The 72,089-nt window shown below is 35.7% G+C and overlaps 1 long non-coding RNA gene and 1 pseudogene across 1 annotated transcript; one reads left to right on the top strand and one right to left on the bottom strand.

Annotated features, from left to right (window-relative positions):
* The window catches only part of LOC100411330 (fatty acid synthase pseudogene), a 4,733-nt pseudogene extending 4,398 nt beyond the window's left edge, over positions 1–335 (bottom strand).
* Positions 336–50,210: 49,875 nt separating this feature from the next.
* On the top strand, positions 50,211–61,150 carry LOC118145648 (uncharacterized). The gene is made up of 3 exons (XR_004730935.3): positions 50,211–50,558; positions 58,103–58,147; positions 60,303–61,150. It is a non-coding gene; the product is annotated as an uncharacterized LOC118145648 (long non-coding RNA).
* Positions 61,151–72,089: the final 10,939 nt, after the last annotated feature.

The raw sequence follows: 72,089 nt of genomic DNA, 5'->3' as shown, positions 1-72,089 counted from the left end.
TCTGATCCCTGATCTAGTACACTCCTAGATTGTTAAGCCTCCTTCTTAAACACCTGTAATCAGATCAGAATGAGAAAAAAAAGCTTTTTGAAACTGTTTTCTCCAGGGAAGTTCTCTTTCAACAAGATGGTTTTCACAACTGGTAAGTTAGCATGCTGGAGACCTGGTAATGTTTTTATGACTTTATTTTCTAACATCTTCTTTAAATCTTTAGGCATAGCATGCTCTTTGGCAGCTCTCAAGCAGGGCTGTTTTTCATGTGGCTCCAAGTTACTTGAACTGTTTGCTGCACTGAGTGGGCTGTATGTGTCTTGAGAGGGAGCTGCATTTTCCATTGACTTATGTTCCCGCAAGTGATCCCAAGGCCTGCCAAACTGTTCTGCGGAACATTTTCTGTCCCTCTCTTCTCCTTTCTGACTTTCTGAGACTGACAGCTCTTTTGAGAAATCCAGGGTCAAAGCTCCATCTCCAAGGGTGTTAATTCATTTTCCAGATGGTTTTCTATAGTGAAATTAAACTGAAAGGTCATCCTCTTATTAAATGCACACAGTCATTAAATTCAGATTCTTCAACTTCTGGATAGAATTTGATGTTGATGACACACACAAACCTGTCTCAATTATTCAGTAAGTTTTGTTGGGCCCATTTCTCTTTAGCAGCTTATTATGTGGTAACAACTGTTTGGGTGATGGGTTCACTAGAAGTCCAAATCTCATCATTATGCAATATCTTAACACCTGCGTATGTACCCCAGAATCTAGAAGAAAACATAAATAGAGATAAGATATTGAGTCTGAGTGCAAGAACATGACTTCTCACTCTACTTATTAAAATGCCATTTAATCTTCCTATAATATAATCTATGGTTTTAGTAAAGATGAAAATGTCTGTTATCATCTTTGTTGAATATACTTCTAAACATACCATCTTTAACAGTTTTATTGAGGTACAATTGACACTTTAAAACTTCACATTTATTATACAGTAATACTTTGAATTATTGATGGGGTTATAGCCCAAGAAACCCATCATAATTTTAAAATACAGTAAGTTAAAAATGCATTTAAATCACCTAATTTACTGAACATGATACTTTATCATAGCCTGCCTTACATATGTCCAGAACACTTACATTAGCTTGTAGCTGGGATACACTACAGTTGGGTGAACTTCTTAACAAATTTTGAAGTCCACAATAATGTATTGCTCACTATGTTGTACAGCAGATTTCTAAAAGATTTTATTCATCTTCCATAGATTAAAATTTTACTCACTGAGTAAAATTTTGCTCCTTATTTTTTCCCTTCACAGATCCCACCATTCTATTCTCTGCTTCTGAAAGTTTTATTATTGAGATGACTCATGTAAGAAGAATCATTCAGTATTCATTCTGCTGTTGCTGGCTTAATTCATTAAGCATAATCTCAGGATTTATCCATGTTGTCACAGATGGTAGAATTTTCTAATTTTTAAAGTGTAGTCGTTTTCCATTGTGTATACTTGCCATGTTTTTTAAATCTCATCTATGGACATACAGAATGTTTCCATATCTTGGCTATTTTTAACAATATGACAATGAACATAAGAGTGGAAACATATTTTTAAGATCCTGATTTCAATTATTTTGTATATTTTTTATATATATATTCAAAAGTGGGATTGCTGGATCCATTAACAGTTGGTTTTGATTTTTTGAGGAATCTCCATGCCATTCTTTATAGTGGCATCACTATTTTTCATTCCCACCAACAGTGTACAAGGATTCCAGTTTCTCCACATCATTGCTGACCCTTATTTCTATGTATGTTTTAATGATAGCTGCCATAATAGATGTGAGTTAATATCTCCTTGTGAATTTTATTTGGATTTCCCTCGTGATTATTGATGTTGAGCATCTTTTCTTATATCTAGTGACCATTTATATGTCTTCTTTGAAGAAATGTCTATTGAGGTACTTTGCTCATTTTTGAGACTTTTATTTTCTGTTGAGTTGTAATCATTTCTTATACATATTGAATATTAATCACTTTTCAGATTACGATTTGCAAATATTTTTCTCCCATTCTGTATGTCACTTGTTCATGGTGTTGTCTTGTTTGCTATAAAGATATTTTGGTTGGTTTGTTTTATGTAGTCCCACTTACCTATTTTTGCTTTTGTTGCCTGTACTAACTCACATCTATTATGGCAGCTATCATTAAAACATACATAGAAATAAGGGTCAGATAAAAACAAAATTGCCAAGACCAATGTCAAGAAGGTTTTTTCATATGTTTTTTTCTAGAAGTTTTACAGTTTAGGACTTACATTTAAGTCTTTAATCCACAGCTAGTTGTGAAAACACAACTAGCTGTATGTTTATTTATATTGTCCAACTTCAGTGAATTTTATATTAGTACTAAAAAGTTTTTGATGTAGTCTTCAGGTTTTTCTTTTTTTCTTTTTTTTTAATTTTTTATTGCATTTTAGGTTTTGGGGTACATGTGCAGAACATGCAAGACAGTTGCATAGGTACATACATGGCAGTGTGTTTTGCTTTCTTTCTCCCCTTCATTCACATTTGGCATTTCTCCCCAGGCTATCCCTCCCCAGCTCTCCCCCCTGCCCCGCTGGCCCTCCCCTTTTCCCCCCAGTAGACCCCAGTGTTTAGTACTCCCTCCCTGTGTCCATGTGTTCTCATTTTTCATCACCGGTTTTTCTACATATAAGATCATATCATCTGCACACAAAAATGTTTCATTTCCTCTGTTCCAAATAGACAGCTTTTCTTTATTTACTTTTTGGCTAATTGCTCTGGCAGGACTTCCAGTACTATATTGAAGAGAATTCATGAGAGTGGACATCCTTGTCTCATTCCTGAACTGAGAAAAATAGCTTTCAGCTTGTCACCATTGAGTATGATGTTAACTTTGAACTTATGATCTTCAACCTGTATTATATTGAGGTACATTCTTTCTACACCTTTTATGGAATCCATGAGCCCCACATCACCCATGGGTACCCTGAGTTTTGTGGCAACAAAGGAATGAGAGAAAGAAAGATTAAGAGAAAAAGTGGGACCGGAGGCCATCACTTTATTACTCTGGAGGAGACAGTGAAGGCCCCACACTATTTATTGATTCCAATCACTTTGATCTACAGGGTTGGGGTGGAGTGATGGTGGAGTGAGTCAGTGAGCTGGAAGTGAATGAATGAGCCAGCACTGGTGTGTCATCCTAAGGATTAATAAGAGTGGTGGTTTGGGAGTTTCACAAAACAAGAACATGTGGTTATCTTTAGCTTATTATCTATGTACAGTTGGTGGAACGTGGGCCTTACAAGGAGGCTACAAGTCTGGCTACGTCATAGTGCTAAGAATGGGTTTTACATCCTTGAGCACAATGTTTATGGTAACAGAGCCTAGATCACCCTGCACCGGAATATGAGGAATGGAGAGGCCTTCCTCCTCAGAGGCCTCCTGTGGCCTTCCACAGACTGTTGTTCCTTGTTTATATGTTACTCATAACCAATTTATGTAGGCACTCTGTAAGTCCTTTCTCCTTTGCTGTTTTTCCCAACAATACTTAATTTGTTGAGAATTTTTATTGTGAACATGTTGAGTTTTGTGAAATGCCTTTTCTGAACCTATGGAGATGATTGGATAGTTTTTATTTTACATTCCATTAATGTAATGTATCACATTTATTGATTTGCATATTTTGAACTCTTTGCATTCCAGGATAAATCTCACATGGTCATGGTGATGCTTTTAATATGCTTTGAATTCAGTTTGCTAGTGTCTCTTAAGGAAGTTTATTTCTGAGCTCATAATGGTTATTGGCTGATAATTTGTTGCTTGTAGCGTCTTTATCAGGCTTTGGTTCAGTGTAAGGCCACAAAAAATGAGTTTGGTAGTATTTCCTCCTCTTCAATTTTTTGGAAGCTCTTGTGAAGGGTAGCCACCAATTATTCTTTAAATGTTTGGTAGAATTCACCAGTGAAACCAGTCAAGTCCTGGATTTTTTTCTTGTTGTTGTTAGGATGCATTTGATTCATGATGGAATTGTTTTACTCTTATCGGTCTGATCAGATACTCTATTTCTTCATGATTAAGTCCTGGTAAGTTGCATGTTTCTTTGAATCTATTACTCTACTTTATAAAATTTATTGTCATATAAATGATATTAGTAGACTAATGTTTATTTCTATGGCAAATGTTCTTTATTCCTTTATATTTATTTTGTTTTATCTTGGTTTTATTTTGTTCCCAGGGAGAAGCCCAGATCATTGATTTTTAAATCCGTCTTCTTTTAAATGTAAGCATTTTAATATTATAATTACCTTACAAGCATATTTTAGTTTCATATTACAAATTGTTATATTTGGTGTTTGTTTAAATTTAGAACATTTACACATTTATCTAGAGACTTATTATTTGTCCTATGGAAAATTTAAATATGTTACCTAATTTCAAAATAATTTCGACTATCTTGCTGATGTGCGTTTCTTCCTTATTGTTGCTTTGGTCAGAGAACATATTCTGTATGACTGAAATTTACTGAGGCTTATTTCCATAGCAATAACCTATTTTGGCAATTATTTTATGTGCTCTTGAAAAAAAAAGTGTACCCTCTTTCTGTTGTTGGGAGTGTTCTCCACATTTCGATTATGTCAACTTGATTGATATTTTGATCTAAGTCTTTCATATTCTTATTGATTTTAATCAACTTTATTAAAATATAATCTATATACACTTACATCTACACATTTTAAATGTAAAGATATATTATTTTAATAAATACATACAGCCATGAAATTACAGTTACAGTTAAGATACATACATGTCTAGAACCTCAAAAACTTTCCTCATGTTTCCTTCAGTGAATTCAAATCTACCTCACTCCCAGACCTCATGAAACCAACTGATCTAATTTCTGTCACTAAAGGTTAGTGTTTTATTCTTCTACAATTTCACATACATGTGTAACTTTCTATCAGACTCATTTTAAGATTAATCTGTACTGTGTTTCTGTATTACTTGATTGTTTCTTTTTACCATTGAGTATTCTATTGTTTAAATAATATAATGTGTTAATCCATTTACCTGTTGTTAGACACTTGGATTGTTTTTAGTTTGGGGCTATTTTGCATAAAAGCTGCTAAAAGCATTTGTGAGTTAGTCTTTTTTTGAAAAAAAGGCTTTTATTTTTCTTGGGTAAATACATTGAAGTGAAATTGCTGGGTTCATGCTGGGTTCATATGACTTACAATTGTAGAAAATTTCAGCTTGTTTTTAAAGTACTCCAATATTCAGTACTGTCTTAGAAAAAATAAATTCTATATATGTGTTCTTCAATAAATAGCCACTGCCCTCCTACGGGTACTTAATTTTAATTTTTAATTAACTAAAATAAATCTAAAATTATGTTTATCTAACTAGTAACATTTTAGTGTTCAGCAGCCACATGATTCTAGTTGTAACTATATTGAACAGCAGAGATTATTGAAGAAAATTGTATTGGATAGTTTTGGATTGTTATGGTCTATATAACTAGTCCTTATTGTGATATTTAGAGTGAAGAGAAAACAGCCCTATGTAGGTTTTTTTTTTTAATCTTTGAGCCTAACAACATCTGACTAAGAGTATTCAAATGTTTACTTTTTAACTATTATAATAATATTCAAATTATTTTGATCACCGAAGTGTTAAGTTATTGAAAACTATAGGATCTATACAAAATGAAGGCTGATAACCATGTTTAATCAATATCATGGATTTGACCTTTGGTCTCTCGACAGTTCACAACACACAAAGGCTTGACCCAGAACATATTCCACTTATTATTTTCTGCCAGTTACACGTTCCATACTCTTAACTTACAACACTAAAAAATACAGAAAGCAAATCATGTCACCTTCTCAGGCTACTGCTTTCCTCCACTCATAAATTCTTTTCCAGGGGTCCCTTATTTTTTTATCTCAAAGAGATCCCAGAAGAGTAAATGTGTATAAGAGGACTAAAAGTAGATCACTCCAACGTTTCCTTCAGGTTTTCAAGTTATCCAAAATGTTCATCTCATGATCATTTCTAAAGTGTCTGAAAATGTATTTGCATATTTAGTTCTCATATTTTGACAAATTATTTTATATAGACTCTGGGATCAGCTGGTAGGGTTCAAGCCCAGTGTACTTCCTGGCAATGAGATTTAAAGTAAGTGACTTCAACTCTCATTGTCTTAGTGCCTTCATGTAATATGAGTATCTAAATATTTATCTTCTCAAGGTAATAAAGATTAAGTGGTTTATGCATGTTAAACACTTAAAAATGTGTCTACCACATAGTGATGATTCAATAAGCATTCAATAGCCATAGCCATTTTTATTAATACTTTCATTAATTATTTTAGATAGCTCGCTGTAGTGGTATGACTAAGATAGAAATTAATATTCTAAGTATTACATAAAATATCATGTTTATTATATAGTATATCAATTTAGATTAATTAATATGAATGTCTTCATATATTTTGATTATTAAATATTTTAACTGTTATCTGCCATGTAGAATACTCTAGAAATTTTATTATAATATAGATAGAACAATGGTTGGATATAGCCTATAAACTTCTCAATATCAATATCATAATATACCTCTAGAGAGAAAGTAATCAATTCTGTAACTCAGAGACAACCACTGTCTTTTATTAAGATGATCCTACTTCACAAATATTGTGGAGATTGATAATGATAATCAAAAACCTTGGGCTAGAATCCAGAGCCTCAGATTGTGCTTCTTGGGTCATTTCAATGTTTTTGATTTTCCTCAACTGAAATAAGGCTTCTTTTCATATGTATCTCATTCTCAAGTCTAAGGCCTCAAAACAAAGTTATCTCCATGCTGGGTAAAATTGCTTTTACTCTAAATCCCAGAAGTTACATGATCAGAGCCAAAGGTGTCATTGAGAAGAGTTTATCTAAGTAGAATAAAAACTACCCTGCACATTACCAAGTTAACCTTATTATATATATATATATATATATATATATATATATATATATATATATATATTTTAATTGCATTTTAGGTTTTGTGGTACATGTGAATAACATGCAGGATTGTTGCATAGATACATACATGGCAATGTGATTTGCTACCTTCCTCCCAATCACCTATATCTGGCATTTCTCCCCATGTTGTCCCTCCTCAACTCTCCACCCCCAACTGTCCTTCCCCTAGTTCCCCCCCACAGATCTCCGTGTGTGATGCTACCCTCCCTGTGTCCATGTGTTGTTCTCATTGTTCAACACCCGCCTATGAGAACATGCAGTGTTTGATTTTCTGTTCTTGTGTCAGTTTGCTGAGAATGATGGTTTCCAGGTTCATCCATGTCCCTACAAAGGACACAAACTCATCGTTTTATATGGCTGCATAGTATTCCATGGTATATATGTGCCACATTTTCCTCCAAAGGATTATAAATCGTTCTATTATAATGACACATGCACACGAATGTTCATTGCAGCACTATTTACAATAGCAAAGACTTGGAAGGAACCCAAATGCCCATCAATGATAGACTGGACAGGGAAAATGTGGTATCAAGTTAACATTATTAAATACATTAGTGTTTGCAGTGGCTCTATTGTTTTTACCCATGAAGAGCAAACAGTGCCTTGATCAAATGTGTTCCTTCAGTGACATCTTTAATCTACATAATAATTATTTGCTTCCTTAAGTTTCTTCTCATCAACTGAAAGTTTAAGTTTGCAAATGGAATATTCTCAAACAAGTGGTACTGTTAATAGGGCTGAATTCCTAACAGAAAGGCACAAGAAGATCATTTGCACATTAACCAGGACCCAGGAGGTAGGCCATGTTCATATAGGTACTTAATTGATTTGGGTTAATGATGATGATACACTTCATGAGTACAAGCACCAGTTAGGGAGAAAAGCAGCTTGCCATGGTTTAGTAAGCAGAATTTTCAAGAAAGCAAGGGATTCCAGGAAAGATACCTTAATAGTGCAAACGACCCATTTTATGTTCCAGGAGAGATGTGAATTGGTATTTCACGTTTAATCATTTGCAGAGAACCTTGAAAATCCCAGGATTAAATGCCTAAAGAATCTCTTGATAATGCTAGAAAACACCTGATGAAAATTCCACAGCTAAGTGAATCTCAGGTTCAGGAGATGCTCCCTTAATCCCCCACAACCTGAGTTATAGAAAGGTGGAGCTGCCACTGTTCTGCAAAGTAATTATACAAACTTCTTCAAAATGGCATTTTTTTTTTTTGCAAATGGAGTATTAACTACAGGTTAGCTTTTGAAGTAGATTAAAATGTCTGTATTTATTACAGTGTCTTCTCTATCAAAAATAATTATCAACATGGGCATTCATTTTTACGAGAGCCTTAGAAACAAGGTGGTTGTCAGTAAAATATACTAAATTCAGCACACAAAACATTTTGGATTTAGTTAATTACAATTTATTTGGCACTGAATTGAGTACTGTAGTTATCCCTCCAAGACTAAAGCACTCATTCCCCAGTTGATGAAAGTTGATTTGCTCATTTCTGAAGCTTTCAGGAATTTTTTTAAGTGGAGCTAAGTACCTCACCTAAGATTATGGGCAGTCTCTGGAGTCAGCCCAGGTCTAATGACTGTTTTATGTAAGTTAAAGGCCAGGCATTTTTTCCTCAGTTGGAGTATTCTGCTCCCTTTATGACTGGTGAGGCGTCTGCTCCAATTGTACCCCAGTTCGATTGATCTGTATTTGCAGTCTTATTTCTTTTACTGCTCACAGATACTGTTTCCAAATCAATCCCCAATAAAAATCCCAGATATAAATTCAAGAGGTTCAGAGTCTGTTTTCTGTGGAAACTTATCAACTACTGGCATTACTAGGAGATGTCTCAGGAAGCAGACTTTAACCTGGATAACCTTCTAATTGGCAATGAAGACTTCATCACTTGCAGCAGGTGAAGAACTAAAAGATCTTGATATGTGATTTTAGAGCAATTGCTAAAACTTTTCATGGTAATGAGCTAGGCTTAATACCTGTGCTAAAACAAGTGCTCAAGAATCCGTAAGTACAGTATCTCAAGGTAAATTTCAAGTTTAGAAGTAATAACAGGGAAGTCTGATGAATTCCATAGCTGTTTTTAAGGCAGTGAGGAAGAGAGGAGGGAAAATAAAGCATTCTGAGGGTGATTAATATAAAGCAGATTGAGAATGCCAGAGGGCTTCTTGGTAGCATATAGAAAAACCAGGGGACAGAAAGAGACTAAGAATCTGAACCAGACCTTAATTATAAAACTAGAGATCACTAAGAAATGTTGAATTGTTAATTCTGGCAGTTTTGCTATACCAAAATGAGAATTCTGATTGAGAAAGGGTGGATACCTGAGGTTTAGGATAGAGTGTATGGATTGATGCACTTGAAAATTCTAAAATCTGAGTTTTTCTCAAACTTTCTGAGGTTACAGAAGTTTCTCACTCCTCCCTATTAAAGCAAAGGTGTACCTCTTGCTTTAAGATGAAGCAAAGCCTTATCTCTCACAGAACAACGCAGGATTCATTCAGGATCTACCTCTGACTCCTCTATGGTCCAACAGATTTAAACTAGAACCAAGTCATATTGTAACTCAGCAGACGAAATACTGGACCTTCTAAATGAAGGAAGGACATTACATATGAAAACATTGCCGGAGCTAGCTAGGCAGGGCTTGGGTTGTCTGGATATTCCATAAAATAGTACTTTGATCCCCTTGGCCAATAATCTCATATTATTCAGACTATATGAGCTCAGAAGGTGTGGGTAAACACAACATAGTTTCTGTGTTTACCTCAGTGAACCTTTAGATATCCAGTGGTCTGAGGCATGCTAAAATAGTACTTAAAGTAACATGCATGTTATTACATTTCACATCTCTCATCACTAAGAAGGAAGCACCATTTCTAGTAGGCCCCTCTGGGTTTCAGAAGTAACATATTTCACAATGATAATAGTGCTCTATCAATTTGCCAAGTTACCAAGAAGTCTGTCAGCTTTGATTGGAACCAGATCAGGAAAGCACTCTTCAGCAGATCTGGGCAGTTGCACAATTAACCTTAACAGGTTTAGATATCTTACATAATTAAACCTTTACATCACCACAGAAATGTCAAGATAGGCATTATTATATTTCTGTTACATGTGAGGAAATTGAGGTCCAGTGATATTGAGTAATGAGTTCATGCCATATTAATATATGTTAGAACTGGAATATAAATGTGTGGCCTTTTTAATGGGAAATACAAGAGTCATGTAATTATATATTGCCAAAAGTGTGAAGTGTGATTTTTACCAGGTTCATAGAGAAATAAAACTTCATTTGAAACTCATAAGTGTTGACTAATGAGGCCAATATTATAGAATAAATTAAACCATAAGTCAACAAACTATGGCCCCAGGGGCCAGATCCACCTATTCTTGCAAATAAATTTTCTTTGGAATAGAGCCACGTCTATTCATTTATGTACTCTGTATGGCTGTATTCATACTACAATGACAAAGTTGAATAGTTGTGGTCTATAATTAATGGCCCACAGAGCATAAACATGTAATATAACTAGCCCTTTATAGGAAAAGATTACCAACCTATATTCTAGATGCAGTCATTGGATAATAATTACAGAGTAGAGGTTGAGTAGAGGGTACTTATGAGAAAATTGGGACATAAAAAGTTATACAGTGAAATAAAATTCCAGATATTCTTAGCTCTCTTTTGCCTTTTTTTCCACAGTTAATTTTTGGATACCTAACACACAGTGTACCTTAAAAATACTTGTTAACCGGTGGCTCAAGCCTGTAAACCCAGCACTTTGGGAGGCCAAGGCGGACGGATCACCAGGTCAAGAGATAGAGACCATCCTGTCCAACATGGTGAAACCCCATCTCTATTAAAAATACAAAAATCAGCTGGGTATGGTGGCGTGCACCTGTAGTCCCAGCTACTTGGGAGGCTGAGGCAGGAGAATTGCTTGAACCCGGGAGATGAAGGTTGCAGTGAGCCGAGATTGTGCCACTGCACTCCAGCCTGGCGCCTGGCAACAGAGCGAGACTCTGTCTCAAAAAAAAAAAAAAAAAAAAGCTTGTTAAAACAGCTGGGCACAGTGGCTCACACCTATAATCCCAGCACTTTGGGAGGCCAAGGCCGAAGGAACACCTGAGGTCAGGAATTCAAGACCATTCTGGCCAACAGGTGAAACCCTATCTCTACTAAAAATACAAAAAATTAGCCTGTGCCAGTTAGAATGGTGATCATTAAAAACTCTGGAGAGGGCTGGACACGGTGGCTCAAGCCTGTAATCCCAGCACTTTGGGAGGCTGAGGCGGGTGGATCATGAGGTCAAGAGATCGAGACCATCCTGGTCAACATGGTGAAACCCTATCTCTACTAAAAATACAAAAAATTAGCTGGGCACGGTGGCGCGTGCCTGTAATCCCAGCTACACAGGAGGCTGAGGCAGGAGAATTGACTGAACCCAGGAGGTGGAGGTTATGGTGAGCTGAGATTACGCCATTGCACTCCAGCCTGGGTAACAAGAGCAAAACTCCATCTCAAAAAAAAAAATACTCTGGAGACAACAGATGCTGGAGAGGATGTGGAGAAATAGGAACACTTTTACACTGTTGGTGGGAGTGTAAATTAGTTCAACCATTGTGGAAGACAGTGTGGCGATTCCTCAAGGACCTAGAAATAGAAATTCCATTTGACCCAGCAATCCCATTACTGGGTATATATCCAAAGGATTATAAATCATTATACTATAAGGACACATGCACACGAATGTTTATTGCAGCAGTGTTTACAATAGCAAAGACGTGGAACCAACCCAAATGCCCGTTGATGATAGACTGGACAGGGAAAATGTGGCACATATACACCATGGAATATTATGCAGCAATCAAAAACGATGAGTTTGTGTCCTTTGTAGGGCATAGATGAATCTGGAGAACATCATTCTCAGCAAACTGACACAAGAACAGAAAATCAAACACCACATGTTCTCACTTATAGGTGGGTGTTGAACAATGAGAACACATGGACACAGGGAGGGCAACATCACACACTGGGGTCTGTCGGGGAAATAGTGGGGGGTAGAGAGTTGAGGAGAGATAGCATGCGGAGAAATGCCAGATATAGGTGATGGGGAGGAAGGCGCCAAATCACACTGCCATGTGTGTACCTATGCAACAATCTTGCATGTTCTTCACATGTACCCCAAACCTAAAATGCAATAAAAAAAATTAAAAATTAAAATAAATAAATAAATAGCCGGGCATGGTAGCAGCCACTGTAATCCCAGGTACTCAGGAGGCTGAGGCAGGAGAATTGCTTGAATTCCAGTTGGGGGAGTGAGCCAAGCTCGCACCATTGCACTCCAGCCTGGACTGCAAGAGCGAGACTGTCAAAAAAAAAAAAAAATACCTTGTTAAAACAATGCTGAAAATAATAGAGCTCTGTAAGGGCTTTTGAATATAGTAATGCCATGATTAATTATTTTTTAACAATTATACTCCAACTGTTTTTCTATTTAAATGACAAAGGAGTGATTTTAGAGATACAAAATGCTTTAAAATTCTTATAATAGTTCAGATAAATAATAATGAATTTGTTTGGCATCGGCACTAAATAAAAGGAAATTAATAAAAAAATAACATTTTGAATTAAAAACCAAAGGTCACTTTCAGTTTACTGCATGTGGAAGATGTATTCCTGGACTTTTACCTCTAAAGATTTTTGATAAACATTTACTGTGTTTATTTGGATGGTATGACTCTATGTTTGAATTTTATAGAAACTGGCTGTTAGTGAAGACTTCTGCTGTCTTTCTTATCTACTGGGTGTTGCCATAAGAAGCCACAGAGTTTAGAAATCACTATTAACAACAATGCAAAATTTTCTTTTATTGGTGACATATAAATTGAATCTGCTTCTAGATGGCTTGGTCAGAGACTTTACTGATTCACTTGCCTTTTTGTTTAGCATTCTCCAAATCATCCTTTATTTTCTTTTTGTTCTAGTTCAACTTATGTTATTTTTGTAAGATGATCCTCCTGAAACTAAACTTGATTAAATTCTTCTGTGTCTAAAACAAGACTTGCAGAGAATACACTTATAGTTCATTGTGCTTAAAGAGAAAGAAAAATAAGTCAAGTAGGAGACAGAAATCTTAGTATTGAATGTGTGACTTGCTATCTGTTTTTCTTTCTGAATCCCCTCTCTCCAATAAATATGCAAAAAACAAACAAAATAATAAAAACATCTATTATTTTGAGGATTAGGTAGACTTTTTTATTTGTCTTAATATGTGCTTTTCTGTTGATGAATAGCACATAGAGATTTGCCATGGCAAATGCTTATCATTATTTGAATATTATTTCCTCAAGGAATAGCAATGAGTGTTATTTTTTACTTTATTGAGAGGATATTGAATATTGAATCTCTCAGCTATGTATACCACCTTAGGGACTTTTTTCAAAGCTTACCAATTCATTTACTCATGAAATATTTGAGTTGAGCTCTAGACACATGTAAGATGTAGCATATGATCCTATCTTAAGATTTAAATTCAAGAAGAAATGTTAAGGAACAGTTGCACAACTTTTAGGTTTGCTGGGCACATAAACTCTCTAAGAGGAAGAGCTTTGATGAATTGTGAAGCACTATAAGAAAAAATAGACAAGTCCACAGAGGAATTATCTGAGATATAGTATATAGTTATAAAGCTCTCAGTGAGTTTGGAATTGAAAAACTTGGAGGCAAGTACTGAAATAATAGGAATGCATGTCTTAAAATAATGCTTAAATCAAGTTTTTAAAAGAGGTCCAATGATAATAAAATGAGATTGTGGTTTAAGGCGGTGTATTTCTGAGGCTGACCCCATGGCCATTGCAGTATAATTCATAATAGCCAAAAATTGGAAGCAACTCACATCTCTACAAATAAATGAATGGATAAACAAGACATGATATCCACATACAATGAGATTTTTTTCAGTTTTAAAAAGAAGAGAGATTCTGGCACATGCTACAATATGAATGAACCTTAACAACATTATCCTAAGTGAAATCAGTCATAAGAGGACAAATGTATGTATGATCCCGCTTATATAAGGTATTCAATGTAGTCAAGTTCATAGAGATAGAAAATGGAATAATGGTTGCTAGGAAGTTGGGAGAGGGGGTTATAAGGATTTAGTGCTTAATGGGAACAGTGTTTCAGTTTGGGAATATAAAAAAGTAATGGAGATGAATGGTGGTGATGCTTGCAAAACTTTGTGAATATATTTAATGACACTGACTTGTACTCTCAATATTTTAAAGGTGATAAAATTAGTGTTATGTATATTTTACCACAACTTAAATATTACTGATAAAAGTCAATGAAAGTGAGCATATTATATAACTTAGAGATTAGACTGTTAGTGTTTTGTCTCTGTGACAGGTGGGAGAAAAGAAAGAATGTGAATGGAACAAATGGTTATGAATTAAAAAACACTGTGACCAGGAGGTGCGTAAAATTCACCAACAAGAAGATGTATCTAGATGTTGTGATTCAAATAAGTTTCATAGATGGATAGTAATGGTATAGAATTGGCAATATGGTTGAAAGGGTGCAGGGTGTACCAGTCCTACATCCTCGATCTATGATATGTGACATGTAAAAGAAAATGAAGCTTGCCTTTAGGAGCACTAATGGGTATAAGAGTTAGGAATGGTCTTCATCTAATAATATAAACATTCAAAGTTACAGTGACTGTGTTAGTCAGGGTTTTCTAGAGGAGCAGAACTGATAAAATAAATGTATATGTGAAAGGGAGTTTACTGAGTTATTGACTCACATGATCACAAGGTGAAGTCCCACGATAAGCTGTGGGCAAGCTGAGAACTAAAGAAGCCAGTTAGAGTCCCAAAACCTCAAAAGTTGGAAAGCTGACAGTACAGCCTCAAGTCTGTGGCCAAAGGCCTAAGAGCCCCTGGCAAACCACTGGTGTTAAGTATAAGAGTCCAAAAGCTGAAGAATTTGGAGTCTGATGTTTCAGGGCAAGAAGCATCCAGCATAGGAGAAAGATGAAGCCTGGAAGACTCAGTGAGTTGGCTTCTTCCACCATCTGCCTGATTTTTCTAGCTAGCTAGAAGCTGAGGGTAGGTCTTCCTCTTTCAGCCCACTGACTCAAATGTTAATCTCTCCTGCAACACCCAGATACACCCAGAAATAATAGTTTACATCCTTCAATCTAATCAAGTTAACACTGAGTATCAACCATTACGGTGACATAAACACAATATCAGGACTGTTTTTTTTTAACCTAACATGAAGAGCAGTAGACATTGGAATGCATGAATGTCATCCCTGAATCAGACTCACCATTTTTCTCACAGATTTGTTCCCACATGTTAATAAAAAACACTCAAATTATAGCCATGACAATTAGAGTCCTAAGATTAAACAGAATCATTGATCTACTTTCTATTAAAATATGTAGTGAAAAACATGGTAAATTATAATAAATGCCCAACTAGTGTGTGGTTTTAATGCTTATTATCAATCACTCTTCTTTATGATATTGTTAACAAGTTAGCCTTGAGTTGTTGGTTAATGTCTTTGCCCCTTCTGATTCTGAATATTTTTCCTCAATTTTTAGCACTCTTTAAATTTTTCATTTCAGACAGTCAACAAAATCATACATTATATTGATCATTTCTTTGCCATAGCTAACAAATTAATTTCAGAGAATTTACAATTTCAGTTTGAAATAATTCCAATATGGGGCCGGGCACAGTGGCTCAAGCCTGTAATCCCAGCACTTTGGGAGGCCGAGGTGGGTGGATCACAAGGTCAAGAGATCGAGACCATCCTGGTTAACATGGTGAAACCCCCGTCTCTACCAAAAAAATACAAAAAATTAGCTGGGCATGGTGGCGTGTGCCTGTAATCCCAGCTACTCAGGAGGCTGAGGCAGGAGAATTGCCTGAACCCAGGAGGCGAAAGTTGCGGTGAGCCAAGATCATGCCATTGCACTCCAGCCTGGGTAACAAGAGCAAAACTCTGTCTCAAAATAATAATAATAATAATAATAATAATAATTCCAATATGGAAATATAGTATGGAAAATTAATGACTCCTAATCTCATCTTTGCCTAAAAACAACTCCCTCCTATCCTTCTCATTTACTTAAAAAATTTATTTAATTATTAGTTATTTCAGCTATCCCATTGTTAAGATTTCCCTCCCTTCCTCTAACTGGATTGATAGTTTTGATTGCAATAGTTTCTTGGGGCAGTCATAAAAAAATACCACAGACTGGCTAGCAAAATTAATAGAAATTTACTTTCTCATAGTTCTAGAATTTTAGCATTCAGACGTCAGCAGGGTAGGTTTCCCCTGAAGCCTTGGCTTGGCTTGCAGATAGCCACCTCTCATGCTCCTTCACACAGTCTTTACTCTGTGTATGCACATCCCAAATCCTTTTGTCTCTTCCTTTTCCAGTTAGTGTCCCATCACTATGACCTCATTTAACCTTAATTATCTCTTTAAAGACTCACTCTCCAAATCCACTTATATTGAGTGTTAGAAACTTTAGCATATGAATTTTGGTGAAACACAGTTAAGTTGATAACAGTAGTTAAAAGGTTTCTATGGAATAAAAGAAATCATTGCTGGAGTCTGTCAGCCAAATTTTATTATGCATGTCATGTACATAATGGTTACTATATCTGCCACTTCTGATTTTTATTTTGAAGATCAAGTTTTTCCTTCCTGACTCCTGGGTCTTACTTAACAGTTCTTTTTCTATTCTTGTTTTCTGCCAAGAAAGTCATCATAAGAGAAGGGGAAGGTCCCAATATTGGCAGCCCTAGCTAAAAGGACTGAATTAATTTATGTTGCTCATGGACTATTATTAAGAAACTTACAGCAAATCATTATTTGCTGTTATTATGGAATGCATATTTTAAGAATATATAGAAATTTGAAAATAAAATGTTTTACAGTTTGCCTATATAAAGATAAAAATAATTTGATACAAAAATATTTTAATTAATATAGATTGTCTTAATACATAATATTAAATTCTATTTTTAAAGCTCATAATATGAACAATTTCAGAATTTGCTGAAATAATCTAAAGTATATAAAATATCGTTATTACATACATCATGTGTGTTTGGAAAGCAACTTCATCTCTTGCCATGCAATTAAATGGTAAATAACATAATTTATATGATGAATAAAACATCTTAAATAAAAGAGACTTAGTCTCTTTTGTCAAAAATGTCATCCCATAAGTTTTAAAAGACTGGTGTGATAACATAATTTTCTTTAAAATATTTGCTAGGAAGTAAAATGTTTAGCACATATCTAAGAAAGGTGTTAAAAATATTTCTCTCCCACTGTACATTATAGTCTTCATGCCTATATTTTAGAAAAGTTTTGTTTAAAGAAATATCAAGAAATCTAGTAAATAATCATATTTAGTACAGTCAAAAGCAAGAATAAATGTGTGAAAGCCATCCAATAAATTGTTTCTGTTGAAGAACTTGATCTTTGCTTTAAAATGACAAAAATATTTTGCATTAGATATATATTGATGGAACAATCTCTTTGCCTTGCCTATATCCAGAAACTTTTATTACTATTTAGCAATCAAAGTTTATTTTCCTGCTTATATTATTATCTGAGACTGGACACACATCAGGGGCTAATTCAAAAGATCATAAGAGACATGTCTGATAGAGTTTGCTACTTCAGGGGAAAGTCAAGACAAATGACAGAAAACAGGAGAAGATGTCAATATCCTAGTTATGAGTAAGAATCTTTAAGTTCAAAGAAATTTTTTTGAGGAAAATGCTATAAATATACATGCATTTTGATTTCTCCTCAAATGAAACATCAGTAATCAGAATTAATCAGAATTGTTGTGTGCTTAAAATTTACGTCAGAAACAGTAATTTATTAGCTATCATTGCAAGTTGCATCATGACCAAATGCTTAATGTTTTAAAATTTGGAATATTTTTCTTAAATGAGGCTTGAGTTCACTCTAGATTTGATCAGAATGCAAATATGGAAGGAAAATTTTTGAACTGTTGTAATGGCAACATATACTGTTCTGCAACAGACATTTTAATGACTTCTTTCCATGATTTTTCTCAGTCAGAAAAATTTATCTAAAAGTCACAACGAAGAAACTATGGAAAATGAAATATAGTTGGTGCAACAGCCATTTAAGAAACGATAGCATTCTTTCATACTTGCAGACCTCTAAGGAGCTATAAATGTCACCTCTAGCAGAAACACTATTTATTACAATATAAAACCAGAGCAAAGACTCCCCAAAAGAAGTTTTATTTTTTAAATTGACACATACTAGAATCTCTTTGCTATGCATATACAATCTTCTCATTACCTTTCCCACAACTGCCTCTCCAGAATCACAGTAGCAGCTTCATAGAATCTGTTTTACATATCCAAAGTCAAAACTATTGTCAAGATCTTTGAACTGGAACTGATATATCTGAAAGTCATGTTGACATTTATACACCCTTTGCAGTTAAAGAAACACTCACTTTTATTGTTTTAAAGTTACATTTGCCTTTTATGCTAGAACATTTCGATTATTGGAATATTTTACTTATATGAAGAATTCTCACTGATAGCAAAACAAAACCATTGTGTAATTATAAAGAAAAAGATTATTCCTAATACTCTTTACCCAGTGCAAATGGGATAAAACTACCCAAAAATTCAACTTATATAGACTTTTTGCATTTCTTTTCTTTTGCTTTGCTTTGTTTTGTTTTAGAGATAGGGTCTGAGTCTTTTGCCCAGGAAAGAGTGCAGTGGCATAACCACAGCTCTCTGTAGCCTTGAACTCCTGGGATCAAGGGTTCCTCCACCTCAACTTCCCAAGTAGTTAGGATTATAGATACCTTCCATCATACAAAGCTAATTTTTTTATGTTTAATTTTTAAAGATGGGATCTCTGTTGCCCAGGTGGACTTGATCTGTTGGCCTAAAGCAACCATACCTCCTTAGCCTCCCACAGTGCTGGGATTACAGCTGTAAGCAACTGAACTTGGCCCATTTAAAGCTTTTGTAACTGCATAATCTTGTCATTATTGTTAAATGTAAAAATATAAATAGATATATCAATTTTAAAAAAGAATAATCAATCAAAATAGATAATTGATAAATGGGAAAATTTTTGGGGGGTTAAAATATATTTTCCAGGAACCATTGCAGTGAAATTATATTGTATACTAAAAATAAATATTTGCATAAATTTTCTTATTTCTGCTTATTTTTGTCATTTTATTTTAAACTACAGATTTTTTCAAAATTCTTGTTAGGGACTTAGGTCCCATTTTATTTACTTGATGTGATTTTTAAACTAATCAAAATAATGTGTTAAATTTAATTAAATAAGAAAGAGCTAGGTTATTTGCACCTATAATTTCAAATTTCCTAACAACTAGATTGCACAAAATGAAGAAATACCATCTTAGATTTTGTATCCAAAATGAGTAGACAGGAAGAACATAGTCTGTTGCTGGAAAACAGAACACAATGTTATATTTCTTAGTTTAGTAAGAATAAGTTTTGTGGAGGAGAGTAATAAAAAATATTTTTGGGGATGAGCAGAAGGTTGAAATTAATAAATGACTTAAAAACTGAACTCATTCACAAAAGAGATGGTAATTACTGTAGAATCTTAACTTTAAGAAGTCAAATGACTTTAAGATTTAAAATAAACAAGTTAATCCCATAATTTAAATAGGAATATTTGGTGTATTAAATGGTATGCTTTGAATGACTGATGAATCTAGCCAAAGTAAAATTTGCTTCTTTCATGTTGAATAAATAGCACGCTACAATTTAATATGTTTTAATGAATCCATTCTTGTTTATTTTAAGTCATCAGCAAAGAATTTCAGTCAATTTTAGTAAGAAATACTAATTAATAAAAATCATTTAAAATGATTAAATATTTAGGATGAATTAATGCTATTTAATCTTAGATAATTTTGATTGTAAGTGCTAATCTGTTAATCATAATAAAATTTTATTTTTTCTTAATAAAATTGACAGTCAAAATTGGGAAAAATAAAGTTTCAAATCATGTAATTTAAATCAAACTTCATGTCATTTGCAAACAGAAATGATTTAAATTATTCCTTTTCTATTTTCCTGGCTTTTGTTTGTTTCATTAATTTTTACCTACTTATTCCGGCTAGCATCTCCAGTATTATATTAAATAGAAGTGGTGAGAGTAGGTTTTTGTCTTGTCCCTAATCTTAGAGAAAAGTAAACTTTCATCATTAAGTACAAGCTTAACTATGAGCTTGTCATATATGGCTTTAAATATGTTGAAGTATGTTTCTTTAATGTACAATTTGTTCATAGTTTTTATTATAAAAGGATGTCAAATTTTGTCAAATTCTTTTTTTCAATCTATTTAGAAGATTGAATATTTTTTATTATTTATTTTGTTAATGTGGTATATTATGTTAATTGATTTGCATATGTTGAGCCATCCTTGCATTCTAGGGATAAATCTCACATGAGCATAGTAAATAATAATTTTTTATTGCATTTTAGGTTTGGGGGTACATCTGAAGAACTTGCAAGATAGTTCCATAGGTACACACGTGGCAGTGTGATTTGCTGCCTTCCTTCCATTCACCTATATCTGGCATTTCTCCCCATGCTATCTCTCCCCAATTCCCCACACCCTGCTATCCGTCCCCTGTTCCCCGCAACAGACCCCAGTGTGTAGTGCTCCCCTCCCTGTGTCCATGTGTTCTCATTGTTCAACACCCGCCTATGAGTGAGAACATGCAGTATGTCATTTTCTGTTCTTGCGTCAGTTTGCTGAGAATGATGTTCTCCAGGTTCATCCATGTCCCTACAAAGGACACTAACTCATCATTTTTGATTGCTGCATAATATTCCGTGGTGTATATGTGCCACATTTTCCCTGTCCAGTCTATCATCGATGGGCATTTGGGTTGATTCCAGGTCTTTGCTCTTGTAAATGGTGCTGCAATGAAAATTCGTGTGCATGTGTCCTTATAGTAGAAAAATTTGTAGTCCTTTGTCTAAATTGTATAAATGGAATTTCTATTTCTAGGTTCTTGAGGAATTGCCACACGGTCTTCCACAATGGTTGAACTAATTTACACTCCCACCAATGATGTAAAAGTGTTCCTATTTCTCCACATCCTCTCCAGCATCTGTCATCTCCAGATTTTTTAATGATCGCCATTCTAACTAGCATGAGATGGTATCTCAATGTAGCTTTGATTTGCATTTCTCTAATGACCACTGATGATGAGAATTTTTCATATGTTTGTTTGGCTTCATGTAAGTCTTTTTTTGTAAAGTCTCTGTTCATATCCTTTGCCCACTTTTGAATGGGCTTGTTTTTTTCATGTAAATCTGTTTTAGTTTTTTGTAAATTCTGGATATCAGCTCTTTGTCAGATGGGTAAACTGCAAAAATTTTTTCCCATTCTGTTGCTTGCCGATTCGTTCTAATGACTGTTTCTTTTGCCATGCAGAATCCATGGAGTTTGATTAGGTCCCATTTGTCTATTTTGGCTTTTGTTGCCAATGCTTTTGGTATTTTAGTCATGAAGTCCTTGCCTAATCCTATGTCCTGAATGGTTTTGCCTAGATTTTCTTCTAGGGTTTTTATGGTGTTAGGTCTTGTGTTTAAGTCTTTAATCCATCTGGAGTTAATTTTAGTGTAAGGTGTCAGGAAGGGGTCCAGTTTCTGCTTTCTGCACATGGCTAGCCAGTTTTCCCAACACCATTTATTAAACAGGTAGTCCTTTCCCCATGGCTTGTTTTTGTCAGGTTTATCAAAGATTGCGTGGTTATAGATATGTTGTGTTGCCTCCGATACCTCTGTACTGTTCCATTGGTCTGTATCTCTGTTTTGGTACCAGTACCATGCTGTTTTAATTACTGTAGCCTTGTAGTATAGTTTGAAGCCAGTAGTGTGATGCCTCCCGCTGTGTTCTTTTTACTTAGAATTGACTTGGCTGTGCAGGCTCTCTTTTGGTTCCATATGATATTTAAGGTGGTTTTTTCCAGTTCTGTGAAGAAGGTCATTGGTAGCTTGATGGGGATAGTGTTGAATCTGTAAATTACTTTGGGCAGTATGGTTATTTTCACAATATTGATTCTTCCTAACCATGAACATGGAATGTTTCTCCATCTGTTTGTGTCCTCTCTTATTTCGTTGAGCAATGGTATGTCTTTCTCCTTGAAGAGGTCCTTTACATTCCTTGTTAGTTGTATTCCTAGGTATTTTATTCTCTTTGTAGCAATTGTGAATGGCAGTTCGTCCTTGATTTGGCTCTCTTTAAGTTTGTTATTGGTGTATAGGAATGCTTGTGATTTTTGCACAGGATTTTGTATCCTGAGACTTTGCTGAATTTGCTATCAGTTTCAGGAGTTTTTGGGCTGAGATGATGGGGTCTTCTAGATAAGCTATCATGCCATCTGCAAATAGAGACAATTTGGCTTCCTCCTTTTCTATTTGAATACCCTTTATTTCTTTTTCTTGCCTGATTGCTCTGGCTAGAACTTCCAGTATTATATTGAATAGGAGTGGTGAGAGCGGGCATCCTTGTCTAGTGCCGGATTTCAAAGGGAATGCTTCCAGTTTTTGCCCATTCAGTATGATATTGGCTGGTGGTTTGTCATAAATAGCTTTTATTATTTTGAGATACGTTCCATCAATACTGAGTTTATTGAGGGTTTTTAGCATAAAGGGCTGTTGAATTTTGTCAAAGGCCTTCTCTGCATCAATTGAGATATTCATGTGGTTTTTGTTTTTGATGTTGGTCTCATAAAATGATTTGGGAAGGATTCCCTCTTTTTGGATTATTTGGAAGTTTCAGAAGGAACGGAAACAGTTCTTCATTTTGTATCTGGTAGAATTTGGCTGTGAACCTGTCTGGACCTGGGTTTTTTTAATTTGGTAGGCTCTTACTTGCTGCCTCAACTTCAGATCTTATTATTGGTCTATTCATGGTTTCGACTTCTTCCTGGTTTATGCTTGGGAGGATACAGGTGTCCAGGAATTTATTCATTTCTTCCAGGTTTACTAGTTTATGTGCATAGAGTTGTTTGTAATATTCTCTGATGATGGTTTGAATTTCTGTGGGATCTGTGGTGATTTCCCCTTTATCATTTTTTATTGCATCTACTTGGTTATTCTCTCTTTTCTTTTTTATTAATCTGGCTAATGGTCTGTCTATTTTGTTGATCTTTTCGAAAAACCAACTCGTGGATTTATTGATTTTTTTGAAGGGTTTTTCATGTCTCTATCTCCTTCAGTTCAGCTCTGATCTTAGTTGTTTCTTGTCTTCTGCTAGGTTTTGAGTTTTTATTCATCTTGCTCCTCTAGCTCTTCCAATTTTGACGACAGTGTGTCAATTTTGGATCTCTTCTTTCTTTTCATGTGGGCACTTATTGCTATATACTTTCCTCTAGAGACTGCTTTAAATGTGTCCCAGAGATTCTGGTATGTTGTGTCTTCGTTCTCGTTGGTTTCGAAGAACTTCTTTATTTCCGCCGTCATTTCACTGTTTATCCAGTCAACATTCAAGAGCCAGTTGTTCAGTTTCCATGAAGCTGTGCAGTTCTGAGTTATTTTCTGAATTCTGATTCTAACTTGATTGCACTGTGGTCTGAGAGACTGTTCCATATGATTTCAGTTGTTTTGCATTTGCTGAGGAATGATTAACTTCCAAGTATGTGGTCAATTTTAGAGTAGGTATGATGTGGTGCTAAGAATGTATATTCTGTGGATTTTGGGTGGAGAGTTCTGTAAATGTCTATCAAGTTTCCTTGTTCCAGGTCTGAGTTGAAGTCCTGGATATCCTTGTTAATTTTCTGTCTGGTTGATCTGTCTAATATTGACAGTGGAGTGTTAAAGTCTCCCACTATTATTGTGTGGGAGTCTACGTCTCTTTGTAAGTCATTAATAACTTGCCTTATGTATCTGGGTGCTCCAGTATTGGGTGCGTATATATTTAGGATCATTAGCTCTTCTTGTTGTATCGATCCTTTTACCATTATGTAATGTCCTTCTTTGTCCCTTTTGATCTTTGTTGCTTTAAAGTCTATTTTATCAGAGAGGAGAATTGCAACGCCTGCTTTTTTTTTTTTTTTTTTTTGCTCTCCATTTGCTTGGTAAATCTTCCTCCATCCCTTTATTTTGAGCCTTTATGTATCCTCGCATGTGAGATGGGTTTCCTGGATACAGCACACCAATGTGTTTTGGCTTTTTATCTAATTTGCCAGTCTGTGTCTTTTGATTGGTGTATTTAGCCCATTTATATTTAGGGTTAATATTGTTATGTGTGAATTTGATACTGCCATTTTGATGCTAGCTGGATGTTTTACCCATTAGTTGATGTAATTCTTCATTATGTTGATGCTCTTTACCATTTGGTATGTTTTTGGAGTGGCTGGTACTGGTTGTCCTTTTTATGTGTAGTGCCTCTTTGAGGAGCTCTTGTAAAGCAGGCCTGGTGGTGACAAAATCTCTGTGTACTTGCTTGTTCGCAAAGGATTTTATTTTTCCTTCACTTATAAAGCTTAGTTTGGCTGGATATGAAATTCTGTGTTGAAAGTTCTTTTCTTTAAGGATGTTGAATATTGGCCCCCACTCTCTTCTGGCTTGTAGGGTTTCTGCCGACAGATCTGCTGTGAGTCTGATGGGCTTCCCTTTGTGGGTGACCTAACCTTTCTCTCTGGCTGCCCTTACCATTTTCTCCTTCATTTCAACCCTGGTGAATCTGACGATTATGTGCCTTGTGGTTGCTATTCTTGTGGAATATATTTGTGGTGGTCTCTGTATTTCCGGGACTTGAATATTGGCCTACCTTGCTAGGTTGGGGAAGTTTTCCTGGATGATATCTTGAAGAGTATTTTCCAGCTTGGATTCATTCTGTTCGTCACATTCAGGTACACCTATCGAAAGTAGATTAGGTCTCTTCACATAGTCCCACATTTCTTGGAGGCTTTGTTCATTCCTTTTTGCACTTTTTTCTCTAATCTTGCCTTCTCATTGTATTTCATTGAGTTGATCTTCTACCACGGATATCTTTTCTTCTGCTTGGTCAATTCAGCTGTTGAAACTTGTGCATGTTTCGTGAATTTCTCATGTCGTGTTTTTCAGCTCAATAAATTCACTCATATTCCTCTCTAAGTTGTCCATTCTTGTTATCATTTCGTCAAATCTTTTTTCAAGGTTCTTAGTTTCTTTGCATTGAGTTAGAACATGTTCTTTTAGCTCACGGAAGTTTCTCATTACCCACCTTCTGAAGTCTGATTCTGTCATTTCATCACACTCATTCTCCATCCAGCTTTGTTCCCTTGCTGGTAAGAAGTTGTGATCCCTTGTAGGAGGTGAGGTGTTCTGGTTTCGGGTGTTTTCCTCCTTTTTGTACTGGTTTCTTCCCATCTTTGTGGATTTATCCACCTGTCATCTGTGTATTTGCTGATTTTCAGATTGGGTCTCTGAGTGGATGTCCAGATTGTTAATGATGAAGTTATTTCTGTTTGTTAGTTTTCCTTCTAACAGTCTGACCCCTCTGCTGTAGCACTGCTGAGGTCCACTCCAGGCCCTGCTTGCCTGGGGATCACCTACAGCAGCTGCAGAACAATAAGGGTTGCTACCAGTTTCTTCTGCTGCCATCTTTGTCCCAGAATGATGCTGGTCAATTGTCAGTCTGATCAGTCTTTGTGAGGTGACTCTTTGGATATACGAGGGTCAGAGAGCTGATTGAGGAGACAGTCTGTTCTTTATAGGAGCTCAAGTGCTCACCTGTGAGCTCCGTTGTTCATTCAGAGCTGCTACGCAGGTATGTTTAAGTCTGCTGGAGCAGAACTCATAACCCTCCCTTTTTTTCCTCCAGGTGCTCTGTCCTGGGGAGTTAGGGCTTTATTTATGAGTATCTGTTGCGCTGCTGCCTTTTTTTTTTTTTTCAGGATTGTCCTGCCCAGCAAGGAGGCAGCCTAGTCACTGTCTCCCTGCAGAGGATTTGCTGATATGCTGTGGGGTCCTCCCTGCTGCTGTGGGCTCCACCCTTCTGCCACGTGTATTTCCCTGCAGTCCTGTTTATATGGGTGTGGTTAGAACTGCCTTGGCAATGGTGGCCCCCCTCTGTGATGGTGGACTCTCTCTGTTATGGTGGGTTGCCTCGGCAATGGCAGGCTGCATCAGCAATGGCAGACTACCTCCGTAGGGGTGGAGTGCCTTGGTAATGGCGGACACCCATGCCCCACAGAACTGGTTCATCCCAGGTTTAGCTGTGCTTGCAGTGAAACTCTCAACCCCAGGCATTTCCAATTGCTGTTTTATTGTTTGTTTGTTTTTGTGGGCATAGGACCCACTGAGCCTGATCACCTGGCTCCCTGCCTCAGAGCCCCTTTTTTTAAAGTTGAATGGTTGATTCTCCCCCAGGTGTTCCAGTCGCCTGCTGAAAGGGTGCTGGGATCTGTGTGATTTCCTATGCGGTGTCCCACTGCACTGGCTGAAACAATGTCGCTGCCCAGGAATCTCCTGGCCTGACGCTATGTTTCAGTCTCATTTAATCAGATGAATGGGCTAATCTGCCTTCCCGAATCTCCAACTGCCAGTTTAACAGGGCAACCAGACCAGTGTATTTTGTATGGAGAGCTGTTGTGCTGTGGCACTGTATGGAGAGCTGTTGCTCTGTGGCACTAGCCAAAACAGCCACACCAGCCAAAACAGCCATGCTGGTGACCCATGGGGCTTCTCCGCCTGGGAATCTCCTGGTCTCTGGGCAATAAAGATCCGGCTGGAAGTGCAGCATCCACTCACCCTCTGTGCTTTCACTGGGAGCTGCAATCCTGAGCTGCTCCTACAGTGCCATCTTGAATCTTCTCCTGATTTGAGCAAAAATATGGGAAGCCCACACATGCTCCTTCCAGAATTTCATATTTTTATATTAGAAAATAGAATAATTTGTGCTACAATATTCCTTAGGTTTTAGGAAACCAGACACTCACTTCATGTATTATGTCTATACTTGTCCAATTTATTTTATATCTCCCAATTGTCTTAGGGGAACATCTGATCAAGATATAAATAGAATTCTGAAGCAATCCCATTTCTTTGTACCTTGTAGGCCTAGAATGTGTCACCTTAGTTATACAGTAAGAATACAAAACCAATATATTGTTCAAAATTAGGATATATGTTGACTTTATAGCTGCAGCAGAAATTCTATGTGCATATTTCAGTGAATTAATAATTAACACAAATGCAATTAATGAACAAGGCCAAGTGGAGAATCTGAAAGAAAAAAGGATAGATTACAACTTATTTGAAGGGACGTCACAAGATAGATAAAGCAAAATTGCATCATTCAGAGTAGAAATGGACTATGAATAACATGGAAGGATTCCATTTTCAGCTTTTTCACAAACTGTGTGAAACTCAACAGATAATTTGACCTCTTTAGGCCTTATTTTCCTCTAATGTAATGAGATTGAGTAAGAGGCTGCAAACTTGAAGACTATGAAGCCATAACATGAATTCCAATAACAAGCTATGAGAGGCAGTTTGTGGAAAGCATTAAAAGTGCACTAAAATAATTCAGCAGAAGAATCTGGTGGACATTAAGAAAAGCAATCCAGGGCAGAAGGATCCCTCATACTTTCCAAAGGTTATCTTTGGAGCAGAGTAGAGAAATCAGGCTAATTAATAGTATCAGGGTTGGAAATGAGGAAGGAGCAGGCCACTCCAGAAAACAAGAGTAGAAAAAGCTAGAAGAGCAAGGTACATATTTAGTGGTTAATAAACAGAACATTTTAAGAGAAAGAAGCTTTTTATCAGGAAACGCAGGGAGGATAAAGATGGATATGTAGACTGGCGAAAATAGCATGTGGGAGGCCTTCAATGTCATGGTCAATCAGCATTTTGAGAAACATCATTCATACTTCCTTGTTCCCCAATTTATAGCTGGAAAAATACTGTATTTTTTAAGGGTAATATATTTCTTAAAAATACTGTAAGCCTCTAAAAGTTGTTTAAAATAATAGGATTCTTCATCTTCGCAGGAGAGTATGTGAGAAAAATATTGGTTTTATTTTGACCATATCCACAGTTAATCTGGATAAAGGGATTATTAGTATTATTCATTAAATGACATTCAGGAAAAATAGTTCAATAATTAAAACTTATCTCTCTGGTAACAATATTTAACAGTACCCATTTTTTTTTTCTAAGCAAAATCTGTACAAATTTCTTTTATCAAGAAATGTCTTTAAAATGTCAGTGGCTTTATTAAAAGTCAAAAACTATGATATGATAAATGTCATAGATTATAAATTAATTTTCTCTCATTGACTCTTAAGTTCAATTATGTAGATGGCAAGTACACTAGAAATAGATGGCTATTTTTCAGTTTTCTGGATGTTGAAAACCTCAGTTTGGAATCTGGGAAAAAAAATGAACAAAAACTTTCATATTTTCACTTCCTGCTACTTATAAAAAACAGAAAAATTTGACGTTAACTGAAAATTTAGATAATGTATGAGGTAGGCTAGGATTCTGCTCAGTTTGCTGTGCACTTTAAGGCCTGTAGTGATAACAATATTTTGTCATAAAAAGAAGCAGAAAAGATTAAGAAACACAGAGATAGCTGATAAAATGGATTACAAGGATACATCATACATGTAATATTAACTTTTCTGTTCACATTGCACCCTATGCTTCTTGAATTAGAGCCTTTAATATTAGTGATGTAAGGGAAAGGGTGCTGAAATTGAAGATGCACACATATAAAACTAATAATATAATAAATACAAAATAATATGTTTATATCCCTCATCTTTAAAATATGTGGATGCATTTATAGTTAATGCTAATGGCAATTTTGTATAAACATTAACTCAAAATAATTAAATTATTTATTTATTTATTTACTTACTTATTTTGAAATGGAGTCTTACTCTGTCACCCAGGCTGAAGTGCAGTGGCATGATCTCAGCTCACTTCAAACTCTGCCACACAGGTTCAAGCACTTCTCCTGCCTCAGCCTCCTGAGTAGCTGGGCTTACAGGTGCACTCCCTGATGTCTGGATAATTTTTAGTCGTTACAGTGTTTCACCATGTTGATCAGGCTGATCTCAAACACCTGACGCCAAGTGATCCACCCACTTTAGCCTTCTGAAGTTCTCTGGGGTTACGGGTGTGAGCCATACTCCCAACCTCAAAATAACTAAATACTTAAAAAAATTCTCTCTTTAGGCTTTAATTGTGTCCCTGAAAAAAATATGAATTTAGTTATAACTTTGAAGTCTTATGACTAGAATGCAACTTGTGGGGACAGGACACTGCAGACAGTAAAAATGGATGAGGGTTTAGAGAAACGATCTCAGCTGGCATAAGGCCATTTCATTACTTGATTATCAAAACAGACATAAGAAATTGGAGGAAGTGTGTACTAAGGAGGTTTAATATGACAGATGGGACAGAGGAGTGAAAATCTGGATTGTGAAGGAATATGGAAAATTAGCCAAGTATTTTCCTGTTTACTCTGTATCCTAAGTAAGCTAAGGGGTCTGGGTTGGACTGCAGGTGACATTTCAGGAGAAGGCTTAGCGTGATATGAAGATTCCAGCCCTCACACTCTTCCCCTGTTACCCCCTAAAATGAGATTTGGGTAGAATTTCCATCTCTAGAGTGGACAATGGAATACAGCAAGGAGACTAGACCAAAGTTCAGTTTTATATGACACTTTCAGCAAGCTTATAGTAGAATTATGATAAGATTCAATGGACATGTAAGGGCAAGAACCTTAATCCTGGCATACTGAACACTGGGAAATTTACAATGCTAACTCAAGGACAACTGACAAGTTGTATGAACATTTTTCAAATGTATGAACATTTTTCAGCTTGTTATCTGAAATGGCACGGGAAATTGATATGGTTCTGTGTATCTTTGAAAGACAATAATGCATCCATCTTTAAAGAGTTGAGCTAGAATGTCTGTCCCACATATAAATTTTAGGAAGTAAAACAGGCTTATTCCACCAGTTTTGAATATAATTCCACAGTTATTCAGTTATTTTTTTTCTTTTCTGGGCTCACCCACCCACCCACCACACAAATTACAATAATGTTTACCATTCCGTTGGTGTTCACTCTGTTTTGATGACCTCCTAACTTCACCTCCTGTTTGCCTTGCTGCGGAGGGCAGGAGCATGACAACAAGAAAAGAAAACAGACTTCAGTGTTAGATAGATTTTTTTTTTCTTTTTTGAGACGGAGTTTCACTCTTTTCACCCAGGCTGGAGTGCAATGGTTGTGATCTCGGCTCACCGCAACCTCCGCCTCCTGGGTTCAGGCAATTCTCCTGTCTCAGCCTCCTGAGAAGCTGGGATTACAGGCACATGCCACCATGCCCAGGTAATTTTTTTTATTTTTATTTTTAGTAGAGACGGGGTTTCACCATGTTGACCAGAATGGTCTCGATTTCTTGACCTCGTGATCCACCCGCCTCGGCCTCCCAAAGTGCTGGGATTACAGGCTTGAGCCACCGCGCCCGGCCTAGATAGATTTTGGGTTTGACTTTCAGCTTGGTGTTCGCAAGATGTGAAACATGGAAAGTTAAAACCTAGCCAGGGTTTATTGAGAATTACTGCCTGGCATTGTTGCAGGTGGTTTATAGAAACTAAACTTACCCTAATATTAAAAGGTAGGTGCTATTGTTTCTGAAAAAAAAAAAAAAAAACCTGGTCACAGAGAAACATTAAGTAATTTGAACAAAGTTAAGCAGCTGGAAAATGACAGAGCCAAAATAAAACCCAGGCCTTTTAAATCTACAGCACTCTTTTTAAAATTCAGTTTATTCATTAAGCAGCCTGTGCCTCAGGTTCTTGTAGACAGAATGAAGACGATGATCACCTCCTGAAATATTATATGGAATAAATAATATAATGTGCATAAAAATTACTGGCATCGGAAAGACACTCATATTAATGTGTTCTCAATTCTTTCTACCAATCAAAAATCTCTAGAAATAAATACAAAATATATTGATTAATCTGCTGTTTAAAGGTAGCCGAAGAGTACCTTTAAGAGTTTTTTTTTTTTTTAAGAAAGCTATCCTAGGATAGTATTTACAAGTTTGTATTCTTGTATATTTCATTTCCTTACAGTTTAGTTAAAATTAGCATTCAAATCCTGAGGGTGCTATTCTTTTACTATTTCCTAAACCTGGAAAGATGGAATATTATTTCAACTGTCCACAGTATTTGTATCTTATTGCAGATTATATACTTCGAAACTTTTTTATGTGCCCTAAATTCTGCCATAAGAAAATGTTATCTGTTCTGCTTTGGTAAAGAGTATTGAAATAATTATATTACTTATGCTACAATTATAAAATTGCTCATTTGGAGGCTTTCTTAAAAGTTGATATTATCATTGATTGAGAGTACTCCATTGTGAATTCAAAATGCACTTGATATCTCATTTTATGGAGCTATGTATTTTTCTTACCTTTTTGCTTTTAGCTATCTGACAGCTTATGTTGCTTCTGATAATGGCAGGTTTGGGTGCATAGCTTGTATTCATTTTTCAACCTGTGACTTTAATAACTCTGAATTTTGTCCCTTGTTTCAGTGATTTCCTATGTTCACTCTTTCTTTGAAATTGAATATTTTTGACATGGAAATTCCTTTTATTTATTCTTGACCACATCTCTAACCTCTCTGTATATCAGAACATGTGTCTTTTTATTTTAGCAGGTATATTCATCTCTTCGAAGTCATGCTTGTTCAGGAATAGTAATTAACATAATTTTTCCACTTCTTAGTCCAATTTTGAGTCTTTCATGAAATGTCATATCTGAGATTCTTGGAAATTCAATATTTAACTGCAAACATGTAGGGAATGCATGAAACAATCATGAAAGATTTTCCAGTTTACGATTCAGCTTTCTATGCCATTATTTCTAACTTTACAAAGTCTCGAACATTTGTGCAAATAATTAAGATGTTCCTGTCTCCATGAAGCTATCTAAAATAATGGCATTTGTCTCATATTATTGTAAATAAAACATATAAGACCCTCTGTTGTATACACATTTTGTGAAACTGCATTCTCTCTCCAGAAAGTATTTATATAGAAAGGCAGAACATTCTCTAATGGCTTTAAACCATTTGTTTAGTTTCTCTCTGAAAAGTGACAGTCTCTTTTGTGCTTAGAAAAAGTCCCCATCCACATTCTTCCAACAGGTGCATTAGTGCTGGAAGATTGTCAGGTGGATAATGAGAATTCAGTGACTTGAGAAGTCATATCGTATTTACGAAAATGATGGAAAGTCATTTTCCTCCCCTTTCCCAGAGTGGATGTCTTATTTTCCTGCCACTCTTCTGGCGTCACATTAGTCACACGTGGCTTGATCTGGTCAGATTCATCAAATAAATGATTTTCATCAATTATGTGACAGTTTATATTGTCCAAACTTGTCATGAGCCCCACTGATTTTTTTTACCAAGTTTCCACAATATGCCCAGTGCTCTTAATCCACCACTGCAACTCAGTGAGAGGTGTAGGAGTCATGATGGAAACATTGATACCTAGAAAAGCTTTCTCCCACTTTGTTGCATCAGAGGAACTCCTGTTCATTCTTTAGATTTTAACACCAGGGGTCAGCCTATTCAGGAAGCTTCCACTGGATTTCTCTATCCATGTCCACCCACACTCTCAGGCTGAGGATAGCTGTTTAAAAAAAAAAAACTACCCTTGAAAGCAGTCTGTGTACTCACCTATCTGGGTGCCTGCCTGCAGTGGTAAACCAGCAAGTTGTCTAATACATTATCTAAGGAAGGTGCTTATCTTTTACTTACTATTTTTTTCATTTAGTGTTTTTCTTTTCTTTTAGGATAACTTACCTAACTTCCAACTTTTCTTTGAGTACTTCTTTTCTGTCTTCAATGAGGTGCTTTGTATCCTTTGATGAGTCCTTTTATTCTAACATTATGTTCCCATTTTATCTGTGTCATACCTTGGCTGAATGTTGAGATTGGAGCAGGAGGATTATCAGCTGTCTGAGGAATGGCATCAATGAAAGAAATAGGAAGCAATCTATTAAACGTTATGATTCACAATATGAAACTTTTTGCAGATATAGTGAAGAGTTTAGAGATAATTTGCTGATAAAATCTGAAAAAAAAAGCATGAGAAGAACAAAAAGAAAGTATTAGTAAGTGGACACTTAAGCAAATGACATTCTCAGAATGTATTATGCAGCTCACTTGTAAATGCTTACTCTAATAAATATAACACAATGTTTAATAAGTTCGATAATTTGAAAAAGTACTGAATATTTATTGTACCAAAATATTAATATGTAACATAACTATATGGGAATGATTTGAGGGTATAGATATAAATATAAAAGTATTAATAGAACAAAGTTATAGCTACTAAAGAAAGTAAAATATGTATAGCTTTTTGAAAATGAATAATATATCTTATCATATTTGAAATAAAATTATCAATATCAGAAAAAATACTTAAAACTTTTTTTTAATTATTGAGAGAGAATGTCTTCATAAATTAGAGAACTGGAAAAAAAGGAGGGTTGCTTGAAGTTTTGTCAAGAAACTTGCAGTGCTATATGGATATTAATAAAACAATTTGTATTATTTTATAGCAATTGACTTTTTTAAATGATCCAGAATACATGTGCAGGACATGTAGGTTTGTTACATAAGTAAATGTGCCATGGTGGTTTGCTGTATGTATCAACCCATCATCTAAGTATTAAGTCCAGCATGCATTAGCTCTTATCCATATTCTTCCCTGCCCCTCCCTCCCCCAACAGGCCCCAGTGTGTTTTGTTCCCCTCCTTGTGTCCATGTGTTCTCATTCTTCAGCCCCTACTTATAAGTGAGAACATATGATGTCTGGTTTTCTGATCCTGCATTAGTTTGCTGAAGATCATGGTTACCACTTCATCCATGTGCTGCAAGGGACATGATCTCATTTCTTTTTATGGCTACATAGTATTCCATGTTGTATGTGTACCACATTTTCTTTACACAGTCTATCATTGATAGGCATTTGGGTTGATTTTGTGTCCTTGCTATTGTGAATAGTGTTGCAGTGAACATATGTGTGCATGTATCTCTGTAATAGAATGATGTATATTCCTTTGGGTATATACCCAATAATGGAATTGCTGAAAAATTCACTTTTAATTAAAAGTAGGCATCTATTGTCTTTTTCTGATATTATTATCTAAGATTTTACATTTTAGGTCAAAATATTAATTTGATAGTAAACTATTTGAGAGGTATACAGGTTTATAAGGTTGAATAGTCTAATTTTTGAAATCTAATGTGTGTATATTATCTATTATGTTCAAGTAAATAGGAAACTAGCAAATAAGTAAGAAATAAAACTTTTCTCCAAGTCCCCTCTTATCTAATAGGATTGCATGTATGCATGTTGTATGTTGAGTGTATTTTGTGTTAGCAGAATAGGATGAGCATATAAATAACCAAATAAAAAATACAAATGAACAAACTATGTCATATATACACAGCAGTTAAAAATATCTTTAGTGCTTATCAAGGCAAAAACACTTTTGGGTTCTTCCTTTATGCTCAGTGCAACTGAAACTTTTGGTGACTTTTTTTTTTACATGTCACATGCCTCCCTTATTATCCCTCCAAGTACTAGTGCCTCCTCAAGTGAGGGAGATACAAGCCATTGAAGCAGCTTCTATCCTTCAAGGAATGTATGATATTTTCAAACAAATCAGTGTTGTATCATTTAATTTTTCCTGTCATTTGTTTATGGCTGAGTTAAAATGTGTACTTTTTGCAGCTTAAGGAAGTGTTTTGGATTCACAGACAATTCTAATACTGCATGTATTAAGACGAAGGAGGAGGAAGGTTGGAGAAGAGGGTAAAGGAAGAGGAGAAAGAAGAAAGGAAAGAAAAACTAAGACGCTATTTTAAATAAGAGGCAAACCAAGAGAAAACTATCTTACCAGATTACATTCCCAAAAGTGAGGTTAGTGTTTTATTTGAAAAAATTTGCTGTGTATTTATAAATTTGTTGTGATTCTGGATGTTTGAAATTCTTCCACAATATCTTACTTGTATTTCCTTGACCACTTCTCATTCCCCTTCTAACTCCCCTCCTTTGCTCTCTCATTCTCCTCTACATATCCTCCTCCCCATTATTCTCCCCTCTTTCTCTTTGCTTTTCTATCCCCTCCCCTCCTCCTTCCTTTGTAACCTGATGAATACCTCCATCAGTGATGCTTTCAGACATTCTAATAGGAAGAGCACAAGGCGTTTTTCAGTGTGTGTTGAGGCAGCCTGCTAAATTGCAACTCTTAGAGAGAGCGTCTTCCCAGGGAGCTAGTGTGAGACATTATCTCCAAATGCTGCACACCTGTCATGCTCCTTAGACTAAGTGAAGATGATCCTTCAAGTAACAGCCTGTTGATAAGTATTCCCAGGTCCAAAATGCAACCCAGATTCTAATTAACCTGCTTAAACCTGTTGTGCATGACTCACTTTTTTTTTCTTCCTTTGATCAAGTTGTCACTATGTATTTGGAAATTCATCTTTTTTCATGTTATTTACTAGCAGCCAGGATTTGTCACAAATAGAATCAACACGAAGCATCTACTTTTACGTTTCTATAATCTTCCCTGGTGCCATTACTTTTTTTTATATGTCAGAAGCAGTGACATTCTCAACAAGCTTGAGATCTAACAGTGTAATTATGACTTATCAGTGTCTAAACTCATTTGTGCAGAACGTGTGCAGATTCATGGTGTTCAGACATCCAGGATTAAAAAGAGCGCACTGACTAATAAACATATTTTGTATATTTTTTCTCATATATGTGAGCAAAAAATGATTTAATGGAGGTAGATAATAGAATTATATTTACCAGTGCCTGGAAAGTTTGGAGAGGGAAATAAAGAAAGGTTGGTTAATGGGAACAAACATACAGTTAGAAAGAAAGAATAAGTCATAGCTTTTGATAGGAGAGTGGACTGATTATAGTTTACAACAATATATTGTATATTTCATAATAGTTAGAAGAAAAGATTTGAAATGTTCCTACACAACGAAAGGATAGGTGTTTTAGACAATAAATATCAGTATACCCGGGCTTGATCATTACACATTGTATGCAGCTATCGAAATAACACATGTACTCCCAAAATATGTGCAATTTTATGTATCAATTAACAATTTAAAAAATAAAAATGCAAGTTGTCAAGTTGTATAATTCACTCCTGTAGAATACAAAAAGTGAAAATTAAAAGCCAAAACAAGAAGTCACTCTTAATATTGGCTGTTCTGCAGACTATGCTCATAGAAGAGATGACCTACGTAGAAGAGCAAACACAAAGCCTTGCACCATTTTTGCTACTTTAAACATTAGTTGCAGAAGCTTAACTACCATGTTTTTACTGATGTTCAACATGCAAGTCATTTATTATTGTCTTAAATATTTCAACAATGAAGAGTAGAAAAAAATAATACAAGGATTATACTTTAGCTTTCACAGTAGCTCCAACCTTGGCAAAACATATTTTTATTGTTTGGTTTTGCTCTTTTATGATTTTTGACAGATAAAGCATAGTAGGGGATTAAATACAAAGATCTCAGTTATTATCTTTGGGTAATAATGCATAATCAAAATTAAATTTTGCATATATCTTTTTATCTGTAGATCTTTACATGCATATATATTTAAATATATATTGATTCGGAATAATTATTTTAAATATTATAATGAATAGTGTTGAAATTATTATTCCTCAAACTAACCTATTATAAATAACTTGCATCCACTGAGCATATGAGTATCCTTAATGTATTGATACAAGCAATTTTAAAAACAAGTGTTATCTTTAAAATTTGAATATTTAAAGATCCTCTGACACTGTTACTCTTCTTTCAATTTCATACCAGCTGGCATTTGTGTACTAGCAAAAATAATATATAATATATATGATATATATAATATAAACAGCTACAAACGTACATATATACATCTATGTCTTCATAGTATCATTGTTCATAATAGCAACAAATATAGAAATGACAAAGATATCTATTGACAGAGAAATAACAAGTAAATTTGGATGCAACCTTAACAATATTAGAAAGTAATGAATATGGCTGGGCGCAGTGGCCCATGCCTGTAATCCCAGCACTTTGGGAGGCAGAGGCGGGTGGATCACGAGGTCAGAAGTTGGAGACCAGCCAGGCCAACATGGTAAAACCCTGTCTCAACTGAAAAACCTGCCTCCATCAAGTGGTAACATGAGTTCCTCTTTGGTTTAGCATTCTCTTGCTGGTTAATGTATTCTTACCACACACATGTATTTCTTGAGTCTACTTTAAAAATATGCAGTCTTATGTGATTTGCTTTTTGTTATATTACTGTATATTATCACATTTAAATTTATTCATATTTTGCATGGAGACTTAGTTTAATAGTATATATTCATTTTATTTATTTATTTATTTGAGATGGTGTCTTGCTCTGTCACTCAGGCTAGAGCTCAATGGCACCGTCTCGGCTCACTGCAACCTCTGCTTCCTGGGTTCAAGCAATTCTCTTGCCTCAGCCTCCTGAGTGGCTGGGATCGTGCTCCCAAATTTATAAAACAATTACTAAGAGACCTAAGAAATGAGATAGACAGCAATACAATAATAGTGGGAGACTTCAGTACTCCAGTCATAGCACTAGAGAGGTCAAGACAGAAAGTCAACAAAGAAACAATGGATTTAATACCTTGAAACAAATGGACTTGACAGATATGTATAAAACATTTTGTCCAACAACCCCAGAATACACATTCTATTCAACTGCATGTGGAAGTTTCTCCAAGATAGACCATATACTAGGCCATAAAACAAGACTCAATAAATTTAAGAAAATTGAAATTATATCAAGCACTGTCTCAGACCATAGTGGAATAAAACTTGAAATCAACTTCAAAAGGAATCTTCAAAAAGATGCAAATACATGAAAATTAAATCACCTGCTCCTGAATGAGCACTATGTCAAAAACAAAATCAAGATGGAAATTAAAAAATTCTTCAATCCCAATGAAAATAATGACACAACCTACGAAAACCTCTAGGTTACAGCAAAGGTGGTACTAAGAGGAAAGTTTATAGCACTAAATGCCTAAATCAAAAAGATTGAAAGAGCACAAACTGACATTCTAAGGTCATACCTAAGGCAACTAGAGAAACAAGAACAGACCAAACACAAGCCCAGCAGAAGAAAGGAAATAACCAAGATAAGAACAGAACTAAAGGAAATTAAAACAAACAAAATTAAAAAGATAAATAAAATGAAAAGCTTGTTTGAAAAGTAAAATTGGTAGATCATTAGCAAGATTAACCAAGAAAACAAGAGAGAAAATCTAAATACCCTCACCACGTCTCTACTAAAAAATACAAAATTTAGCCAGGCCCTGTGGCAGGTTCTTTGTTGACATTCTGTCTTGACCTATCTAGTGCTGTGATTGGAGTACTGAAGTCTCCCACTATTATTGTGTTGCTGTCTATCTCATTTCTTAGGTCTATTAGTAATTGTTTTATAAATTTGGGAGTGCCAGTGTTAGATGCATATATGTTTAGGATTATGATATTTTCCTGTTGGACAAGGCCTTCACCATTATATAATGTCTTTCTTTGTCTCTATTAACTGCTGCTGCTTTAAAGTTTGTTTTATCTGACATAAGAATAGATACTTGTGCTCGCTTTCAGTGTCCATTTGCATTTAAGCCATTTACATTCAGTGTTAGTATTGAGATATGAGGTACTATTCCATTCATTGTGCTATTTCTTGCCTGTATACCTTGGCTTTTATTAATCAACATTTGATTAACTGAAATATTAAAATTTGTTTTTAAAAATATGCCAACATTTTCTTCTTGTGTTTAGCTTTTCCTCTGTTTTGATTAAGAAATCCTATTTGCAAAAACCTAAAACCCAAAAGGAAGCCTACACAGCGAAGACAATCCTAAGCCAAAAGAACAAAGCTGGAGGCATTACACTGACTGATTTCAAACTATACTACAAGGCTACAGTAATCAAAACAGCATGGTACTGGTGCCAAAGCAGATATAGACCAATGGAACAGAACAGAGGCCCTGGAGGCAATGCCAGACATCTACAACCATCTGATCTTTGATAAACCTCACAAAAACAAGCAATGGGGAAAGGATTACCTGTTTAATAAATAGTGTTTGGAAAACTATCTAGCAGTGTGCAGGAAGCAGAAACTGGACCCCTTCCTGACACCTTATACTAAAATTAACTCCAGATGGATTAAAGACTTAAACATGAGACCTAACACCATAAAAACCCTAGAAGAAAACCTAGGCAAAACCATTCAGGACATAGGCATAGGCAAGGACTTGACTTCATGACTAAAACACCAAAAGCATTGGCAACAAAAGCCAAAATAGACAAATGGGACCTAATTAAACTCCAGAGCTTCTGTGCAGAAAAAGAAACGATCATTAGAGTGAACCAGCAGCCAATAGAATGGGAAAAAAATTTTTGCAATCTACCCATCTGACAAAGGGCTAATATCCAGGATCTACAAAGAACTAAAACAGATTTACAAGAAAAAACACACAAACCCACCCAAAAGTGGGCAAAAGATATGAACAGACACTTTTCAAAAGAATACATATATGAGGCAACAAACATAGGAAAAAATGCTCATCATCACTAATTATTACAGAAATGCAAATCAAAACCACATTGAGGTACCACCTCACACCAGTTAGAATGGCAATCATTAAAAAATCTGGAGACAGATGCTGGAGAGGATGCAGAGAAATAGGAACACTTTTACATTGTTGGTGGAAGTGTAAACTAGTTCAACCATTGTGGAAGACAGTGTGGCACTTCCTCAAGGATCTAGAAATAGAAATTCCATTTGACCCAGCAATTCCATTACTGGGTATATATCCAAAGGATTATAAATCATTCTATTATAAAGACACATGCACACGTATGTTCATAGTGGCACTGTTTACAGAAACAAAGACCTGGAACCAACCCAAATGCCCATCTGTGATAGACTGGACAAGGAAACTGTGGCACATATACACCATGGAATACTATGCAGCCATAAAAAAAAAAACAATGAGTTAATGTCCTCTGTAGGGACATGGATGAATCTGGAAACCATCATTCTCAGCAAACTGACACAAGAACAGAAAATCAAACACTGCATGTTCTCACTCATAGGTGGGTGATGAACAATGAGAACACATGGACACAGGGAGGGGAGTATCACACACTGGGGTCTGTTGGTGGGGGCAAGGGAGAGACAGTGGTGTGGGGGGGTGGGGAGGTCAGGGATGGATAAAATGGGGAGAAATGCCAGATGTAGGTGACCGGGAGGATGGAGGCAGCAAACCACATTGCCATGTGTGTATCTATGCAACAATCCTGCATGACCTGCACGTGTTCTCCAGAACCTAAAGTACAATTTAAAAAAAGAAAAAAATAGCTATTTCTTATATGCAGTATTGATTTTTAACAGGGTCATTTATGCAATTCATGAGGGAAAGAAAGTCTTCAATGAATAGCATGGACACAGTTCAATATTATAAAAAATGAGCCCCTATTTTCCTGTCTTACATTTTAAGAGAGTTATTTTCAGATTCATTATAAACATAAACATAAAAGCTAAAGCTAGTGGCTTCTAGCAGCAAACAGTATAATAGCACTACAATTTTAGGGTAAGCAAAAATTTCTTAGAGAAACCACACAAAGGGTTAACCAAAGGAAAAAAAAAATGTTCAAATACTACTGACAAAATTATCATGATTAAATAATGTAATTATAATAATTAGAAAAGATAAGAACACATAAACTATGGTGACTTTAATTTGTTAATGTAGTTTTCCAAGTAGCAAGCTGAACGGCTAGGCAATTGGCAGTACTCCAAGATTCAGTAAAAATATAGTAAAATTAATCAAGGGGAGTGTTGGCCAGAGCCATGGGGACAGCTTTGAGTTCTGCCCAATGAGCAGATCAACAATGCCCATTTTCAGTTCTGCATAGCTGATGCTAAGTTTAACAGGTGCAATAGCCTAGTGGATAGCATTGCATTTCAATTTAGATAAACCATCTATAAAACAGGCCCAGGCATTTAGGAAAATGTGGCCAGCTATCCTCTCAAATATCCCATTTTCAGTTTACAAGTACATTTTGATGGGCCTTTTCCATTTTGATAATAAGTCTGAGTTGAGCCACCCCAAAAAGGGAATATCAGGCCAGAGGCCTGGGCCCTCTCGGGATAGTCATTCATTCTAACAAGAACACAGTAACTATCTACCAACTGTTTTCTGGAGATGTACCTTGTAGCCATGTCATGGAGGGGATGAGTCAAAAGCTAACAGTGGAGAGAAGACAGGATAGAAGCTGACACCCACTGCCAGAGGCTCCACATCAATCATGAGAATCCATTAATCAAAGTAGTATTTAGGGTTGTGGGGATCCAAAAGTAAAAATCATGCTGCAGTTCATTAAACAGTTTACAAGATAACCTGTGATTTGGTCTCCAATCAAAGGATGCTAATTTGCAGTTTAGCCAATATAAGAGACCAAATGTTATAAAATGCCCAAGTGAGGCACAAACTGTCTCCAAAACCTAGAAGTTTAACCAAGTGCTGGGTCTCCTTTTGGTAGTGTTGTAGGAACAAGATAAAGCAATTTTCTCTGGATGCCATAGGAACTGACACTTTTGAAGCCACCCACATAGTCTCAAGAATATTTACTTGGTGAGTAGGCACCTGAAATTTATCAGGGTTTATTAACCACTCCTCCTACTGATGGAAGAAATATACCACCACAGTCAGCACCTTTGGGAATGAGACTGCCAACCTGTTAAACAACAGGACATCATTTATACTGTGTAGCTGAAAATGTTGGCCATCAGAACTGTAGACATGCATGCCAAATTCTGACTCTGCCTCAGGTGGCAAATGGCATGAGTTTAGAAACCCCTGTAAGAATATTGCAAATGTATATTAGAGACTTTGTCATATGAATACAAATTGGCCTTGGTTCTTAGGTGCCTTTGGGATAGAAAAGAAAGAGCTGACAATGTCTATAACAGCATACCAAGTGTTACCAGTTTGTGCAACATATTCAGTTATTTTGCAGTATCTTCACAGTCTCAATATTTGCAAGAACTGGAACTATGGAATTAAAAACTGAATTCAACTTGTTGTTATGTACTGTGAAACTCCAGGCCCCTTTATCTTCACAACTGAAGATATAAGGTTGTATTGAGATACTGCATTTCATATATGGTTGTATCAATATATTGCATTTCATACTCTCTGTGTGATGTGTTTAAGTCCCTAATGAGGCTAGGATTTCCCATTCTCTTCTTAAGATACTATATTGTTTCTATTGCACCTCCTTCATGAGGACAGTGAGACAGGTTGAGGAGCGACTTACATGTTTTATTAGTAGTCCTCTATATGCCATGGTCGCTAGTAACCAAATTGCTCTTTTATGTATAAGCATTTGAATTAGTCTGTTTTCATGCTGCTATAAAGGACTAGCCAAGACTGGGTAATTTATAAAGGAAAGAGGTTTAATTGACTCACAGTTCTGCATGGCTGGGGAGGCCTCAGGAAAAGCCCCTAATAAAACCATCAGATCTCCTGAGATTTATTCATTACCATAAGAACAGTATGGGTGAAGTCACCCCCATGATTCAGTTATCTCTACCTGGCCCAACTCTTGACACATGGAAATTATTACAATTCAAGGTGAGATTTGGTTGGGTACAATCATGTAATACATCAACAGAAATAGTATGTGAGAAGTGGAACCACGGACAACAAAAAACTGGCCCATTTGCTAGTCACCTTATCAGCTTTATAAACCTAGCAATCTAGGGCAGTATAAGCTTGCACACTAGATTTATCGTCTTCTCAAAATACTTCCTTTTTTTTCTCTCAGGGAAACAAACCTCTGTGAGAGGGTCACAGCTTCCTTATGGCACTCAGGAGCCAATGCAAAAACAAAAATAAAAGCAAAGCACCTAATACTGAAAACCAAAAACATAATACTGAAACCTTTTTAGTTTCTTGTCCAAACGCATCTCAGGTTGGCATCATAAATTGCAGAAGAGGCTGAGTTCTTACTACTCCTTCTTAACAAGAATCATATACTTCCATCTCTTCGTCTTCAAGCAACCTGCCAAAAAAATAACTGGGTCCCAGTTTATGTTCATAGCAGTTGTGAATATGTTCTCACAATGTAGCTGTGTGTTTTTGTAAATATGGCCTAAAATGTGGTGGGCAGTGGGTGGGGGGGAGGTGTAGAAGTATCTGTCAATCTAATGAAATCTTTGTACTAATTATAATAATGAGATAAGCCCAAGGATGATTACCAGATCAGTGAGAAAATATCCCTGCCCAAAGTAGAGTTAGCACAATCAGGGCCCCATTTGGGCAATTGTCTTTATAACTCCTTTCTGATACTCAGCTGCAAGCATCTCATTAGTGTCTCCTCATAAGCACATCTGTTAACCTACAATTTGATCAACATGTTGCTTCTATTCTGGTGCACTTCTCCCAAATCACATGAAAGAATCTCAGCCTTCATCTTTCCTTTTCTAGCATTCGTTGTCTGTCAACATTTATCCTTGTTACCAAACTACCAAAAACTGTTACGGGTTTGATATTTTACCCTACTTGCAAAGTAACAACCAAGTCTGCTGTAGTTTTATGGAGACTAGAAAGAAAACAAAAGATTCCTGGGTCAGAGACAAAGGACAGGTAATTATTCACAGTAAGATCAGTAGCCATGCACAGGCCAGCAGTTGTGCAGAACTGCTAAGCCACAGTTCCCACAGGGTGGTGAAAATATGGTCAACAGATCCTTGTACAGGCAGAGATATATTAAAGGAGAATAAACTTGAGGTTAGGAAAACTGAATTTTAAATAATAAACACTAAGTTTGTCCTGGAAGGAAATCTTTTCTTTATTATATGGACAGGACGCAAATCTGCCTTTTGCTCCTGAGGTACACTGTCTTTAATTACCAAGATTTTTCTATATACATTAAAATGGTAGTCCAAAACAAAAGCAGTCAGTACCCCTACTCCCAAACATGCCAAAATGAGAGAGGCCTTTGGAGAATTTTCTCCCAACAAATTGATAAAACTTTTTGAGTCTATCTTAAAAGGTTAAGCATATACCTTTCCTGTAATGCAGCAATTCTCCTCCTAGGTATTTATCCAAAAGAAATAAAAATATATGTTTACAAAATGCTTGTACCAAAATGGTTACAGCAACTTTGTTTATTGTTAAGCAAAACAACTCAACAGGAGAATGAAGGAAAAGAAGTTTACAGTAAAGTTATACAGTAGAGTACTCAGCAATAGGCGAAACTTGAAAATATTGTTTGGAGCAAAGAAGAAAGAATGAGTATGTATGACTGCATTTATATGAAGTTCTGGAACAGGGAAAACTCCTCTCTGGTGATAAAAAGTCTGTGTTTGCTGGGTGGTTTAATCTTAGGAAAGGGATTAAGCAACTTTCTGCAGTAATGTATCTGTCAAAACATCTAACTATATACTTAAGATCTATGAATTTTACTATGTATGAATTATGCCAAATTAATTCTTGAAATTTAAGGTAATCTTTCAAAGTAATTTTTGCATGCAAAAATGTTGGCTAAAATTTATTTTTTTAAATATCATTATACTTGTGTTAGACACTGTGTCAATGCTTTACAAATATCAACTAATTTAACTCTTACAATAATATTGCTATTATTATCCCCTTTTAAAAATGAGGAGGCTGAAGCACAAAGTGGGCAAATACTTACCCAGGATGTCACATCTAGTAAGTGGCACAACAGTAATTTGAAACTGTGGATGCTAATTATTATTATTCTATATGGATTTATAATGTTGTCTTACCATTATGGTAGTATAAGTGTGCCACATTTGAAGGAATTGATAAACACTTATTAACATCAAATAGGTCAATATTTATTACCCTGAATTTCTTTATAGAATTTTTTTTTTTTTTTTGCCATAAGTACCTTCTCATTTCATCAAGGTAAATTGGTTTTATCATCCAGACCTGTCTTTCCCAATAACCAATAACCACTAGTCTCACATGGCTAGGCTATTTAAATACAAATTTAAAATGAATTAAATTAAAATTCAGTCTCAGTTACACAAGACACTTTTCAAAAGCTTAATAGCCACATGTGGCTATGGGCATCCTGCTGAACAGTACAGACATAGAACAGTTTCATCATGGCAGAGAGTGCTATTGATAGTAGTAGAGTAGAATCATCAGATTCAAAGCCACTTCTCAGGCCAATGACTTAGGCATTACCTAGGTGTCTGCTAGAAATGTGGATCCTAGAACCACTAAATTAAAATCTGTGTCTTAAAAAGATTCCCAAGTTATTAAAATGCATATCAATCAATGTTTATAATTTGATATCAGAATTTACATAGTGATTAAATATGATGTCAGTCTGATTTTGCAATTAAATTCTACTACTGATTAGATAATGTTTCTATTTTTTTTTTTTTTTTTTTTGAGACTGAGTTTTGTTCTTGTTACCCAGGCTGGAGTGCAATGGCACAATCTCGGCTCACTGCAACTTCCGCCTCCTGGGTTCGAGCTGCCTCAGCCTCCTGAGTAGCTAGGATTACAGGCATGCACCACCATGCCTGGCTAATTAATTTTTTTGTATTTTTAGTGGAGATGGGGTTTCACCATGTTGACTAGGATGGTCTCGATCTCTTGACCTCGTGATCGACCTGCCTTGGCCTCCCAAAGTGCTGGGATTACAGGCGTGAGCCACTGCGCCTGGCCTAGATAATAAGTTTCATATCTCTTTTCTTAGTATTAATATATCAATACTAAGAGATATGATATATGATATACCTTATGATATGATATACCTTAAACAATCTGGTATATGACATGATAACTTATACATGTAGCAAAACTACATTTTACAGTTTTATCACAATATTGTGACATGTCCATGAAGAATTTCCAATTCAAATATGTGTTGTAGTTTTATATGTGAGAGTAACTTTCACAAATTTGATTTTATGTGACTGCTACTCCTTGACTCCTCTGAGGTGTAGGATTCAAATAATGGAATCTGGAAAAGAGCTTCTTCTTGTATTCAAGACAGCACTAAGAAGTCAGATGCAGAATTAATATAGGTGTTAGAATTTGATCTCAGATCTTAGAATCCAAGTTTATAATCATATTAAATGTATTCTAAGGATAGCCACCGCTATACTTTCATTACATTAAAAAAATTGTCATTTTTTTAATAAAATTAATGATACCAAAGCAACAAGCACATATTCCAAGCATTTTTTTAATGTTTTTGATGAATTTAGTCTTTTTGTCTGTATTAACCATTTTATCTTCTAGTATTTTAGAAAGAAGCTTCATCTTTAAAAAACTAAAAAGTTTTTGTTGTAGGTTGTGAAAAGCATTATATAGATAAAACTGATTTTTTTTTATTGCATTTTAGGTTTTGGGGTACATGTGCAGAGCATGCAATACAGTTTCATAGGTACACACATGGCAGTGTGCTTTGTTTGCTTTCTCCCCTTCACCCACATTTGGCATTTCTCCCCAGGTAATCCCTCCCCACCTCCCCCTCCCACTGGCCCTCCCCTTTTCCCCCCTATGGACCCCAGTGTTTAGTACTCCCCTCTCTGTGTCCATGTGTTCCCATTTTTCATCACCCGCATTTTTTTACTTTATAGGAAAAGCTCTATACCAGTTTCAAAAAAAAAATGCCCTTGAATTTAGTGCAATATAATTCACATTTACTGAAGTATTCTATTCAGCGTTGTATCATATAAGCAATGACTGGTTGATGTAAATTCATTAAAACATAAAATATTAATAGATATTTTATCAATACTTCAAAAGTTGTTATGTTTTGTTTTCATTGCCTTAAGATACTTAGACAATAATCATATACATTTAAATTACTGAAACAATAAATATTCTACCAAATCTTTCTTCCATGTTGCCCTTCAGAAATTTTTCAGATTGGGGTTACTAAATTATAATGTATGATTAACTATTTTTCTCTTCTATAATATCTCATTAACCTAGGCTAGAGCCAGCTGCTGAAGACAATTTTAATTTGAAGTTTTTGTTTGTTTGTTTGTTTGTTTTGTGTGAAAGGTAGGTAGAGTATTAGTAGGGAGCTGAGTTATTAGTAACCTATTACGTGATAAGTACTTTTCCTATCTTCTCAAAAACCATGTGAAGTTATTATAATTATTACCAATTTTAAGATAAGGTGTGGATATTCAAAGAAGTAGCACAGCTGATGATTCAAATTTTGAAACAATATTTTATTGTGAAACCATTCTCCATTTTCTGTATTTTCCTGCATTTTGTAATTTGCATTCCCAACCACCATTTTACGACATGCATAGAGAAGGAAAAACATCTCGGAAACTACATCTTTCAAAAGTAGAGCCAGAGCTAATACGAACATATTCAATTCCACAGCTGCAGGAAACTATAGGTTTGTTCAAATGCTGAGACTATTTAATATTTTAAATTATCATCATCATCTTATAGAATAGATGAAGGACTATTGCTTTTAAGGCACTGATCATTTACTAAGTGCATTTCATTTGGATTAAAATATCCAAAATATCCATTAAAATATTAAATAGTTTAAACCATATTACTTCAATCCATTTAAGGATATTCAGAGATATCCTTAAGAGGATCTAAGTAATATGCTTTAACCTATTTAATGTTAGACATTGTACTGAGTAATTTACACGTTTTATTTCAAAATTATCACACCAAGTATTAGTCTGTTTTCACTCTGCTGATAAAAACATACCTGAGACTGAAGAATTTATAAAGCAAATGAGGTTTAACAGACCCACAGTTCCATGTGGCTGGGAGTCCTCACAATCACGATAATGGTGGAAGGCTAAAGGCATGTTTACCATAGTGGCAGGCAAGAAAGAATGAGAGCCAAGAAAAGGGGAAACCTTTTATAAAACCATCAGATCTCCTGAGATTTACTCACTACTACAAGAACAGTATGGGAAAATGACCCCCATGCTTCAACTGTCTCCCAACAGGTCCGTCCCACAACATGTGGGAATTATGGGAGCTACAATTCAAAATGAGGTTTGGGTGGGGACACAGCCAAACCATATCAGCATGGTTTTTGTTTTGTTTTGTTTTTAAAACAAAGAAATTTATTGATAAGCGGGAATGCTGTCCAGCATACAGTGTAAACTCTCATTGTCTCATCAACACACAGAAGGGAACTGAGGCTCCAGAGTCTCCAAATTCATTGCTGCCCGGCTCTGCCTTTGTTGCCAAGGAAGCCTGAGGTTCTCCCAGGACTGTCCACCAGGCGATAGGTGCACTCCGTGGCATCCTCATGTGGGTCCAAAGTGGGCAGAAACCTGACCAGCCCTGAGAATCTGACCGTTTTTTCTTTAAGAGGCAGGGTCTCACTCTGAAATTATGAAATTGATTTCATAATCTCATTCTGCAAATGTTTTGCATATGCTTCAAAGAGTTTAAGTAACCTCCTCAAGTTTATACAACTAGTAAGTCAAAGGCCAGTAGGCAATTATAACCCACTTTACTGTCAAAAAAGCAACGTCAGACTCTACCCAGGTCACAGAAAGCTTATGGCTTCAATGTGAGTGCCAGTTGTGTTTTAGAGCTGACTTTGATTTTTGTCTTACTTTTATAAATTAGAGTCTGTTTATTTTTGAATTTGTTTCCAATTAAGCTTCTCAGAAATATCAGTGAAGTGGTTGACAATAGGGAGAAAACCTGAGGAATGTCATTACTGTTCAGCCTGCTAGTTTCACCACCTATTAACTTTTGTGAAGGAAAGATCCATATAAATAAGGGTATTGGACATAATTGTCATGCTAATATCCTATCCCATTCATCCTTTTAATTGCTTGAATGATATACATATATATTTGGATCTGATATTTTATTTACTGAGGCTGATTGCTTAGTCTATTAACAGATAAATATTGACAGATGTCTGAGGGAGATAATGAGAAAAGGCATTTCTGAAGTTTCCAGTAATTTCATCTGAACTCATAAAGCCATTTTGTTATTCAGGCTTAACTACTCTACAGAGATAGAAGGGAAAACAAGATGTCTTTTTTTTATCCATATAATTACTTTCTTTATTTCTGTATAGTTACTTTCCTTAAAAATTACTGCTAGAAGGAGAAAAGAGAGATATTCTAAATTTTTAACAAAACCTTTGCAACAAACTTCCAACAATTCAAAGGGACTGTTCTTCAAATTTTTAATTCAGGACAATTTTGCAGTAACGTTGAAGGTAATTCACTTTCATCGTAGAATAATTACAAAACAAATATAGATGGACAAATTAACTACAGTTCCACAACTATTACTCAAGGTCATATGTGTAACCTTGAACCACAGGAGTACCTCCATTCTACCACTGTCTCCCATTCTACTCATGCCATGCAGTCTCCACACTGTGACAAACAGAATTTATTGTTTTGCTTATGTTTGCATCTTGAGAGATGAGCACTCTTGCCTTTAATGAACTCAAATATATATTATATCATACACATTTGTAGGTCACATGTATGACCTTGAGTAATAGTTGTAGAACCATAGTTTTGTCTATATATTTTATTGTATTTACTTTTATCTATATATTTTATCATATTTACCTTTATCTATTTATATATTTTACCTTTATCTATATATCTTATTGTATTTACTATTAGCATATTTTTCTAAATGCAGGTAATTTTTTTTCTAATAAAAATGGCAATCATTCAATATATATAATTTGCATCCTTTTTCTGTTTTATGTAAATTATAAATCAGATATTAATTTTTAAACTTTAATGCTTTATCAATTTTAAGTGTTCTTAAATAGCCATGACTCCATATACAGTTTTTATTATCATCTTGAAATAATATATATTTGTATCACTCAAAAAAATTATCACTTACAAATGAATGTTTATTCTCAAAGTCTAGGTTTTCAGACTATCTACAGGTATATTATAAATTATAGTATACCTATACACAGATGAGAAAATAATACTGCTAATTTTCTCAAAGGTATTTAAGAGAAGACACTTATTCTCTGAATTTCTTAAATTGCGTAATACTAGGTTTACTGTGTGCTGATGCTGAGGAAATAAAGAGACTGAAACAAATTTAGCAAGCACCTGGAATTGGTTAGTAATGGGCTGTGTCATTTTTCCTGCATAGCTCTGCCATCACAATGCAAAGCTGCTTATTTGCAGTGTTCATTTTCACTTAAGGGCAGTCCAGAGTGGCACATCAAAGAAGATCTGATGCCAGAACTCCACCATCAGAAACAGCAAAGCCCTTCCCTGTCCTGGACAGGATCCCCAGGGTGAGTTCTATGATCTGCATGTGAAATTACGTGTCTACAAGCCTCTTTCCAATGAATGGGCTTAGAAGCATTCTAGGTGTAATATGTTTATAGAGTGAGACCCCACTCAACAGATATTGAGCTCTTTTTACATACAAGGCAGAGTGCTCATCTCTCAAGATACAGGTATAAACAAGAAAAATATATCCTGTTTGTCACAGTATGGAGACTGCATGAAATGAGTAGAATGGAAGACACTAGAGGGGAGGCACTCCCATGGTTTAATCTATAATGTAGGTAGTGGTGGTAGTGTTTTTCTCTCCATCTTTTTTTAGATAGAAATTCCTACTAGAATCACCTGTGTAATTTATTTTAGAAAAGTAAATTTCTCTAATTTCACTAAAAGTAGCCACTGCATTAGGGTCATCTAGAGACAAAGGAATCCCAATTATAATAGCAACCAATAAAATTAAATACCTAGGAATAACCTTATTCAAAGAAGTAAAAAAAAAATCTCTACAGTAAAACTATAAAATATTAAAGCAAGAAATTGAAGAGGATACAAAAATATGAAAAGATATTCTATGTTAATAAATTGAAAGAATTAATATTGTGGAGAGGACACAAGATGGCGCTGTGAGAACAACCCAGGATTGAAGCTCACGATCAATGCACAAAGGGGGTGAGTCAGGGCTGCATTTCCAGACGGATCTTTGTTTCCCACAGAACGGGGAAATTCCTAGGTATAGAGGTGATGTGGGACGCCAGGCAGAGCTTTTGGCTGGTGCAGCTGGCGGCTAGTGCGGTGGCTGCCCACGCTGTGGCAGCGCTACACAGTGCTCCACACAAAGCGCGCTCGTCCGGGTGCCCTGTTGGGCCGGCAACCTGAGACTTGGGAGGGCTGAACTTGAGACTGAACAGGACTTGGACAGTGAGCCAGCCCAGGAGATTCCAGGGTCACAGCGTTTTGGGTAGCGCAGTGGGACAAACAAAATGGTGATTCCAAACGCTCCCTGTGGAGGGATTCCCTGAGGCCGCAGCTCCGTGGGAGACAGGCATTCGCCATTACTGAGGCAAACCGCCCCTACTGAGGTACATGCCCATTGCTGACGCAGCCTGCCGTTGCCAAGGCAACCCGCTACAACAGGGAGACTCCGCCACAGGGCGCAGCCTGTGGCAGCAGGGCAGAGACCGCAGCAGAAGGGCAGAGCCTGCAGCAACAGGGCGACCCTCACATGAGCAGGGCGGAGCCTCGGCAGGCAAATAGTGACTAGACTGCCTCCGAGCTGGGCAGGACAGAAAAACGGACACTCAAAAACAAAGCCCCAACCCCCCCAGACAGAGCATCTGAGAAAAAAAAGGGTTTTCTTATGAGTTCTGTTGCAGCAGAATTAAACATAGCAGCCTAAAGGCCTGAATGAACAACAGAGCTCACAGCTCACCACTTGAGCTCCTATAAAGTACAGACTGTCTCCTCAAGCAGCTCCCTGACCCCTCTATATCCAAAAGACTGACATTTGGCAGGCATCATTCTGGAACACAGATAGCAGAAAAAGAAACTGGTAGCATCCCTTACTGTTCCGCAGCTGCTATAGGTGCACCCCAGACAAGCAGGGCCTGGAGTGGACCTCAGCAGTCGTACAGTGAAGGGGCTAGACTGGTAGAAGGAAAACCAAGTAACGGAAATACTTCATCATCAACAATCTGGGTGTCCACTCAGAGACCCAATCGAAAAGTCAGCAACTACACAGACGACAGGTGGATAAATCCACAAAGATGGGAAGAAACCAGAGCAAAAAGGAGGAAAACACCCAAAACCAGAACACCTCGCCTCCTAGAAAGGACCAAAACTCCTCACCAGCAAGGGAACAAAGCTGGATGGAGAATGACTGTGACAAAATGACGGATTTAGACTTCAGAAGGTGGATAATGAGAAACTTTTGTGAGCTAAAAGAACATGTTTTAAATCAGTGCAAAGAAACTAAGAACCTTGAAAAAAGATATGAAAAAAGATTTGAGGAAATGATAACAAGAATGGATAACTTAGAGAGGAATATGAATGAATTAAAGGAGCTGAAAAACACAATACGAGAACTTCGCGAAGCATGCACAAGCTTCAATAGCCGAACTGACCAAGCAGAAGAAAGAATATCTGAAGTCGAAGATCAACTCAATGAAATAAAATGAGAAACCAAGATCAGAGAAAAAAGTGCAAAAAGGAATGAACAAAGTCTCCAAGAAATGTGGGACTATGTGAAGAGACCTAACCTACGTTTGATAGGCGTACCAGCATGTGAGGAAGAGAATGAATCCAAGCTGGAAAATACTCTTCAGGACATTATCCAGGAAAATTTCCCCCACATAGCAAGACAGGCCAACACTCAGTTGCAGGAAATATAGAGAACACCACAAAGATATTCCGCAAGAAGAGCAACCCCAAGGCACATAATCGTCAGATTCAACAAGGTTGAAATAAAGGAGAGAATACTAAGGGCAGCCAGAGAGAAAGGTCGGGTAACCCACAAAGGGAAGCCCATCAGACTCACAGCAGATCTCTCAGCAGAAACTCTACAAGCCAGAAGACAGTGGAGGCCAATATTCAACATCCTTAAAGAAAAGAACTTTCAACCCAGAATTTCATTTCCAGCCAAACTGAGCTTCAGAAGTGAAGGAAAAATAAAATCCTTTGCAAACAAGCAAGTACTCGAAGATTTTTTCACCACGAGGCCTGCTTTACAAGGGCTCCTGAAAGAGGCACTACACATAGAAAGGAAAAACCAGTACCAGCCATTCCAAAATCACACTAAATGCTAAAGAGCATCAACATAATGAAGAATCTACAACAACTAATGGGCAAAACAGCCAGCTAGCATCAAAATGGCAGTATCAAATTCACACATAACATTATTAACCCTAAAGGTAAATGGACTAAATGCACCAATCAAAAGACACAGACTGTCAAATTGGAGAAAAATCCAAAACCCATCGGTGTGCTGTATCCAGGAAACCCATCTCACATGCAAGGATACACAAAGGCTCACAAGAAAGGGATGGGGGAAGACTTACCAAGCAATGGAGAGCAAAAAAAAGCAGGAGTTGCAATTCTCATCTCTGATAAAATAGACTTTAAAGCAACAAAGATCAAAAGAGACAAAGAAGGCCATTACATAATGGTAAAAGGATCGATACAACAAGAAGAGCTAACGATCCTAAACATATATGGACCCAATACAGGTGCACCCAGATACATAAGGCAAGTTCTTAACGACTTACAAAGAGACTTAGACTCCCACTCAATAATAGTGGGAGACTTTAACACCCCACTGTCAATATTCGACAGATCAACCAGACAGAAAATCAACAAGGATATACAGGGCTTGACTCAGAACTGGAGCAAGCAAACCTGATAGACATTTACAGAACTCTCCACCCCAAATCCACAGAATAGACATTCTTCTCAGCACCACATCACACCTACTCTAAAATTGACCACATAATTGGAAATAAAGCACTGCTCAGCAAATGCAAAACAACTGAAATCATAAAAACAGTCTCTCAGACCATAGTGCAATCAAGTTAGAACTCAGAATTCAGAAACCAACCCAGAACTGCAGAGCTTCATGGAAACTGAAAAACTGGCTCTGGAATGTTGACTGGATAAACAACGAAATGAAGGCAGAAATAAACAAATTCTTCGAAACCAATGAGAATGAAGACACAACATGCCAGAATCTCTGGGACACATTTAAAGCAGTCTCTAGAAGAAAGTATATATCAATAAGTGCCCATATGAGAAGCATGTAGAGATCCAAAATTGACACCCTATCGTCAAAATTGAAAGAGCTAGAGGAGCAAGATCAAAAAAACTCAAAACCCAGCAGAAGACAAGAAATAACTAAGTTCAGAGCTGAACTGAAGGAGATTGAGACACGAAAAACCCTCCAAAAAATCAATAAATCCAAGAACTGGTTTTTTGAAAAGATCAACAAAATAGACAGACCACTAGCCAGATTGATTAAAAAGAAAAGAGAGAACAACCAAATAGATGCAATAAAAAATGATAAAGGGGAAATCACCACAGATTCCACAGAAATTCAAACCATCATCAGAGAATATTACAAACAACTCTATGCACATAAACTAGTAAACCTGGAAGAAATGGATAAATTCCTGGACTCCTGTTCCTCCCAAGCCTAAACCAGGAGGAAGCTAAAACTGTGAATAGACCAATAACAAGGTCAGAAGTCAAGGCAGCAATTAAGAGCCTACCACACAAAAAAAGTTCAGGTCCAGACGGGTTCACAGCCGAATTCTACCAGACACACAAAGAGGAGCTGGTACCATTCCTTCTGAAACTATTCCAAATAATCCGAAAAGAGGGAATCCTTCCCAAATCATTCTATGAGACCAATATCATCCTGATACCAAAACCCAGCAGAGACCAAACAAGAAAAGAAAACTTCAGGCCAATATCCATGATGAACATAGATGCAAAAATCTTCAATAAAATATTGGCAAGCCGATTGCAACAGCAAATCAAAAAACTTATTCATCATGATCAAGTAGGATTCAACCCGGGGATGCAAGGCTATTCAACGTACGCAAGTCTATAAACATAATTCACCACATAAACAGAACCAAAAACAAAAATCATATGATTATCTCAATTGACACAGAGAAGGCATTTGACAAAATTCAACAGCCCTTTATGCTAAAAGCCCTCAAAAAACTCGGTATCAATGGAACGTATATCAAAGTAATAAAAGGTATTTATGACAAACCAACAGCCAATATTATACTTAATGGGCAAAAACTGGAAGCATTCCCTTTGAAATCCTAGACAAGGATGCCCTCTTTCACCACTCATATTCAATATAGTACTGGAAGTTCTAGCCACAGCAATCTGGCAAAGAAAAGAAATAAAGGGTATTCAAATAGGAAAGGTGGAAGCCAAATTGTCTCTATTTGCAGACGACATAATAGTATACCTAGAAGACCCCATTGCCTCAGCCCAAAAACTCCTGAAACTGATAAGCAACTTCAGCAAAGTCTCAGGATATAAAATCAATGTGCAAAAATCACAAGCCTTCCACTACACCAATAACAGACTTAAAGAGACCCAAATCAAGAATGAACTGCCATTCACAATTGCTACAAAAAGAATAAAATACCTTGGAATACAACTCACAAGGAACGTAAGGGACCTCTTCAAGGAAAACTACAAACCACTGCTCAATGAAATAAGAGAGGACACAAACAGATGAAGAAACATTCCATGTTCATGGCTAGGAAGAATTAATATCGTGAAAATGGCTATACTGCCCAAAGTAATTTACAGAATCAATGCTATCCCCATCAAGCTACCATTGACTTTCTTCACAGAACTGGAAAAAAACACCATGAACTTCATATGGAACCAAAAGAGAGCCCGCATAGCCAAGTCAATTCTAAGCAAAAAGAACACAGCAGGGGGCATCAAACTACTGGATTTCAAACTATACTACAAGGTGACAGTAATCAAAACAGCATGGTACTGGTACCAAAACAGAGATATAGACCAATGGAACAGAACAGAGGCATCGGAGGCAACACAACATATCTACAACCATACAATCTTTGATAAACCTGACAAAAACAAGCAATGAGGAAAGGATTCTCTGTTCAACAAATGGTGTTGGGAAAACTGGCTAGCCATGTGCAGAAAGCAGAAACTGGACCCCTTCCTGACACCTTACACCAAAATTAACTCCAGATGGATTAAAGACTTAAACATAAGTCCTGGCACCATAAAAACCCTAGAGGAAAATCTAGGCAAAACCATCCAAGACATAGGAGTAGGCAAGGACTTCATGAACAAAACACCAAAAGCATTGGCAACAAAGGCCAAAATAGACAAATGGGACCTAATCAAACTCCACAGCTTCTGCACGGCAACCAACAGAATGGGAAAACATTTTTGCAGTTCACCCATCTGACAAAGGGCTGATATCCAGAATTTACAAAGAACTCAAACAGATTTACAGGAAAAAAACAAACAAGCCCATTCAAAAGTGGGCAAAGGATATGAACAGACACTTTATGAAAGAAGACGTATATGAGGCCAACAATCATATGAGAAAATGCTCATCATCACTGGTCATCAGAGAGATGCAAATCAAAACCACATTGAGATACCATCTCACACCTGTTAGAATGGCGATCATTAAAAAATCTGGAGACAACAGATGCTGGAGAAAAAGGAACACTTTTACACTGTTGGTGGGAGTGTAAATTAGTTCAACCATTGTGGAAGACAGTGTGGCGATTCCTCAAGGCCTTAGAAATAGAAATTCCGTTTGACCCAGCAATCCCATTACTGGGTATATATCCAAAGGACTATAAATCGTTCTGCTATAAGGACACATGCACACGAATGTTCATTGCAGCACTGTTTACAATAGCAAAGGCCTGGAATCAACCCAAATGCCCATCGATGATATACTGGATTGGGAAAATATGGCACATATACACTATGGAATATTATGCAGCAATCAGAAATGATGAGTTTGTGTCATTTGTAGGGACATGGATGAATCTGGAGAACGTCATTCTCAGCAAACTGACACAAGAACAGAAAATGAAACACCGCATATTCTCACTCATAGGCGGGTGATGAAAAATGAGAACACATGGACACAGAGAGGGGAGTACTAAACACTGGGGTCTATTGGTGGGAAAAGGGGAGGGTCAGCGGGAGGGGGAGGTGGGGAGGGATAGCTTGGGGAGAAATGCCAAATGTGGGTGAAGGGGAGAAAGGAAGCAAAACACACTGCCATGTGTGTACCTGTGCAACTGTCTTGCATGTTCTGCACACGTACCCCCAAACCTAAAATGCAATAAAAAATTTAAAAAAAAAAGAATTAATATTGTTAAAATATCCATATTATGCAAAGCAATCAACAGATTTACTATAATCCCTATCAAAATACCATGACATTCTTCACTGAAATAGAAGAAATAATAGGGGTTAGGGTTAGGGTTAGGTTTGCGCCTGAAGCCAGCGTAGCACTGATTACAGGAGAGAAGAATCTCTACTGGAGCTGCTAGCTGTGCTGCATGGAGTTTGGAGAGGGATGGCACAAGCATTTCCTTGGCTGCCCCAGCTGGTGTCTCCCTAGAGTTGTAGGAATGCTTCATCTACTGACGCAGAGCCCAGCACAGCACCAAGACTTGCTCTGGACTTGCAAGCTTTGTGGCCTAGATTACTTTCAAATTTATTTAGAATCCCAGAGCACTTTTTTTTGGTGCTGGGCTTACTGGAACTCAGGCTGTGACTACTGAAATACATGATTCATTTCCCATTAGGGATGGTCTAAATGCTCCCTCCAGGGGTGCCGGCTGAGTTCTGTCCTGTCTTGTTTTCCACTGTGACATGGCAGCACTGAGTTCCAATGCAAAATTTCATAATCACTGTGCTCTCTCTCCATCAAGCATACACATTGTATATCCATACCATTTGGCTACTGCTGGGGTGTGGGAGAGGGATATTATAGGTAATTAAAACCTGTTTCTCCTTCTCTCTTCAGTGCCTACTCTCTTCAGTGCTCACCTGACTCTTCCTTCTCATGAAGGTACTTTTTTATGGACTTTTGCTCAATTTGGTGTTACTGTGGGAAGGGATGATCACTGGAGGCTTCTGTATAGCTATCTTGCTCTATCTCTTTGTCCAGGGATAAAAGAATTTCTTTTTTACAGAATCTGTATTCTCAAGTTTTCTGTGTATCATCCCTGGGCCTCCTCATGGCCCACTAAGACTGTACCCTTTATATTTGTATTGAACAGTTTGAAAATGGATTATGTTAACAGCAGTTTTCTTTAGTGAGACAAAATGAGTGCTGTCCAATCTCCTTTATAAGGAGCACCTTTGCTTATAGGGATGAACCTAACCATGCCTCTTTGCCATTACTCCCATTTTTATGTGAATGCTAATTTTGATCTTTCTCTTTTTCCATAATTAAAAATGAAATGATAAGAAAGGGTGTTCCCAACCTCAGAGTGTTTTGAGGAATCTAAATATTACTTAAAATAGTCAGAGGAAAATAAACTCACAAGTGTAAGTCCATCTGGAGTGGTATTTAGCTGCCCTGTCTGTGCCCCCTGTAAACATGTTTCTGCAAAGTTGCTTGATCCATTGCTGTATTCAGGTTCCTGGATATCTTCCGGTTTTTGCTCTCACTTGATATGTCTGTAATAAACCCCAGTTTACCAACTGATGAACGACTTAATAGGAAAAACAGAACAAGTGCCAACTTAACAAAATCAAGGAGCTGCCAATAGAGAAAAGAAGCACTTTTCTTTTTAAGTCTGATTTCTGTTCTATGTAAAAAATTAGTGTGAATCTTTTCTCCCTCTTTCAGATCAAGAAAGAAATAACTCCAAGTACCAACAATTCTCCTTAATTTTTTCTTTCTTTACATGGAATGAGTAAAAATTACCCATTTGAACATCAATTACAAGTTTCTTCAGTGATTCCCAGGGAAGCTACATTCCTTTTTCTCTATACTACTGCAGAATGTTTCAAGGCAGCATAAAGACTAATCAAGTGAAGACCTTTAGCAAAAAATATTTTTACTGCTGAGAGTTTATAAAGGAATTTTTAAGCTGCTAAAAAGTGTACACATAAAATGAACTTTGACAGACCAGTTAGATTTGCTTGACTAAATGAAAAGTAGTATTCTATGCCATAGAGGAAAAAAGGCACTTCTTTTTCCCACTCATCATTTTACACAGGAGAAAACTAATCTATAGATAGCCCAAATGTGGAGTGGTGGATATGAGAGTTCCATGGATACATGCCAATAGCATATGTATAGCCCTTTGCTGATATTATAGGAGACAGTATAGTACATTAATGGAACTTTAATATGAGACTGAGAAATATTTTATATTACTATTTTCCCATCTTTTCATTATGGCATTGTGTAAGTCACTGAAGACCTCTGAGTCTCATCAATAAAATTAAAGTATCAATATCTATTTCTCATGTTATGAAATATAACTATACTAAATATAACAACAACAATAATTATTAAATGATAATAGATTCCAAGCATTCTCCTAAGCATTTTGCATGGATAAATAAGCCACAAACTCTATGAGTAAGGTGATGTTATTATACTCATAGAGTGGGAAACTGATGGATAGGAAAAGGAGTAGAATACTGTGGTTTCAGGTGAGTTTCTTCATCTACACCAAAGGCTCTCTAGTATAAAGCCTATTTGTTATTAGCTGTTTCATATTAGGTAGTTCTTTTCATGATACCTTGGATCTGTAGAGCTTATTCCATAGATAAAATGTGTCTCAGATGCCACCTGATATTTGATTTTACAGACACAAATACACACATACACACACACACGTTTTGCTTTCTATTTCAAATTATAGTTGTTTCTTGTATGGTAGAAGTAATGATACTGCACAATGGGATTGCTAACGTAGAGTTGTACCAATTCTCTTATGTAAGATAATTGGGTTACACATATTCACAGTGAACACAAGACTGTGCTGGATACTATGACCTGGGAACTGAGAACTTTTTGTAAGTTTCTTCTTTCCTGACAATCATTCACATCTATAATTAATCATAGATGGTAGGTAGATTGATGGTAGAGAGAAGTAAAAAATAAATTTTTTATCTAGATATTCTTGTCCATTAATTTGGATAACATAATAAAACAGTATATGGGAAGAAAAGTTATTTTTATTCTATCTCTCCCTATAAAACAGAGGCTCATTTATGCTTCCGGATTGAAACTTCTCATTATCTCGGACCATTGAAAGTAGATGAGAGTGATAAAAACAAGAAAGAACTAATGAAATTCTATTTACCTTCCAAGTGACATGTATGTACAAGCTGGGAATAAAGTCGTATTTCACATTTGGTTTTAAAATTGCTCTTGTTAGTCTATATTTCAATTATGCATAATTTTCCTAAAATAATATATTTAGCTTATAACTCCCAAAAGCTAACAGCTTTGGAGATAACGTTTCAATTAACAACCTTTGTCTCATTGAATTTTATACAGAAAAGAAAAAAGGGAAAGTAAAGACAAATTTACCCAGTTCTCTTTAATAAATGAGATATTTTAATATATTTGGACAATGCTAGATCCTAGTAAGGATGAGGGTTATAAAACCAAAATAATCCCAGCTATTAAATAAAAAAAAAAATCAGAAAATCCGAGTGCGAATGCTGCATTTTACCAATTTATATTCATAGTAAATCACAAGGACATGACTTGTTTAACGTGATTTATATCTAAAAAAGAGAAAATATCAAAACTGAAAGGAAACCTAAGATATTAAACCAAAGAAACGCATAGAAAGGAGATAATTAGAAACTCTTATTTTTTTTTATGTGTGTGTTCTTCTTGGTTCTAAGTAAATGCTAAAGAAAAGGAGAAAGTAAGATGTAAAGGATTGAACCTAAATTTTGAAATTTCACCATTTTGTTAGCTTGGGTTGGATTCTGTATCTCAGTTAATAATCTTATAAATAGGCAAATAGTACCCACTTTACCAATGTGAAGCAGAAAATCGTATCACACATATATTATAGTTTGACCAAAATAAATCACAAACGCTTTGTTGTTGCTGCAGTTGCAACTTTTGTTATAATAATAATTATGATTATTATAATAATTCTCATGCTCTGAACTGAATCTTCTTTTCATGTTCCCTTCGTTAACAGGCCAGTGACACCACACTTTTTGCTTTACTGTTCAGGGATCAAGGATAGTTTTACATCTGCTTTTGGGGGGGAAATGGGAAATAAAGTATAATTGAATCACATAATGTGTATGATATTTGGGTTAATCTCATATACATATATGCACACATACCCCATGCATGCACATGCAAACACATGCATAGCTCATAAACTTGAGAGTCAAAAAAATAGAAGGAAATGAACTCAATACCATGGAGAATATCTTTTGTTCATTTATCTACATAAACACAAAAGAAAAAATAGTAGAAAAAGAAAACAGGCAATTATATTACACTCCATCTACATCCCCTCTCTCATATTACATTCATTAAAAGGCAAAACATGTAAGTAAGGTAGAAGACAGACAAAGAAAACTTGGTTGATTCAAAATCACATAAAATCTCTAAAACTCAAGAATTCATTAGAATTACATTACAGAAGGAAGTTACAGACCAGGAAAGTAAAAGGTAGAGCTGGCAACAAAAGTGCTTAATAGCTTGAGGTGTAGGTTCAAGAAGCAAATAGGAACATATATTAGTGTCCAGTGGCTGTGATAATAACTTTTTACAATCTTTGTTGCTTAAAGCCACAGAAATGTACTATTTCACAGTTCTGGGCTGCAGAAGTCTGAAATCAGTATTGCTAGGCCCACGTCAGGGTGTTGTCTGGTCACACTCCTTCTGAGGTTCTAGGAAAATTAAAAGATTGTTTTTTGCTTCTTCTAGTTTCTGGTGATTGCCAATATCCTTGGCTTGTGATCAAGACCTGAATTTTCAAATCTCTTTCTGCTCCATCCTCACATTGCTTTTCTCCTCTGAGTACCTGTCTTCTTTATTTCTGTCTGTAGCAAATCTCCCCCTGCCCTCCCTCATATGTGATTGCATTTGGGACCCACCAGATCATTCAGAATAATAGTGCTCTATCAAGATTCTTATTTTAGTTGCATCTACAAAGACCTTTTTTCCTTGCAAGGTAACATTTGTAGATTTCAGGAGGTAGGACGCATTGTCTTTAGGTGGTCATTATTTAGCTGTCTACACAACCTAAGTTCACTAAGCTTACTGTTACTATATGTGCTATAGTGGAATTACTAGCAAGTGAACATAACGAAGGAACACTGTCCAGAATTAAAAACTGCTATGAGTTTCCAAATCAGAAGGACCCTTAAGTGCTAAGTTTTACAGCATCAAAGATAAGAAAAAACATTCAAACCATTCAGAAGTAGAAAAGAGACCTACACTCACACTCACACCCATACTAAAACATCATTTTTTAAAATAAATGATCATTAAATTGACTTGATATTTTTAAAATTTACCTCACCAAATTAAAGAAGAAAATAAAGCAATTTCTACAAAATCCTGAGAGACTTAAACATGAGTTAATTTTTATAAGTATCAATTAAAATATTTAAACATATAAATAACTAAATACATGACTTTAAATGCCTTAAACAATAAGATATTTTATCTCTTGTAACAGGAACTTCAGAAGAAAGGTTTCTATGGTGACTAAAACATGTTAGAGTCCCTTGGTTGTTTTCTCTGGAGGAGAGGTTGTAATTGCCCAGATTGCACTTGCACTGCCAATTTATTACCTTGGTTGGAAAGGGTGTCAGAGGTCCTAAAGGCACCTTAGTAAAGAGTGAAAGACAAAAATGTGACTATCAGACTAGCAGCCAGCATCATATGCCTCCTCTCTGAAGGTAAGTATATTGTATTGGCATACAGGGAGACAAATAGGCCAATGGATGAGAATAGTTGGGAGAGAGACATAGAAATTTATGATTACCTAATATAGGGCAAAGTTTTATTATAGTATAGTTGAAAGGGTAGTCTATTTAATAAAAAGTACTGGGATTGCAGGTTATCTATGCAGGCACGCATGTATATATGTAGTTATATATAATATATAAATGATATATAAGAGCTATATATAGTTGCAAATATAATATTATTAATACTTATCATTAGGCTAAAGACCAATTACAGATTTGCCTAGAACGTCAGGAGTGTGACCAGACAACACCCTGACGTGGGCCTAGCAATACTGATTTCAGACTTCTGCGGCCCAGAACTGTGAAATAGTACATTTCTGTGGCTTTAAGCAACAAAGAATAAACTTGTAGTTTTTCATAAACACCATTAAGAGAGCATAAAGCGAAACCACACAGTGGGAGCTGATATCTGCATTATACATAAGCAACAAAGGACCGATGTTTAGAATATAAGGAAGGTCAAAATTTAGAATATTCTAGGACATTTAGAAGAATATGAAATATTCCTACAAATAAAAAAGACATACAACCTCTTTTCAAAGGACAAAATTATTTATAAGACACTTCACAATAGAGCTTATCAAGATAGCCAAGAAACATATGAAAAGGTTTTCAATATTATTTGTTATCAATAAAAGCAAGTAAGTTCTATAATGCAATATCACCTCACATCCAAAAGAATGGCTACATTTAAGAAGACTGACTATCCTGGGGGGTAGGGTGGACAAATTACATCCTGGGTACAAAGTTTAATATTTAGGTGATGAATACACTAGAATCCCAAATCCTCATAATTATGTATGTAATACCCAACAGACAAGCACACGTGCCCCTTAAATCTAATATGAAAATATATATTACAAAAAATATCAACTATCCCAAGTCTGGCAAACATGTGGTGCAATGAGAACTTCCTTTTGTTAAAAATAGAAATGTAAAATGATACAATTGCCTTGGGAATCCATTTACTAATGTCCGCTAAAGCTGAAAAAATGCATATAGTATCATTAACAATTTTATTCCTAGCTATATTCCCAATAAAATGTGTACCATAAAATATCTGTAAAAATGTTTGAAGTACGGTGAAAGCTTCAAGATGGCAACATAACCAAATATCCATCAAGATCAGACTGGATAAAGTAATTGTAATATATTCACATAATGAAATGTTATTCACCATTGAGAATGAAAAATTACAGGTACTTCTGAAACAATACCACTGAATTAGAAAAGCCAAACACAAAATAGTACATTTGTCATTTGATTTCTATAAACTTTAAAAACTAACACATGGTATTATATTACATATCAAGAAAACGATTGCCCAAGGTACTGTGGTAACTCAAAGGAAGCATGAGGCAGGCTATAAGATGTTGAAAATATTCTTTTTCTTCATCTGTTTGTGGTTCTATATGATAACTTATAGTATTGTATTTTTATGATACGTACATTTTCCATATGGCTTCAGCAAGAGAATTATGTAAAATTATGTGTGAGAAACTAATAAAAGTGATTTTTTTTTAGTTGTATAAGGCCCAAGAAAATTATTAACTGAACAATCCTCTCTGAAACCATATTTAGAATGTTCACTAACACCGAAGGAAATGTAGCAGAAGAAGGAAGTAAGAAATTCAAATGTAGAGCAATGAAATAAATTAGTAAAATATACTAAAAAATCCACTGGAAAGAAAAGGTTCCATCCATTCTGTAAACTACTTAAAAAACAAAGGCTTTATGTTTGCATTGCAACAGGACAGAATGGTGTCAGTCATTACACTGACTGATTGTGTAATACATGACTTTACTTCATCAACCAAACAAACAATTTATGAGTTGTATGAATTGGTGGAATCCTAAAAGTGTGTTAAAGTATATAATCAGTGTCAATTTAATTTAGAAAAGAGTAATTATTTGGGCTAACTAGTACTTTGGGGAAGTTTGTGAATCTCTGGCCCTTGTAAGGGTCACCATTATCTACATACAGTAATGTCAATTATAGCTGGATATATGGAATATTTACAATATTATGTTTAGTGACATTAATGTGTAAACTCTCTGCTTTGTTAGGATTTAACCTGCATTTCAGCAAGACAATTTTATACTAGCACTTTATTGTCAGAAAGCAAAATTCACGTCATAAAACTACCAGGCTGTATCTTACTGATCTTTAAGGTTTGGTTGCCTTTGCTAGGTCTAGGATGGGCCTAAAAGACACCCTAGTTTGTCACAAGTATAATTCTCCAGAGGTTTACTGCAGCCTGGATTGCATTTATATTGGTTTTAATGCACTCATCTTGAACTAGGAAGACAGAGCTACTTTGATTGATTATAGACCATTGTCTTTCTTGAACTACAATCAAATGTTCAAGAGTTGTTTGATTGTGCATGTTTTCTATAATCAGGCTTTAAATTCCTGTCTGTTTCCCTGAAGGTATTCATAATAAAATTTGCCAACTATTTAATAGTCACTGAAATGCCTTGTACAGCTTTCCCTATTAATTTAATCTAATCCTGGTATTAGAATTCTAAAGGCCCCATTAAACACAAATTGCTATTTTTGAGGCCTGATAAGTCTTTCTTTGTGCTACAATAAAGTTTATTAGTAATTCTGAACAGGACAGACAAAGTCCTAAGAAAATCCTCAGCTGTCATTTTCTTAGCTGGCTTTTTTATTGCCATCACTAAATTATTTTATTATTTTGTTTTTATAATGCTAACATTTTAAGTTTGTAAAAAATATTTAATACATAAAATTGACACTTGGGTATGTATATATATGTGTGAAAGAAAGATGGATTGATAGATAAATCAATAGATAGATAGATAGATAGATAGATAGCTGTGAGACCATATGTTTTGAATTATACTAAAAGGGAAACAAAGTTTTACAAAGTTGCTGTGAGTCAGAATGTGAATATTGGGCATTGGATACTGGCAAATATTTCACTTTATATTCTTTCATACCATGAAATTTCTATCTAAGGTACAGCATCCATCAGTTCTGAACAAAAGGATAAACATGTTCTAGCTTTGGAAATATACATTTAAATTATATGTAGGAAGGAGAAAAAGCATGTAATTTAATGACAAAATAATTTGCATTTGTTATGTCAAAGCATTATATATCGTTAAGTTCAGTAAAAGTTTTCCATGTGTTTTAAAGAGTAAAATATACAACCAAAGGGAATTCCTTATTTGTGTCAGGGACATATTTATACCACTCAGGCTCTCAAGAATATATGTTTACGCTTATCTGTCATTATGATAACTTGTTTAAAAAGTACGTTGTAGAAACCAATGAGGGTTTCATTATCAGCTTGCTGTTTTTCTTTTTTTTCAGTTTTCCACATTTTGCCTGCATCTGGGAGCAGCTCAGCTGATTTTTTTAGCTTAGTGTTTTTCATTAGGTTGCAGAAAAGCTGTTGACGGGGACAGTAGTAGTCTTCAAAGACATGATGGGGGGGCCTAAAGTTCTTTTTCCAAGTCATGCATGTGGTTGTTGGGAGGAGGTTTCAATTCCTCCAACTTGGGTCTTGCCCGAAGCAAGTGATTCCATAGCAAGAGCAAGAAAGATAGAAAGTGAACACGTGCTCATAATGAAAACTGCACTCTTAAAAATATGCTTATCTTGTAAGTGATAGCCTAACTTCTGGCTTATGTTGTCAGTGCAATGAGGAAGGGGAATGCAAAATGTATGAAAACCAGGAAAGAGAGACCACTGGGGGCCATCCTAGAGGGTGACTACTACAACATCCTTCCCAATAACTCACTTCTAAGGAAGGAAATTACAGACTAGCAGGGCCAAGGTCAAGACACACACACACACACACACACACACACACACACACGTTTCTAAATTATTTTTCTTCTTTTCATAGCCAACAGAGGTACTATAACATTCTCGATAACTAATTCTCTTATTTTTATTTATTTGCGGGTGATTTGCCCTAGAATATTAAGTACCGTCCCAGTAATCTCATGAATTATCCAAATTTAATAAGGATTCCAGGTACCCACATAATGGCAGCTTTCAAACAAACTTGTCAAAGAAAACATCTACAATAGAAGAAAAATAAAAATAGAAAGCTCGTGCAGAGATCAAACCTCTAATTATTTCTAGGACAGACAGTTTTGGATTTCATGCTGCTAAATAGGTTAAAGAAAGAACTTGGATGGAAGTATTTTGAAATATTATCTAACATGGCCTCCAGCCAACTAATTCAGGCTGTGAACTCATCAGATTGATGCAAACTAGGCAAGACTTAAATAACCGAATGGGTCCCTCAAAGGACTGCCTTTTGGCAGTGGCAGTTTTGCATGTTTTTCCTCTCTTTACTTCATGTACAGCAACCATTTAAAAAATAGAGCTACAGTGGAGTTGGACTGTTCAAATAAAATTAAAATTCCAGATTCCTTCATAATAGTGCTATCATAATAATACACGATTTGCTGCTTTTAAAATGAGCCACAGTAAATTGTTAAATATTGAGGTTTTCCTATGATATCTTTCTGTTCAGTTCCTGATCTCCAAACATATTATTTGGTGAAGTTCTCAATAAATCCTGATTGTATTAAATAGTTGGCTTTTGATATTTTAAGAGATTTAGAAATTCAAGGTTGATTAATATCTTGAAATTCTTGATATTAATGGCAAAAGTTTTCTTTCTGACATGTCATTCCTGACAGGGTAAATGTAATAATGACTTCAATATTCTGTAAAATTGCGTATCAAATACTAAGTATTATATGCTTTACTATTATTCATTTTATAAAGTAATGATATTTGATTTTTTTTTTAATTTTCTGTTTGATTTTCTTTATTTCCCATTTTCTCACTGACTATAAAATAGAATTAGGTACAAAATGTCCAGAAGAGTAACAATGAAGTGAAACAAAGTAGAAGATAAAAGAAAGGGAAACTTATGGTTTCCTTTTGCACTGCTTGCATTTATTTTTATTTAATTCTTGCACAAAATAATAAAGTGTGAATTTTATTCTATATTTTATATGATAAAACTGGGACTCAAAGCAGGGTTAAGGCAGTGAAATAACTTGTTGATTTTCACAAAACAAGGAACGAAGAACAGTGGAGTCAAGATCGAGTCATTCTAACCCCAAAGCACTTGAATGTTTCAAAATAACATACTCTCCATTTTCTGAAATAAAACTTAGTAGAATTTTGTTCATTTGGAAAACAGGCAGAAATCTCATAAAGTTTTCTCTGCCTAATTTTGGGAACATGGATTGTAAATAATTTCTGACTCTGATATAAAACTTTCCCTAAGTGATGAGGGTGGTACACTATGCTTAGACTCCTCAATGTGGTTTTTGCTGAACACCTGCCTTTCACCTGGGAATCTGGATTCCAAAACTTACAAGGAGGAGGGTGCCTACCTGACAAGCCCCCAATAAGTTCCCCAGGCACTGAGGCTCTAAATAGAGCTTCTGTGATACACAGCACTTCGCACATACTGTCACAATTGGAATCTGGATGAATTAAGCATGTCCTACACAACATCACAGGAGAGAACCCTTGGAAGCTTGCACTTGGTTTCTTGTGGACTTTACTCCATGTGCCTTTTCTCTTTGCTGATTGTGTTTTTCATCATTTGACAAATCATATTCAAGAGTACATCTATATGCTAAGTGCTGTGAACTTTCCTAATAAATCAGCAAATAGGGGGATGGTCCTGGGCACTCCCAACAGTGTCAAAAAACAATAATAATAAAGGAAAGGATAAAAGTCAACAGCAAAACCTTTCCAAGGAAAAACTGATAGAACTATGTCAAAATAAAGGATTATGATTAGTATAATTTAAACATAAAGAAATTTAAAAGATTGAAGAACGACATTACAGAAAATTTTATGGGTCTTATAAATGTCACCTTATCCCTACTATTTATCTTGACATGTGACCATATTAGTAATTTCTTAGTTGTCTCTTGCCTCTTCGTATTCTTGACCATGAAAATGGATTTCAGAATGCTCAACTATCCCAAACCTCTCAACACTCTCCCCTATAGTTTACAAAGAGAGGTGATCTAAGATCTGAATGTGAAACTTTAGAAATATGAATTCATATTTATTGGTGAAATTCAGAGGTTGTGGCCATCCTTCAGAGAAAAATAAAGAGAAGAGACTGGGAAAATTCTGAAAGTGTTCAAATGCTGCATTTATCTCTAGGATGACAGATAGGATAACTAAGATAAGAAAAAGGTTAGTAGAGTGGATTGAAAAAATGGTACAATTTCAGGTTTCACCAATTTACAAGAATAAATAAGCCAAACATACAATGAGAGAATGCAGTGTGAATTGGTTGGTTGAAACAAGAATTCGGTTTTAAAGGCTAACTTTCGGCAGAGGAGAGAACACTAGGTAGCTTAGGAATGGAAGTATGATGGAGGGGGATGCCTGGACAACATTTCTTTTGTAATTTCTTATTTTTAAATATATAGTAAATAAAAGGCATCTGCATTAAAAATATGTCAAAATAGCCTCTAGCTTGTAGACAGGAAAACAGTAATTTCTTCTTTGGCAATGACACCAAAATTGACAAGAAATGGCATTTCACAGATACCAAGTACATCCTAGTGACAGGCTAGGCATATTAAGTGAGCAAAAATTGGACTTTTATAGTAAAGATATAGTGCATTAGACACAGACAATTTCATTCAAATGGTTTCAATCCTTTATACCTAAAACAGTGGCAGATTAAATAAAATTTTAAACCTCAAATCTTAAATATTTAACACATTACATCTCTAGAAAAACCTAGTAACAGTGAAATCATACTAGAGGTAGGAACACTATTTTTTTTTCTAGTCATAGAGTATTATGTTTCTTCTCTCAACAAAGTAAATAAATAAGGATATCCTTTCAGCAGGAATTGGATAAGAAGATAGAATCTCTCTTTCTTTTTATTTCTGTCTCTCAATGGATAATGTAAATGTCTGTACAGTGTGCATGTTTTCTCCAAAATATCATAAACAGTAACATGTAGGGATATTAGCATATTCCATTTTTGTCCATTGTTACCTTAATAATTTTCTTTGTATAAATAATTATATGCATTGAAGCAAAAGACCCAGCATCCTCTATAAAAAATAAAAATAAGAAGTAAGGATAGCAGAGGTCTAGTTAACTTTTGGAGTGAATCTGAAACAAAGAGCAACTTTATTGTGGTGATTATAACCAGTAGTAAAACAGCACTTATTAAACTACTTAATATGATTTCTCAAGGGACAGAAACTCGGAAAAGTAATAAAGGCCAAATGTGAGAAACCTCAGTATCCTTGTCAACTAATTTTAATGATCACTTGGAAATTATATGTTAGTGAAAAAAACAGTTATACTTCTGGAAGAAGGATTGAAACATTTGAAAGAGAGAAATATTCTATAGATTTCTTGCTCAGCATCTGACAAAGCTCCTCTTACATACTACTATGTCATTGATAATGAAAGTATCTTTACAGAATTGTTTCCTGGATTCATTATAACAGATTCAGCAAAATATAAACAACCAATGTGGAAAAATCCAAAAGATATAAATATATAAAAATATTTTATAAAGGCATACAAATGTAGGCAATGTTACATTGTCAAAAGAAAGGCATAAATATTAATAAAACCAAACAGCACGGAAATAAGCCTGCAGAAATATAGTCAGCTTGTTATTGACAGAGGCCCTAAGATAGTACAACAGAAAAAAAGTACTTTCAACAAATGGTCCTAGAATTTGATATCAATATGCAAAAAAAAGAACCTTGACATAGAATTTAGCCCTTTCACATATTCAGCTGTTGAATGATCCATTTAGGTCATGGATCATAGACCTAAATATAATATGCAAAACTATGAAACATCTGGAAGAAAACTGAGAAAATCCAGGTGACCTTGAGTTTGATGATGATTTTCAAATACAACACTAAAAGCATGATCCATTTTATGAAAAAATAAATGGTAAGTTGGATGTTATTTAAAGTAAAAATGTTTGCTCCATGAAAGATACTACAAAAAATAAAATAAGACATAAACAGGGATAAAATATTGTAAAACACTTCTATGATCATAATCTTACATTAAAAAATTTAAATTACAGGCCGGGCGCGGTGGCTCAAGCCTGTAATCCCAGCACTTTGGGAGGCCGAGGCGGGTGGATCACGAGATCAAGAGATGGAGACCATCCTGGTCAACATGGTGAAACCCCGTCTCTACTAAAAAATACAAAAAATTAGCTGGGCATGGTGGCGCGTGCCTGTAATCCCAGCTACTCGGGAAGGCTGAGGCAGGAGAATTGCCTGAACCCAGGAGGCGGAGGTTGCAGTGAGCCGAGATCGTGCCATTGCACTCCAGCCTGGGTAACAAGAGCGAAACTCCGTCTCAAAAAAAAAAAAAAAAGAAAAAATTTAAATAACTGTAAAACCCAACAAAGAAAGCGAACAACCAAATTAAAAAATTGGAAAGAGATCTGAACAGACACTCAACAAATAAGATACACAAATGTCTATCATAATATGAAAATATACTCAACATCATGACATAGGGCAAATTAAAACAATAATGAGATACCACTAAACACCTATTAGGATGGCCAAACACACAGACATACACACAAAGCAATAACCAACACACACACACAAAAAACAACCTGGAAATTCTAATTGCTTGGAGGAAAATAACAACAGAACCTCTTTTTGCCTTTTGGTGTAAATGTAAAATGGTGCAGCCACTTTGAATACAATTTGGAAGTTTTGTACAAAATTAAACATACATTTACCATATAATCCAGCATTCGCACTCCTAGGTATTTACACAAGTGAGTAGAAAAACTTATATCAACACAAAAATATGCATGCACAGGTTTATAACAACTTTATTCATAATTACCAAAAACTGTAAACCACTGAGATACTCCTAAATGTGTGAATGGATTAAAATATGTGGTGCATCCATACCATCAAATGGTATCCAGTAATAAAAAGTAATAACTATTCAAGTCAACCAAAAGAATGAATAAACCTTAAATGCA

The sequence above is a fragment of the Callithrix jacchus genome, chromosome 10 (genome assembly GCF_049354715.1).
Source record: "Callithrix jacchus isolate 240 chromosome 10, calJac240_pri, whole genome shotgun sequence".
Classification (NCBI taxonomy): domain Eukaryota; kingdom Metazoa; phylum Chordata; class Mammalia; order Primates; family Cebidae; genus Callithrix; species Callithrix jacchus.
The sequence above is the reverse complement of the archived record's forward strand: the minus strand, read 5'-3'. Positions and strand labels throughout refer to the sequence as shown.